Consider the following 71447-nt stretch of genomic DNA (forward strand, 5'->3'; position numbering starts at 1 on the left):
GGGTTCCCTCTTCCCATGTGTTGATTTAACACTGTAGGAAGGGGGGCTTTGTAGATCACTTAAGCAGAAATCAGTTTACCTATTTTAATCTAAATTATCATTTTTTTCAAACATATATAGGAAATATAACATATTAAATTTCATCAAAACAAATTTCATTATAGTGATGTATACCATATATCAGTATTACTCTCTCTGGCTTTATAGTAGCATCAATGTAATAATTAAATAAACCTTTAATGGTTTGTACTTTATAGGATTACGTATCCAGTTTCCTGCTGAATGGATATGAAACACTAGAAGACTTAAGAGATCTAAAGGAGAGTCATCTTTCTGAACTCAACATCACAAACCCAGAGGAAAGAGCAAGACTACTGGTTGCCATAGAAAACCTGCAAGATTGCGATAGTGAGTTTCACTTCTTTCTCTGACCTTAAGCAATGTCACTGCCCTCCAGATAACAGTAAAGGAGCAGTAACCCTGAATAATAATCGTACCTGAGGATTCTCCAGGTTTGTCGCCAAAAGCATTTGCATTCGGTTGTTGCTCTCCTTTCATGTAGTTAAAGGGGACGTCCTATGGAAAATGATATATTTTTCTCTGATCATTAAATACAGCGTTGTGCTTAGTAGTGTAGATTAGCATTAAAGAAAAATGGGGGTTTTTTCATTTTTTTCGAATAAACTTTCTTAATCTGCAGACCTGGAGATAACATTTGGGGGGGGGTTTAAAACAGGAACTAATACAATATTTCTACAAACCTAATTTTAATATACCATTATATGATAGGATACAGAGATAATAAAATTAGATAAGAATTTTGGGGATATCAACAAGCATTGTGTATTTCCGGTATTTTATTTATTTTGGTGGCCACAGCTATTATGCCATGACATCTGTATATCATAAAAGCTAAACATTAAAAATACAGTAAATTGTTTAGAAGTTTATAATACGTACTAAAATGGGGTTTATTATCTGTGTATACAGATAATCTTTACTTGGTCATTCACAGCAGTTTACAAGCACTTTGGATTTATAGGGCCAAATAAATCTCTTAAAACCTCAGTTAACGCTTCTGACTTTGAAAATACAAACAGGATTAGCACTTTATAGGTCATCGCTTCATGGGAGGTATGGGGAGTCCTACGGAAGATAATTTAAGGACAGGCAAGTGGAATTAGCCAGATTCACGGGATTATAGGTATAGATTTGGAATCGGGGACTTGAGTTTTAACAGTCCCCCACCATGGTGCATTGATGTATATTTTCTTCATCACTTGGTTGTAAAGCAAACGTGAAAGTAGAAGAAATCAAGTGTTTAACTCACATTTATGATGGTGGATCTGTTCATTTACAATTTTGCATATCACTTAAAAGAATGTTAGCATGGGTCCTAAAATGACTTGTTTTTTTAATAAACCATGGCAGTCCTTAAAGGGTATTGGATCTTCACTTTGACAGAGACAAACCAATATATTAGATAAAAAAGGGCCCTGTTTGCCATCTTATAATCAGTTCTGACCTCCACCAGGGTCACTGCATTGAAGTTGATGGACATCACTGGTTTCCATTGTGACCCAGGTAGAGATTAATGTGAGCTTGGCAGCTTCCTCCTTGGAAATGCAGAATTTGGCCAAGAAGAACCATTCGACCCATCTAGTCTGCCTAATTTAAAGACTTAAAGACCTTAATCAGTGCTTGGTCTCATCTTGCTTTATACCTAGCTTCACTATATTAGTCTTTACCACATCTGAAGGAAGGCTTTTCCATGTATCTACCACCTTCCCTGTAAATAAAAAGGTCACTATTCCTTGCTTATCCTCTTGGACCTCTCCTCCTTAGGATTTGAATCCCCAGCCCTGGATATGGAAGATGGTTTAGTATGGGTAGGGTATTACTGACCTAATGTGAAATCTAAGGAACGCTGACTGATGGCACAAACCACAGAATGATTATGTGAGTCTCTGGGAAAAGCTCTCTCTCGTCTGAGGTTGGCAGAATCCTAACAACTACTCAATATCTGTCCCTATCGTTTCAGCAAACTGGCCCAAATCCAACCAGATGATGATCTGAATTAATGACCAACCAAAGTTTTCGTGTAAAGTACGATGATGCAGCAATAAGAGCTGGAATGGAAACTTTTATCTTAAGGCAAAAACAAAAGAAGGTTTTGTTTTTAATGGTTTTTTTTTCGTTTTTTTAAACAGATGATGAAGAGCTTGAAAAGAAATCTTCACTGATGACATTGACTCCTAATATTTGTGCAAGTAAATGTGAATTGAATGACTGTCCGAGAGACTCGGGATGTTACATTTCTATAGACAATCCAGAAAGTAACAAAGATGATACAGAGTCTAAAATACTGTGCGAAGGCGTGCAGAAAATCACCATTACAGAATCCGCGTAACTGAAGCTGATACTGGCCCTCTGTGCCACTGGACGGACTCGATACAGAGAAACGGATGGATGGACAGATTGTACCTGATAGCTACATTCAATACGATATTAATGTGCTTTGGGCAGGTGTGAGCTGGCTATCCCCCCAAAGCTACTTTGATATTTTTAATATAATGGTGTTCTAGCACTAGAAGGTTTACTGCTGTAGGTTTTTTTATCTAGATATCTACTTAATGAGTAAGTTAAAGACAAACAACTAGATCTTTAAGGAATATATATATATATATATATATATATATATATACATCTACCAAGTAAATTTTACTTTACATTTGTATCTATACAACCCCATTTGGTGACAGCTATGGTACAAGATGTGTCAGGGTCATCAGAATGTATAGTGGTAAGAAGTGTGTCTTAATAAAAATGCAGGCTCTTGTGTTCTTGATGGGGTTAGGCATCAGTGCCTGAAAACAACCATCAACAATGGAGAAAACCAGATCACGAGAATCATGGCATTATTCTGACACCTTCAACTGGTCAGAGAAACCTAACGCTCCCGCTCCTCCTCTGGAGCCTTTAAACCATTTTCATAGACATCATTGCAAACGAAAGGCGAGACTTTCTTACTAACAAATATGGGTATTCTAGAAAATCGCCATTAAATATACCGTATGTGAATATATATATACATACACCCACACGGGTCTTTTGTAAAAACTCAGCTTCAAAAAAAGCCTAAATACATTTGTTTGATCCAAACTTAAGCAGTGCTATTTTTCAAGTAGGAGTTTTCAAAACTTTTTATTTTATTTTTTTAGAAAAGATCACCATGTATTATTATTATTTATTGTTTTATATAGCGCCATCAAATTCCATAGCGCTGTACAATAGGTAGACATAACAAGTAGTATATAACATAACAATTTGACTTACAGAGACAACAGGTGAGGAGAGCCCTGCTCAAAGGAGCTTACAGTCTAGAGTGAGAAAAAAAATTGTATTTATGGTATAACTATTATAATGCAGAAGCAATTTATCCTCAATAAGCATTTAGCCATATTGTTTAATCATGTCTTTTAACATGTCACTCCTGTCATACTATGTTTTGTGTATATATGGGACATGCTCCCATTTTAACTTTCGTGAATAGTGCATGATTCCTGTTGCCTTGGTTTTTGATGGATGTTCCCGTGACTTAAAGTATTAGAGGGTGTACGAGGACACAAGTATTTGCAAAGATAGCTTGTAACAAATATTGTGTTTGTGCTTTACATTTTGTAAATATTTGCATTTCTGTGTACATTGTATATACATATTTTTATAGTTTATATTTGTAATTTACAAGTGGTTCTGCAGAATGTTTCACTCTGAAACACTCTGCAGGGCATGTCGAGGCTGGGGTATGTATGTATGTATATATATATATATATATATATATATATATATATATATATATATACTACAGATAACTACTGTACATCTGATAACATTCACCAGGTTAATGCAAGAAAAAAGGGCATTGTAGAAATCAAAGGGTTAATCATATTGTATATAATCTAAATAAAAATACATGAATTAAATGTGATAAATCATGTAAACTATGTTTGGTCAATTAACTATATGCTAATATGACATAATCCCTTAGAAACACATCCATAGTCCTTTTTGTGCTTTGCACCCCTGAATGGGTTAACCTTATAAATTACGTTCCTTTTTTATGCATGTAATTGTCTTTACTTAACTGTTAACTGGATACATTTTGGTTCTATTATGCAAAATAAATACAAAATACAATTCCGTGTGTGTAACATTAAGGATCACCAGGGAGATGTCAGGGGATCTCAGAGAGATGAGGCTAATACACGTGAAATGGGATCTATTAGTCTATTCACTAATAAGGACTATAAAGAAATGTAACAGATTTTCTAGAACACTCCTCGTTAATTTAGCAATGAATTTTACGCGGCATTCTCAGAACTTCTGGCAGGAGAAGCTCGCTATGGTTTGCTCTTAGTACCGCATAGCGTCATCAGGGAGCTACAACAGGTTAAATTCCCTCTTTAGAGAGAAGACCTCAGTGAGTCCCTTACGAAAAAATTACTGCAGTTTTTCTGAAGTAATACTGCAGTTTTTTGGACATGAAAAAACTGCAATACTGCACTTTTACTGCAGTATTACTGCACATTTACTACAGTTATACTGCATTTGTACTTCACTGTACTGCAGTTTTACTGCAGTTATTTTTGTACGGAAGTACAATTGCAATAAAGCTGCAGTACATTGAAGTACAACTGCAGGTTTGCAATATAAAAAAAAAGTGCGGTAAATGTGCAGTAAAACTGCAGTACAGTGAAGTACAAATGCAGTATAACTGTAGTAAATGTGCAGTAATACTGCAGTAAAAGTGCAGTATTGCAGTTTTTTCATGTCCAAAAAACTGCAGTATTACTTCAGAAAAACTGCAGTAATTTTTCATAAGGGGTGGGCATGGAGTGGGCAGAGCCAAACACCACTCCAACCTGCCGGGTATTAAAGGCAGGCCTACAGGCCAAGTAAGCATTTGGGACTCCTGAAGACTTTGGGCCAAATAATACTTTGTACCCTTAAGTACTTTGTACATCATGTCCAATATCTTTGGTCTATATACACTCATAGGTTTGATACAGAACAGCCCAGGATAAAAAAGTAACAATTACAAAAGAAATGAGAGAAAATGTATAAGACTATAAAGTATTGCCATGACATGGTTACTAGCACAATCAGAATTCAAATCAGTTTGAACAGAAGAACTAGAATGTCACTGCTGGGAAATTCGACTCACTTGTGATCAATTGTGAGTGTTCACGTGGCTTAAATTAACCAATCAGTGATGACTTTAAAGCTTGAAAAGGACACTATTATTGCCTGTTCTATTTGACAATGGTGGAGACAAGAGAGCTGTCTGGGGTATCAGAAAGGTCATTATCCCCAAACATAAGAATTCTAAAGGGTACAAGGCCATCTCCAAGGACCTTGGAATCCCTACGTCAACAGTTCACAATGTTCTAAAGAGGAACTGTCAAGAAGCTCTTGGGGTGAGGAGGAAAGGTTCAGACAGGTTCCTCTGCAGCCCATAAAATCTGGAACTGCTAGCATTTGTCTTTCTTGGCTCTGATGCGATTGTAATCCATTGAATATGAAATGTCGGATGCTACCTAAACCCTCTTTATAGCCTCTATTAGCATATAACAACCACTGACATTACCGCAGTACCTGCATCAGGAACAATTTTAGTTAAATCTATTAGCCATTGAATTACAGCTTAATCAATACTGTTTTTCTTAATATACATTTGGAGGGCTCAGTGAGAGATTGTGGAGGAAGGCTTCTTTTGTCAGCCAATTCTAGATAATGTGTTCTTTTCTATAGCTCTTGAGATATATGTGCACTTTCACTCATATTTTTCAAACCTACAAATAACTACCTGAAGCCATCAGAAATGCCACCAGTATAAAATTTGTAATAATGCATTTGTTTATATTCTGTTAACAAATTATACTTTAATTACAGTACAGTTTAATAAATGCGAGGCATATCAAGTGCAGCGAGTCAACACCTTCCTAGTCAGCTCACCACCTCTAGAATGCATATATATATATCTATACACACACACATATATATATATATATATATATATATATATATATATATATATATATATATATAACCCAGCTGATGGTTAAAATAAAGCGATTAAAATATTACAGAAACTATAGACCTGTGTAACAGTCACCACTAGATGGCATTGGTGCTCAATCACAATTATAAATGTCTTCAAAAAACACACTTATTTTAAAAATGGATTTCATTAAATATAACCAAAAATAATTATTAATGTAAAGATTCATTCTTATGTTATTTTAACAGAGAAGAATATATTTTTGGAGAACATTTTCTTATCGTTGAACGATACTTCATGCATAACTGCAATAGAGCAGCAGTGCCACCAAGTGGTAGAAGAGGGTATGGCACTTTTGGAACAATGTACGATACAGTACATATTTAATGATATATGATGTATATGATGTATATGGTATGTGATGAATATGATGTATTCCCCGTGATCACAAGCATGATCACTAAGCTTATAAAGGAAGGAGAAATAAATATGGTGCAGAATGGGAAAACTGGGGTTAAAAAATTAGAAAGAAAACATCTGCAGAAGTTACTCTTTTTTGCTCAGTGTTTATTGCTGGCGTACGATTGGAGGTTTGGAAAAATTAATTTGCGCCAAAACTTAAAAAGCCTAAAAATATTTGCGTTATTTTCACTCCAACAAATAGAAATATCTCCCATATCGGAGGTTATGACATCATTTGCCCCTTTCTCCTGTATTTTCAGGATATGTTATGAATGAACAGCTACTCAATTCTCATAAGCATACAGCCTCTCGCATACTTTCGCGAAAAGTAACCGCAGTCGACACTTCCCAGCAGGCAAGAATCCTTGCGTTGGATAGAGGAAACTACACCTCACAACATGCTCTGCGCCTAGAACGTCTCCTGAACTCACAACAGACTACATCTCCCAGCCTTCTCTGCGCCGGGAATGCCTCCCTGGACTCACAACAGACTACATCTCCCAGCATGCTCTGCACCGAGAATGCCTTCCTGGACAACAGACTACACCTCCCAGCATGCTCTGCTCAAAGGTATCCGTGACATCGGCTCCGGCAGTTCTCGGTTAGGCACAGTCATCTCTTGCCCACCGGAAGTGTCGCATGCCGGCTTGTCAAAGGGGAAATTACAATCTTCCCTCAAACCGTAGTTGGTACAGAACACAGGAGCACGACACGGAACATGTCCGGGGAGATGACAATATTGGGTGAGTGCCGACCTTTTACTTTAGAAAGCCAGGGCTCCCTGGTACCCTCCAGAGAAGCGGTAAGAGGACCGTTGATATGTAATATGGTGTGCATCCTTATTTCTCCCCGTTATTTCTGTTACCTCCTGTGGGGTAAAGCCAGCCAGCCAGCCAGCCAGCCAGCTTATTACCTCCCCTCTGGACACCAGCTTGTTGGTGGTAAGAGAAGCTGTAGCGGAGGCAGACTAAACATATGGCTGCGATTCACTATGAAGAAATGCTTTATGAGCGCGGCAGCTCACGGTGTGTCCCTTCCTCAGCCTGTGTATTACCAAGTAAAAGGTAGAATACAATAAAAGCCCAGAGTTACACGCGTGCCTTCCATGTAGAGGTCGTGTAAGTATTGCGGTTCTGTTGCATCAGAGACCGGCATCTGGCACACCGGAGTCCGAGAAACGGGCCGGACTCCACCGGCTTCCACGCATATTCCGGCTGATTCACGTGTAGTGATTCACGCCGCCTTAATGACAGCTGTTACATGACACACTTTGTTACAGCCAAGCGAAACATGCATGTGTATGTGTGCACATACATACATACATACATACATACATACCCTTACGAAAAAATTACTGCAGTTTTTCTGAAGTAATACTGCAGTTTTTTGGACATGAAAAAACTGCAATACTGCACTTTTACTGCAGTATTACTGCACATTTACTGCAGTTTTACTGCATTTGTACTTCACTGTACTGCAGTTTTACTGCAGTTATTTTTGTATGGAAGTACAATTGCAATAAAGCTACAGTACATTGAAGTACAACTGTAGGTTTGCAATATAAAAAAAAAAGTGCGGTAAATGTGCAGTAATACTGCAGTACAGTGAAGTACAAATGCAGTAAAACTGCAGTAATACTGCAGTAAAAGTGCAGTATTGCAGTTTTTTCATGTCCAAAAAACTGCAGTATTACTTCAGAAAAACTGCAGTAATTTTTCGTAAGGGTACAGTACACACGCACGCACATACATACAATACACACACACATACATACGCTGTATATGGCCATTATTATATAGATTGTTCTCTGTGTGGCATGAAACATTCTTATACACAATGACGCACTTAATAATCCCGCGTACTGCGAGGGGGTTATATGTAATTTCTCTACCGGGGTCTTTATTGTTATAAAAGCGTTCCAACCGTCCCAAGCTTACCGAACCTCAATATCGACCGCCCTGAGAGTGTTTAGAACCAAGTCAAACTCCCAGCTCAGTGAATTCACCCTGTAACGTCGGGCCGGTGTTTTACTAACGTATGTATTTTATTTTTTATTTTCCATGTGTGGCTGTGAGTTACGTGAAAACATCCAATATTTTCTTTTGGTCCTGTATACTTTTTGGTTTATTTTAAAGCTATTTTTATTGTCGTGATTGGGCAAAAACGCATGTTTTTGGCTTGTGAGAGATGTCCTGTTATTGTCCAGTACGATGTAACGCAACTAAAATGGTTTATTTAATTTATTTAATAAAAGACCGATTTTCTCCTTGGCTATAGCCCAGTATATTGTTTGTATGAGAAACCATATGTTTTGGATCTGTTTGCTGATGGCACCGTAGCCTGCCGTTCAGGCTACCATAATAATGGCATGAATTGAAAACACGCTTAATGCCGAGCTCTGCAGCAGCACGTACTGCAGCAGAAGCAGTTGAATGTGTCTTCCATGACATCTGGATGCCCTTGGTCTGGAGCTGTTGGATGTATTGTATTTTGCCTTAATGACCAATGGCTGTGTTGGCCGTCTTTGCATTATGGACCCTAAATTATCATAGTATCGTAATTATTAGTTATTTTAATTATTTTGTTTTATTTTGTTTCCAATACAGGTTCTGCTATATTGACTCTTCTGCTAGCTGGGTACTTGGCACAGCAGTATTTGCCTATGCCTACACCAAAAGTAATTGGCATAGATCTCGGGACAACATATTGCTCCGTTGGTGTTTTCCACCCAGGTACTGGTGACATAAAAGTAATCACGGATGAGGGCGGTCACCAGAGCATCCCGAGTATTGTGTCCTTTACTGAAAAAGATATCTTCGTGGGATATGATGGTTTGGAGCTAGCTGATTCCAATCCTCAGAACACCATATATGATGCCAAAAGATTTATTGGGAAAGTCTTTACCCCAGAGGAATTAGAAAAAGAAAGTGGAAGGTATCCATTCAAGGCAAGTATAACTTAACAACAGTCTCCAACTAAAAATTGTCCAAAACAATTCACGTTTTCTCTAAGTGTACATCCATGCGTTCCATATACCCCATCAACAAGCTTTCATAAAGCGTAACCGTGATGCTTGTGTATGTTAGTGATTTTACTACTTGGTATCAAAGCTTTTTTTGTAATGGTTTAAGTTGCTGTTGTGGAAGTCATTTGAATTAGAAAAAGTAACATTTTAAATTTTTTTTCAGGCTCTATACAACAATGGAGATGTGATATTTTCTATCACAACAAACGAAACCTTCACAATAACACCGGAATATATTGGATCTCGGCTTCTCTTAAAGCTGAAGAAAATGGCAGAAGAGTACCTTGGCCTTCCTGTTACTAAGGCTGTCATTTCAGTACCGGCGGAGTTTGATGAAAGACAGCGCAACTATACCATCAAAGCTGCCAACCTGGCTGGTGAGTTATCTTAAGGAACGTCTGTACTTGAAATGGCGTGGGGCTGGACAAATCATTGAATTAAGGTGGCCATGGCTACCTAGAATTTCACTGCTAGGCCAACTTTTTTGTATTTAATATTAGGATTGATCTTTACTTATACATCCCTTGCTGCTGCCTTTTTATGCGTAACTGTGTCTAAGTTGACATATGTTTTCCAATAAAGGAGAATACCGTATTGGCTCGGATATAGGCCGCCCCCATATATAGGCCGCCCCCATATATAGGCTGCACCCTAAAAGTTTGGTGCTTTTTTAAAGAAAAAGTTTTTTTCTTTAAAAAAGCACCAAAAAACATGCTGCCACTCTGTCCCCCCCCCCCGAGATATGCTGCCACTCTGTCCTCCCCCCCCGAGATATGCTGCCACTCTGTCCTCCCCCCCCGAGATATGCTGCCACTCTGTCCCCCCCCCCCGAGATATGCTGCCACTCTGTCCTCTCTCCCCCCCCCCCGACTTACCAGAGTAGGCTCCCGGGTGTCTCAGCGGAAGTGCCGGCACGGGAAGTTGTATACGCGTATTGCGTAGATGTCTTCCGCCGGCCCTGCAAGACACCCGGGAGTCTGCTCTGGTAAGTCGGGGGGGTTAAAATGCATCGTGCGGATGTTCGCCGGCAACGGCGCATCGCCGCTGTCGGTGAATGTCCGTGCGATGCGCTTAGACAACCTCCCGTGCCGGTACTCCCCCTGTGGAAAGTGCCGGCAGGGGAGGCTGTCTGAGCGTATCGGGGAGTAGGATGCAGGTCCCCTGCACCGCTGCGGGGGATCTGTATCCTAACCCCGCTGCCTGCCCGGCGCTAGACCCCGAATATAGGCCGCACCCCCACTTTAAAGACTTAAAGTGGGGGAAAAAAGTGCGGCCTATATTCGGGCCAATACGGTATTTTGTTACTGAAGAGAAAAAAAAGACATGTCCAGCAGGTGGCGCTATTATATACCAATGATTTATTGGTTTATTTAATGGTGAATTTGGGGTGTTCAAGTCATGAAAGCGGAGTAAATTAATAATATACATTTAGTCAGAACAAATACGCTTTTAAAACCTAACTTTCAAAAGAGAGAAAAGAACCCCCACGGATACTCATGACAGCTGTCCTCTGTGACTGTCTGGTGGAGAAGCAGAGATGGTGGAAATGATTATTATAATTTGGATATAACAAAATTGTGTCGGTTACAGCGTACATTGACCTGTACTGGAGAAGCAATTTGTTTTAGCTTTTGTTGAATGTTAAGAATGAATGTATTTGACTGCTCTCTTCCTTTTTACATAAACTGATGTTTTTGCACTGTAAAGTGTTCTGAAATAGTCCTATCATTCTTATTGTTAGGTTTGGACATCCTGCGTGTCATCAATGAACCCACAGCCGCAGCAATGGCTTATGGACTTCACAAGGCCGATGTCTTTAATGTCCTGGTGGTGGATTTGGGAGGAGGAACGCTGGATGTCTCTTTGTTAAATAAACAGGGAGGGATGTTCTTAACACGTGCCATGGCAGGTAAGGAGGATTGACTTGTTTTAATTAAAGAGAAGATGACTGATGGGACTGATGGTGCTATCATTAACCTTAAAGAGTGTAGGTCACTTTCCTAAGTATTACATTTCACAGCACGCTACACTTGATATAGGTATGTAATGTTGTTTACTGATTAAGATAAGTAATATGTGTTTTAGAAACACACCTTGTGTGTATGCCATGGGGCTGCACTGCCTTATAGCCCAATGAGACTCTGAAGCCATCTCTGGGCACCATTAATGAACACACCCTTAAAAAAGCATAGGGTATACCATATGCATCGTCCATCAGTCTTATTCATTGCTTATTTTCAGCCAAGTATCTTTTGTTGATGCAATGTATTAAACTTTTTCTTATTTCATATGATTATTGAAGTTTTGTACTCTGCAGTGTAACCTTTTAATAATAATGTCAATTTCCATGTAGGTAACAATAAGCTTGGAGGGCAAGACTTCAATCAGCGACTTCTGCAATATTTGTATGATACTATTTATGCAAAATATGGGTCACTGCCTTCAAAAAAAGAAGAAATACACAGATTAAGACAATCTGTGGAAGCAGCAAAATTAAATCTCACTATCCATGATTCTTCATGGGTGCGTGTGCCATTAACGTTGGCCAAAACACAGCATGTGGATTCTTCGGAGTTAAACGAGCTGTTGGATAACCCCGTGGAAAGCGCCACAACCCAAAAACATTTAAATCAGAAAGAACCTGGTTTTCAAGAAGAACACAGAGCTGGGAAGAGTAATCTAGAAGAGCAGGTACAATTTGAAATTGAAATATCCCGTAAACTCTTCGAGACTTTAAACGAGGACCTTTTTGAGAAGATCTTAGTGCCTGTAGAACGCGTCTTAAAAGAAGGACACGTGGAAAAGGAAGACGTTGATGAAATTGTACTGGTCGGTGGCTCCACGCGGATACCACGCATACGCCAAGTTATCCGAGACTTTTTCTCTAAGGACCCAAACACTTCAGTGGACCCTGATCTAGCAGTAGTGACTGGGGTGGCAATTCAAGCTGGTATAATGGGGGGGGCATGGCCTCTCCAGGTCAGCGCAATAGAGATTCCTAATAGACGTTTACGGAAAATGAACTTTAACTAAATAAGTAATTCTAATTTATCAAGAGATCAGCAGTCACTTTGTCTTTATCTTGAAACTGGATTTAAAAAAATTTATTTTTAAAACACTTTAGAGACTTCTGTCACTGTTAAGTGGACGCGACCCTGTTTAGTGTTGGTGTGTATTTTTTTTTACGGTTCTCCTTGGTAAAAAGCTTTTTGCTTATAGATTCAGATACTTGAATATGGTTATACATTCCTATAATTTCTAAAGCATTAAGCGTTTGAATTTATCCATTTTAGCAAATGTCCAAGTGCGGTGGGTGATGTGTAAACGGTTTTAAGGGCCCTGAAATATTAGATAAATACATGACAATTAATTGTATTTTTTAAATAAAAATATATATTTTTAAAAGAAAATCATGACTAGCTGGATAAAGGGTAAGAAAACACATTTCTTCTGTGGCTCATTATTTTTATTGCCACTGAACTTGTCTCCATAGTTTTGGTCTGAGGGTTTTTTAATTTAATTTATTATCTTAACCAAGCATTGAAGTAACAACACATTATTGCAACATATAATAGGTTTGAAAAGTCTGAGTCCGCTAATACAACCTGCTTTTTTCAGCATTTCTGAAATACTGATTTATTTGACATAAAATAAGACACCATTTTCACTAATAAAAGTAAACATACGTTTGTCCGCACATACTGAAAATCCAGAATTCTCAATATTTTGTATGGCCACCGTTTGCCTTAATGACTAGTTTGACTTTGTATCTCATTGTTTCAAGTCTGTGCAGAAGTTTATAATCCACCTTGTTGCAGCACTCCTTTTAGAGAGTCCCAAAGAGTATTTCGCCATTTATAATAAATTGCAATTTGACATGAAAACAGATGAAAATAATTTTCTCAGTTAAATAATACCTTCCTAAATACATTATTGTATATTTTACTTTTTATTTTTATTTAAATAATCAAATCACGCTAGTTGGTTATGGTGGACTCAGACTTTTAGGCCCTATTTTATGTAGTAATGTTGGTGTCTTAGGGCATTTTTTATACTTTTTGTTGCAGTACACTCCCTGCTGTTGTGTACCATCAATCACATCTCTTTTTTTTAGGGGATTATTGTAAGGTTAGTCTATGGGGTGGGTGGGTGTGTGTGTGTACAGTGGCATAAATACTCAAATTCCATTCCATGTTATTTTTATGTCCATATACTGGGAAGATGACTGTCAGTATTAATGTTTTACAGAATTCGGGTTCTGTTTTATAGATTATGGAATTCACTCATATTGAGTATGGGGTACATTGTTGGTTTTCCATCTTAATGCAGATATTATACTCGTGGGAAATGTTAACCTATAAAAGTTATTTCTAAATGCAGCCTCTACAGTAAAAATGCTATAACATAATGTGTGTCAGACGTTTTTCTTTTTTCTCAAGAACATATTTACAAATCATTACAATTAAACTCCGCAAAAGGGAAACCAAAGTAAGGAATTTGAGGCTCCTAAAGTCACTCTTGATGGGAACAACAAAGATTCAGAAGAAAAAGGATAATGGGAAATATATTCATTTATTTACTTTGCAGTACAGACTTTTAAAGATACAGCCTGAAAACATTTGTCGTTTTTATGAATAAGACAATGAGTTGATGTCACTGGACACCAAACAACTTTTACACCCTTATAGAAACAGTAGGAATGCATATAAAATCGGTTAAAACTATACATTTTTTTAATGCACTTTTTAATATGTACACAACCAAGTCTTCAATTATAGGGGCATTTTTGTTTAAAATTCAATCACATATACAATGTAGAAAATAGATTATTTTTAAGCGATCAAAAATGCAATATTTATCATAGCTTCAAATAAATTATAGAAGTCATTAAGTATTATTATTTCCTGAAGCATGCTAGTCTTATTTTATATTTTATTATAAAGAAGAATAATATCCTAATTACTGTGATATGGGGTAGATTCAAAATGACTCGGCCATTTTAATAAGACAGCATCTTTAAAAATGTTTAGCGCATAAAACCAGTCATAAATAAAGACAGTAACTTCCAGTTACCCCGAGTAACCAGGCTGGATGATAGACGAATAAATCAAGGCACGCTCTGAAATGAGAATTTGCCTGTGCGAAAGAAAAGAAAAGTGTTCATCAGGAAATGATCTAGAATCTGGGTAGTCTAACCCAAATTAAAGCAGTCGCCATGGAAACCAATGTAAGACTTTATTTTTCAAATGGGTTCCCATCTATCTGTTTATTGTGTCTAAGATTGTTTTTCTTGTGATTTGTTAGGTGTACATTTCAGTTGGGAACAATTCTATCACACTGATTAATGGCATATGCTTCCATCGTTTCGTTTTCTTCTTCATCCTGGAGTGGATTTGCTCCTCCGACTGGCTGATTTAGCCTGGAGACTCCGCAGTCTTGTTGTTCCTCAAGCATCTGGATTCTTGGATGGGACTCAATACTTTTCTATAGGTTGTTCCGTGCATAATGTATAACTTCTGGTTGGCTCACCAGCTTCTCTGGAGTCATGATAAGTCATGGTATTGCACCTGTAGTGTTATTATTGGTTTAATAGAATTTTTATAGAATGAGATTTATTCGATGGATAGAAAGATTTTGCCTATAACCAATTTAGTTGGAGCAAGTCCAACAAACACTGCCTTTAAGTCATGATTGTTTTGAGGTTTGATAACTCCCTCCAAAAATACTGGAATTAGAAGTTTGACTTTTATATTTCTCAAACTGTTGCAAAGCGCTTAAGCTTTGATTGGTTCCAGGATATGTGCTTTGAAGGGCTCTTGAGCAAACCAAAATGGTGGCGTACTATTTTGTTGCATCCGTATTCAAATGTATCCCTGCTTCTGACATCATCTTTGAGAAGACACCGTGCGTCTTTATCAGCTTTTGTGGTTCCCCAAATTCTACAACTCTGCCAGAATCCAGAACGAGAACCCTGTGAACGAAACAAGAGGTGGGTCCACTACATACAATACATCAACGCTCATCATGATAGACAGCTCTTAAGCCTGACCATGTGACATCTCAACCTAGAAAGAAGTCCATTCCACCCCAATTCTACAGCGTCACAAGAACATGGCAACAATATACGTCATGATCTAGTTCCGGTCTGTAGCAATGCTTCTCTCAATCAATACAACACTTAACATAATTAGACCTTTAATTAGAAGCGCAAGTTGGGGTGGAAGTAGCGAGGAAGACAATGCATCCTTTTATCTAAAAACCCTTCTGAGGTATTTTGGAATAATTTATACAGGTTTTTAAACACATGGGAATGACAAGTTCTATATAGTATGGAAGCTCCAGGCGGAAACGTACCGTTCGGAATCCAGGACGGTGTGCAGTCGGTGCGCTATGGTTAACACGGTGCAGTCAAAAAATGCCTTGCGAATGGTGCTTTGGACCAAGTTGTCTGTCTCCATGTCGATAGATGCTGTAGCTTCATCTAAAATCAGTATTTTCGTTTTACGCAGCAATGCACGAGCAAGGCAGATAAGCTGTCTCTGTCCTACACTGGAAGAAAGAAAACACAGTTCAATACAGTGTAATGTTAAAGGGTTAAATACATTTGATAGTCTTTATGATTGTACATGGAGTTTTTTGAAATAATCACAGCCTTTTCTGCCCACCAGAATTCTGATACATAGCTGTAACTGCTTCCTATTGCTTAGGGCTGTTTATGCTACTGCGTAATGTCTCTGTATATATAGTCTCTTGCTATGAAGTTTATTCTCTAAAGGGGCAGTTGCAGTTTCATCTCACTGATTTAACTTTACATCAACCCAGAGACTTGCTTGGATGGCTCAAAGTCACCCCGCTGACCGGACCAGGCGTTATGCAAAACATTTTACCAGGAGTGGCCCTTTATAATGCGTAGTGAATTAAGGACTCTCCAGCAAGCTTCCTTTCCATCCCACTTGAGCAGAGTGTGAGCTCAGTTGGGCAAGATCGCCCCAACTTGAATCGTTATCCATATAAAGTTACCCGCACAGGATCCTCTGCCTATTTCTGTTAACACTGCTACCTTTTCATGCCACATGGATGATAGGATTTAAGGGGACCTAGAGTGGTTTACATCTTGTTTAAAATTTCAGCTCTGAACATACAAAAAGACAGGGCAGCCTTTTTTTCTACAGAATTTGAAGGGGTGCCACTTCTAACCAAATCAATGGATTTAATTTAATATGCATTCTAGTAAGATAATAAATAAGTGCCCCTGCTAATTCAATGTCCCTGACAGAGCCAATAAAAAGTCATGTATATTTAGTTAAAACTTAAAACAGCTGCCCTCCTCTTCTGTCCAATGGTTCTTGCTACTGGTTACTTGAAGCAGCCAAGCAGCGGCAGGAAACTGCTCTGCTTGAAATCACAGGGGTCTCAACAACCCCCCGACCACAATGTCTCCCACGTCAGAGCTAGAGCTGACTAGATGTGAGCATATCACTTACATGGAGATACGTTTGGCCAAATACATCTCCTGCACAGCAAATGGATGCGGGGTAGTGCATATGACGGCTGGAGCATACCTCCCAACTTCTACCCCTGGCGTTCTAGGTGTCAGCCAAACTGGCAGCACTAGTTGGAGGCATGTTGGAGTGCTCCTTTAACAGAGGCCTAAAGAGATGTTGTAATAGGCAACATTGCTCAAAGTTTTTGTCCCACCACTAAAGAAGCAGCGTTTCACTTAGAAATACTGCTTGTTTATTTCTTTGTCCTAACTTTGCTTTCCAAAGGGTATGTACACTATACTCACTACCAGCCTACTGCAGCGCTAGCTCATGCAAGCGTTCCAGAGACGCTCCAACACGCAGGCAAGGAAAGCACTCCATTCATTAATATACGAGCGCTTTCCTGACACTTCAAGCTGCCAAAAGTGGGCCAAAATAGGACTAGGGTGGGACACTACTATATTCATTTTGTGCTGACACAATACTACACACCACATTAGAATTCCATCTAATGTTTTAAGAACTACCTGATGTTTTCCCCTCCCTCGGATATCTCGTGATAGAGTTTCTTAGGAAGCGACTGCACGAAACTCTTTAAGTGACACATTTCTAAAGCTTCCCAAAGCTCCGCATCACGATGTTTCTCTAGAGGATCCAGGTTCATCCGCAGGGTTCCCGAAAACAGCACAGGATCCTGCGAAAAGAAAAAAAGCAAAACTACTTTAACATGCTGTGCTGAGGGCTCTATAAATAGTGATAGGCGGTGGCCTATGTGCCGAGGGCTCTATAAATAGCGATGAGGTGGCCTATGTGCCAAGGGCTCTATAAATAGTGATAAGAGGTGGCCTATGTGCCGAGGGCTCTATAAATAGCGATGAGGTGGCCTATGTGCCGAGGGCTCTATAAATAGCGAAAAGAGGTGGCCTATGTGCCAAGGGCTCTATAAATAGCGATAAGAGGTGGTCTATGTGCCGAGGTCTCCCCATAAGGTTCCTGTTTTGGTACACATGTGACGTTTGATTATATATATTAGATAAATCTCTATAAACACTCTGTCAAATATACATAAATGTGAAACACCAACCAATTAGTGCAAATTACCAACAACAAGGTGTATTTATTAGACTCACAGCTAGAACAGGCACTCTTTCAGTGAACATATATCATGATAATTTTGGGGGAATTGGACAGAGGGTAATCACCAGTAATAGGTGGGCACAGCATTACATCTGTGGGACTGAAGATAATTAATTGGGATTTGCGTTAAAAACAAAAATCTTTCTTAGTTTAAAGTTTAAAAACCCCGCTCAGACTTACCTGTGGTATAATATTGAGTTTACTTCTCAGATCATGAAGCCCGATGGTTGCAATGTCAATTCCATCGATGACAATCCTGCCTCCGGCTCTCTCAACTATTCTAAACAAGCAGTTTGTGAGAGTGGATTTACCGGCTCCCGTCCTCCCAACAATCCCAAGCTTAAAAACAGAAAAGCATATACATAAACCATCAGATTAATCAGAAACATTATTTCACATGTTAATAAAATGACAAATTTACATCACTGGATCATGCTGCACCCAAAATTAAAGGCCATGGGACAGGGATAAAGGTAGAAAATAATCCACGCCTGGAAACCCTTGATGCTTTCGCTGAAGGAGTCTGGAAAAACAACAGATTACTGAACTACAGGGCATTTTGAATAAAATCGCACCAATCACCATTTCATAAGCCAAGGTTTCAGCCATGACGTCCTTCGTCAGGGCAAAATATTGGCCTCATGTTCATTTAATAGAGTATGCATGGTGGGATTTTATTTGATATTTCCTGTACTGGTTCATAGCGATAAACCCCATAACCAGTGACCATCTTTATGTCTTATTTTATGTTTTTTGCTGATCTATGATATTTAGATGGAGCTACATGGGTAGCCCTGTCTACTCCATGTCCAGACCTAGTCCATCCTACACCTACCCCACATCACTAATAGTCCTATGGTAGAGTGAGAGAGAGTAGAAGCATATACACCAGACAAGCCAGAAGGCCTGTTACCTCAGAAATCTCATGGGGCTGCCACAACCACAAGGGATTCTGGGTAGGTGCATGCAAATAAGGTCAGCAGTGATCACCCTTTGCCTCTATATCCACTTTATACATGTATTTTTTAGTAAAATTACAAACATATTTGTAAGTTTCACCTCACCTTTTCTGTGGTGTGTAGTCTGAATGTTACGTCTTGTAAGGCAAGGTTGAGATCTTCCCGATATCTGGCCTGGTAGTTCTCAAACGCTATAACACCTTTATCTGGCCATTCTGCAGGGGGTCTCCTGGACATAATCCACGGGGCCTGGAATGGAATCCCCCCAACACCGCTATTAGGCTTGGTTTCCATTGGGTTTTTTTTGCTAAAAACGCCTATAAAAACGCCAATAGCGCCACCTGGCGTTTTTTTGTGAAAAACGGCTGCAGCCAGATGTTAGCTGTAATTCAATAGGAAATCGCAAAATGCCATTTCCACTTGGCGTTTTTCTGTCTGGCGTTTTTTCAGTCCTCTTTGGCGTTTTTCTGCTTTTTTGGGCTCTGGCAGTTTTTCAAAACAGCAGCATGTTGACACTCTGGCGTTTTTTGCAAGAAATCTTGGCTTTTTTTCTCCAATAGAAGTCTATGGGAGAGAAAAAACGCCATGAAAAAGCCATGTGGGTTTATTGCCTTGGCGTTTTTTATGGCGTTTTTTCCACAGTTACAATGCAGAGGATGGACCCAGTATCTGTGTGTCCTACGAGAAATAGGCTGAAAACAAACAGTTTCACACAAAACAAAGTCCTGGACTGGTTCATATTGAATTTTACACCATTTGGAACAAACATGCCATTACAAACAAACATACGCGACCGGATCCTGCGTGCCAAAAGCAACAGCAAACAATTTGCACCATCATTTGGGGCCAATCTTCCCAGAGGAGCAGACATTCGGAATAAAGCATGCCTTACAAACCACAGAAAAGAGACAAAAGGGTCTACCAAGTAAATGACATCAGGAGAGGGCAGATACTTGCCATTTATCCTAATCCCTTTTAGCTGGGTGAAACTTCTAACTTGTAAAGGCTGGAAAAACTGCAGAAAAAACGCCAAAACGCAGCTAAATGCAGTGGCAGTTTTCTTGGCAGTTTTCCTGGCGTTTTTCATCAAGAAAAAAACGCCGGACAAAAACCCAAGTGGAAACCTAGCCTTATAAGGGAGAGTACCAAAAAAACATAAATCTTATTCATGTCTGTTAAATTTGGCTCCAAAATGTGTCATGATTTTTTGTGTGTGTTTAAACCATATCCCAAAATATATATTTTATACACATGCCGGTGTGCAACCATTTTGGGATATTTAGGAGATTCTGCCCCAAAAAATAAATTCACCTCTTTTTCCATCTGTTCGTATTCACAAAGCCGTTCAATTGCAACTCCATTGGTTTCGATTTCACAGGCCTTACGGACCCAAAAATTTAAAGTCTGTGTGATCTGGGGAGAAAAATGTTGCCATATTTAAGTTGAGTTGGCTTGAGACGCCTTTTATATGGATCTAAAACATTTCTACTTACAGCAAAGTAATAGTTTACGAGTAGTTCGTTTTTTTTGAGGATACCTTTTGAAATTTGTCAAATTAAAATGTATTTAAGGAAACCCCAATGCACTTCCCGACACACCTAGAACTCAGATATTAAAAAGGCATTAAAACCTTTAAAAAAGCCCCAATAGGAAATATTAGCCTCTATTATCTTTTCTATGCTGATCCCAACACATTTCATAGCCTTACACAATGAGAAAATTCATACAAAATTAATATTTAAAGAACCCAAGACACACTTGAGGGCCAATAATATGCAAAATAACATAAAAAATGTATATATGTATATATATATATATATATATATATATATATATATATACACAATGCTAAATAAATTCACTCTCTGCACCTGCAAGGAAGTAATAGTTAAAAAAAGTATCATGAGTTTTGTGAAATCTATCCGCATTAAATATAAGGTTGACCCTGCTTTATGAACAGTGTAAAATGTTAAACAGATTACCACAAAACAGAACATTTCATTAATTTACCTTTTTAGTGGCAACACATATTTCAACCAACTCACTTATCCTAAACAAATATGTTTTTTCCCCAAAAGTAATTTGGATTATTTGAAGGAGATTTTGTGAACGGATAAAAGGTGTGATAATTTATGTTCTTTAAAAACGAACGCTAAGAAACCATTTAAGTACTGGTAGAAAACATGCAACTTTACTACTTTTCTGGCCAACCAACACACATTTTAAAGCTCTAGAATAAATCCTATTTCTAAAGTTCCCTGGATTACCCAGAATACTTACATTTAGTGCATAGGTTATCGATAACCCCACGGTGCCGGGATTCACCTTGTCGGCAGCCTGAACGGCAAAAAGGGCAGCGAAGAAAACCATCAGGTTTCCTAGAAACTCCAGTCTTACAGCAAGCCATCTGTTTAAATAAACAAGGAATTGCCTTATTACGGGACATGCGCGTCTGCAGTCCGAGTCGACGGGGGGCACTTTATTTATATTTTTTGCTAGATGGAGCTTTGCCTACATCAGAAGTTCCTCTGCTGGACCATTCAAAGTCAACACAAATGGTCTTATTTGGCAATTTGGGGCTTAAGGGGGTACATTTAAAAATTTAGAGGGATTACAATAAAAGGAATAAGGGAAAATGAAAGAGTATGGGTTTTAAGGTAAAGGAAATAAGTAAATATCTGGGGAAATTAAACAGAACTAGAGGAACTGTTAAAAAAAGGAAATATTGAAAATTTTTATCTCCTCTTCACGTTTGGTCCATACTCAAAGGATTAAAGCCTTTAACTTGCAATGGACTATTATGGACAATCATGAATCGAAAGGACAATAGGATTGAAATAAACAAAAATAGCCTTTTAATTAAAAAAGGACTTTCTCGGTATTCCATCTGCCGTTTTACCTGTTTGATATAACGTTATTGTAGTAACAAACTAAATTTTCATTGAGCACATCTTTGTTCTGGTTGATGAACCTCTCCTGATGTCCATACGCTCTGATGGTGGAAACCCCCAGGAGCGTTTCACTGAAGTGGGAAATGACGGGAGAACGAGAAGCTCCGTCTAGTCGTCGGATCTGACGGGAGCTGGCGATGTAGTACCGCTGCGGATAGCGTATAAAAGCAGGCATTCAGTTTCATCTTTTTGGAACTACATAGAACTGTAAAGGTTATGCGTGCTCTCTTTAAGTTTAATGTACATGTTTTACTTACTTGAATAAGAAGGTAGAATAATGCAAGCGGAACAATAACCAGCGTGAAAAATGGTGTTGCGTATATTATGACCAGAATTGTCCCAAGAACATCTAGCATACAATTCAGCCACGTGCGTAAATAATAATGGAATCGCTCATCAATCACATACACATCCTGCAAACGAAATAATAACATAATATAATATGGGGGTTTTAATAAAAAACATTCATGTTATTAACTAAACTATTAAAAAAAAGTTCCATCAATTTATTACATCATTGTTGCACAGTTATGATTTTGCTAAAATTATTGGTTTATGGAACGCTAACGTTGCCCCTACAAAATGACCAAATGATCTTTACTTTAGCGGTTTTCACAAAAAAATGTTAATGGTAAATCATATACCTCACACATAAACCAAGCTATTTTTTACAATTCTTTCATTTTTGACAGTTACTTTTTTATTAGGATCAACATGGGATTTAAATATGATAATAAATATTTAAATATAAAAAAATATCTGCTTTATGCAAATGTGTGAACTTTTAGCTATCATACAATACCAGGTGCCACCTGCTATATAGATGATCTATAGAGATGATATAGAGATGGCCCCATTGTGTCCCTTCGGTTACCTTAGTAAATCTGTTAATCACTTGACCCATTGGTGTGGTTTCAAAGAACTGAAGGGGCAGATGCAGAATATTATCCAACATCTGGTTATGGAGGGTCCTGGAGGCCAAGATTGTTCCTCTAGTGATTACGTAAGCACCATAACACACGAAAACACCTGAAGGACAAGAACCGATGTGAATAAAAAGTTCAACACTGGAATGGTCGGATTACTTCTATTTCTGTCTGTATGTGGATTCTATGCATACACATTAGAATTAGGACCTCTATGTCAATGAGGACATGCATTGGAATTCAAGCTGCTCTAGACAACAGTTTCCATGGATGGCATCTTCAGAGTCAAAATACACAACAGTTCATATGTCAAACGTTTGCCACCACGGTCTTTGAATAACGACGTGTTCTTCACCCTTAACCTTACTTATCACTCTGCACGGGGGCAAGTACACACAGTGAAGGGCTAGGGTTGGGGTTAGGAAGTGGGCAGAACTGGGCAATGACCCCAAACTCCACAACTGCTGGGGCTGCGTGGAGAAGCTTATTTTCCATTTATGCCATATCTCCGTTTGCACGTGAACAGTGCTATCGTCATTTAATCATACCGTTCACGGACTAAACTCAGTTTGTAACTCAGCTACGAAGCTTGTTAGAATGTGGTGGCTCATTACAGGAAATCATTATTAATATCACATGGAAGAACAGAAACATATTTTTCCTAATAAATATAAAACACATTTGAGTGTTAAAAATATGGCTTTAACACAGCTTTATCCTTACATTTTTTCTGTTGCTTTCAAAGAAATTGAATATAAAAAAAAAAAGACGTAGCGGCTTAAGTGCTCACCTTGCACAAATCCTAAAAGGCCATAGACTCCCAGTCTAGTGTTTCTTATATCTGCCCATTGAGTCGAGTCTGTAATTAATTTGGCTTCTGTTGACCAATGACTGAGCCAAACATTTTGACCAATAGCCAAGGCATTTTGACCAACGTATGCTATTATGGTAAAGGTCACCCAGGACCATCCAAAGGCTTGAAGGTACTTCATCACAACTGACATCTTCATCTAGGAAACAAGCACATTCTTGAAAACAAAAGTGTCTGAATTAATCTGTCATTCATGCAATCGATCCATTGGGGGTTGGTAACACGTAGTCCTCAGGGGTTGTCGGACTACAATGCCCATGACATGCCTCCATTTCTACTTCATACACTACGCTGAAGAAGGTATGTCAAGATGATACTTTTGGGTTGCTACAATGATTTGTGTAATTACTGAAGAGGACCCTGTTGCTACTAAGACGATCTCTACAGGTTCACTGCGACCTGGCAAGTGCATCCAAACTCATCAGAAACTTACATGTATTCCATCTACTGCTACATTTCTCCAAATTTAGTCCAAAAACAGTCAGTTGGCTCTCAAAGGTGCTGAAGTTAACTCTTTTGTAACTAAAATGCGCCATTGGAAACATCATTCCTAATACTGTTGAATAGTTAATTCATATTTTTTGCAGGGATGGCTTTATTGTTGAAAATGCACTTATTTGGCTGAGCAACATGCCGAACCGATAAAACTCAGGAGGATGTTTATCTTATGTTGTATAGAATCAGTGTGGACATATCACAAATGTTTGGCTTCTCAAAACAGAGAATAGTTTCTATGTGATTTCACCCACGAGACAAATGACATATAAGTGTGTATAAAACAAAATAGCATGCATATAGGATGAGCTATTATAAGAACAATGGGATTATTACTTACATTTCCAGTTGCTACTTTTTCTTTATTTATTCTGGAATGTTTTGTTTCCCCAAATGCTTTGCTGTATAAAACAAAATGGAATAGTTGTGCTTTGAGGGATCATTGTTCTATTCATCTATGTATACATGCAGCGACTTATTCTGGGCCTAGTGTAGCAGGTCCAGGGGGCAACAGTCCCTTCCCGCAAAACCGTGTGCCACTGGCGCCACTGCCCAATGCGCATGCCGTAGTGGGATCTGGGTAGGAGGTCCTCCTGATGTCCGTTTGTGGTCCTGCTGACGTTGGAGTTGGGTGTGCTGCAAAGCTTCTCCCGTGACCTGAAGTTTCCCTGTAGTGACCCGGACAAGCAGTGCTTCACCCAGAGTCTCCAGGCAAAATCCAGAGAGTTCCCATATATGCGGGTATACCCGTCACAGACACTGATCCCCCCATCCTTACACTATGAAGGCCCTCTGCTCCATTGGAAGATGGAGAACATGGAGAGGGCTGCTAAGGGAGATGCCCTGGGTCAGGCCTAGGGCAGCGCCAGAGCTAAGTAAGTCTCTGTATACATAAAAGGCATCACCCTCTCTTACCGAAAGTAATAGCGTGTATAGAGAGACAAATATGCAGTATATTTTACTGCAAGAAAAAAAACTCAAAACATACCTATCCATTTGAACCAAAACATCTTCATGTTGTTTCTTGGGGGCCTTTAAATTTCCAACTTCCTTCAAGCGATTTGCTGGACATGGAAAATAATTTTATCAATTTACTATAAACAAATGGTAACAGTTTCAGCATAGCATTAAACAATTATTTGCTCAAAAACCCATAACAGCTCGCATGTTTTAATATCACGTAAGGTGGCCTTTAGCCAATAAAGATCCTTCCACAAGTTGTGTAAACAAGGACTATTTATTTAACATACAGACGCTGTAAAACCTGCTTCTCCGACCTTCAAACGTCATTGAGTAGTTTCATTATATAGCCAAATTTTTTACATTTTTGTAAAAAAAATACTTTTATTTTAAAGGCACGATTCGCCCAAAAAAACATCAAAAACTTGGAAACCCGATGGAAAAAAATATGTTTCTCCTTGCGCATAACATTCAAAGCTGTATATAATAATGAAGGTCAGCACTGGCAAAAACTGACCCAGAGGCTGCCATTATTGTGAGTCATGCGATATTTAGGATGACTCTTCCTGCCTAAACACCACACTGAGCTGATACTTTACTGCAATAACAATGAAGTCTGTTTCTCTATAGACTTTCATTAGTCAGCGTGCCCCATTGGGTCAATAAGACTGAGAAATTCTGTTGTTTACCGGTGGCAAAAGTCAAGAGTCAGGAAGTTTGTATAGTAGATTGCAATAAGATAACAGAGATAGAACATAAGTGGCCAATATACAGCTGCCTCAAAGCTAGAACTGTTTTAAAAAAGAAAACCGCACAAGATTTTTGAAAATGTATTTTTAATCTGAGTAATAGAAAAATGACTGGAATTCCCCTTTAATGACCTCGCATAATCTTCTCTATCGATCTTATGACTTCCACAAGCTTGTTACATAACACTTTACTTCCGTATTTGGCCAAAGTGTGTAATGTTTGTCTGCTATGTCAACGCACATAAATGAAAAAAATATATATACATAACGATGGGGCAACCCTTAAAACAGAGATAAAAAATAATGATCGATATATATAAGATGAATAAAGATCAAATAATGATAGAGATATAAGATAAATAAAGATAAAATAAAGATAGAGATATAAGATAAATAAAGATAAAATAATGATAGAGATAATGTTTCTCATTCTTACATCTTGTTTCATTCAGATTTTCTTTTTCGGTATCATCAAGGGCCTGGATCATGTCAGCAAAGTTTTGTTTTTTAGAGATAAGATCCCCGTACGTTCCGACTTGAACTATTTTGCCGCCTTCCATCACAACAATGAGGTCAGCCTGAGGGAGAACTGTAAGGCTGTGGGTCACCAGGATTCGGGTCTACGGAAAAAGAGCAAGAATGAAGAGCAAACTCATCTTTAGGAAGCAAGCGCAAGTTACACAACAAGTCTGCCAGTTTCTCCAGATGTCAAAATCAGTCGTTGTCTTTTTCCTGTGTTACCACTTCTGCTGAGAGCGTAAACCCAAGAGGGCCAGAATATCCCAAATATTCCAGCTACATGCGTAGCTAGCTGACACGCCGTCTGTAGGCCACGCTCACAAATATCGGGAACGTTGAGAGGAATGGGACCACAGAAGATGGTACCCCGTGGTACTGTGTTATTAAATAAGCACTCTCCCATTCCATATTTTCCCAAATTCATAAACATATTTTTCATGATTTTTTTGTGCTTCCCATTAAGTGTTAATACAGAAATTACATTTGTAATTAGAACATCTTTTTTCTTCATGTTTTAGATTGATGTCTAAACATCATAAGCTCAAATCATTTTTCTTACATTTAACTTGACTTTACATACCGAGCATACATTTAAATATGTTATTATTGTTTTATATAGCGCCATTTTACAATCTAGCGTTATAGCAATAAAATCACATAATAGAAATGTAATTAACTGCATTCACGTTCTTGCGCTGCCGTATCTGCTGTATTCAAGCTTGCTGATTTTACAGAATTAATGAGCGATTTGGAGAGCTTACCTTTTTTCTTAGGAGTCCATTTATTCCGATTACTTTATCAAATAAATGTTTCCCAACATGTACATCCACAGCAGACAAAGGATCGTCCAGTAAGTATATATCAGCATTGCTGTAAACCGCTCTGGCCAAACTCACCCTCTGTTTCTGACCACCGCTTAGGTTTACACCCTATGGAGAAAGACAAGATACACCCGTTCAGAATTAAGGACCGGAATACATAGTTTTCGCAATATTTTTGTTAAAAATCACCTTTGCTTTCTGGATAATTCTGAATTTAGGTATCTGATAAACCTGACATGTAAACCATTAAAGTAATAAATGATCTCATCTCACACAAGGGTTAATTCATAAATTATTTTAGGAGAAGCTCCCCGCGAGTTGGTCCTTCATATTATTTTCATATTTCCACAAACCAACCATAAGTTTAACAAATGAAACCCTCTAATAACAGTTTTTCTAAGAAAAGAGGAGAAAATAGGGACAGAAGATTTGGGTCTCCAGGAAGCATACTTGATGAATATGAAAATGTAAGCATTTCCACAACTTAATTGACTTTATCGGAGAATACAAAGACATTTTGAAGAAGCACACTAAATGAATGACACTTCACTGTGTGTGTAAACGGAACATTAGAGGACATTGTGTCTCACCCGTTCTCCAATTTCAGTCTGATCTCCATTGGGCAAAAGCTCAAGGTCTGGCAACAAGGCACACGCCTCGAGGACCTGTTCATAATGCAGCTTACTGAAAGGCAGCCCGAAGAGAATGTTATCTTGAAACACTGCATTCTGTATCCATGCTTGCTGGGAGACATAGGCCACGGAGCCCTGCGGGTAAATGCGAGATTCAGGGTAAAATACCGAACACGATGAGCAAAGTCAAACAAAAAGTGGAGTTCTTGATCCAAGCCTCATGTATTATCACTGTTAACACCTCAAAAAATATAGAAACAGAAATTGCAATATTTATCCAAGTATTCAGTGCCTGACATTCTTACCTTCCTTTGAATAGTTCCTTCCAGTTTGTTCATTTCCCCCAGTATGGCTGAAAGAAGAGATGATTTTCCAGATCCAACTTGGCCTACAACAGCAACTAACGCTCCTTCGGGGATCTTCAGATTCAAACTAAAAAAAGTTAGTTATTAATCACCACCTTTTCTCTGATATTTATATATATATATATATATATATATTTAAAAAGGAGACAATCATAACTCCCTGCCACCAGTTATCTGGTCCTCCCTGCATGGGTTAATTAGGTTAGGGTTAATATAGCTCTTTTCAAGGTTTTGCCAAATTACAGAACAAATGCCTCAGAGTGATTTGATGAAAAGTATTTATTTGTACATTTGGCCCTGAGCCCTTGTGTTTTTTTTCTTCTTTGTTTTTTGGTTCAATTTCTGCCTTTCAAGCCATCCCCTTGAAACTACATAACCTCTCGCTTTTATTAACATGGAAGAAACTGTTATTTTGACACGATACAGATTGAAATAATGTTTTGCAAAGTGAAACAATCTTTAAATTTATGATTCCCAAACATGGGGGTGAAATAAGAACTAAAGCAGTTAAATTAAGCAAAAGAAAGATGAAGTCACAAGGAATGTCTCTCTTACTCTTTCAAGACAGAAGGTCCTGTTTTGTCCCATTGAAGAGACGCACCGACAAAACCAACAGCATGATCTGTAAAAAAAAATCCAAATCCTATATAAATATTTGTATGAATGATACACCAAAAATAACATTCTATGTAACCTTCCACTTACTTCCGCTGTAGGTTGTTTCAATGTTTTCTGGGTTAAGTTCTTCACCACAAAATAAGTTTTCCAGTCGGCCAAGAGACACTTTAGTCTAAAAAAAGCAACGAGTGCAGTTATATGGTGGTTTGTTACTAATCGTAAGGAGGTAAAATTGTTTAAAGATTGGAAGCTTTCATCAAATGGGCACCATTTACAAGTTTTGGTTCAACCTTTACTATGTGAGAGCCATGATAACTCATGGGTTTCACCCGGTGGCTCCAGGAGAAGCTGTCCTTTCCTGGATCTTCGGGTCACTTACTACTTTCTCCAGGCAGCTCTCCACCCAGATACTCATTGTACATTGTGGGAAACATCACTTCTTTACATGCTAGGAGATATTGAGATTTGTCCAATTACCTGAACTACTGAAGAGATCACCGTCGGCAAATCAAACAGCGGAAGGCGCAGGATGTTAAACAAAGATATGGTAGTGAAGACCTTTGATGCTGTTAGAACATTGGCTTCATCCAATAAAAAGTAAACACCAAACGTAGCTATGGAAACCTAAAAAAAGGTTTAAAAAAAATGATATTAAACAAAATATGGGTATAATACATCTCGTGATCCATGTGAATCTGGTGGCTTTTAAAGGGAAACTATGCTGAAAAACCAAATGCAAAGAAATGTTGAAAAATGTTGGTTTCTCTATAATTTTCTAATTTGTTTCCAAGTCTCTTTACAAATAAAATATCCTATTTAAATACATACTTAAACAAAAGTATTTTTATTAAAAAGGCGACTGAAATTTGATTTCACTAATATGAAATATCCAAAAGGACACGAAGATTACCAGGAACGGAATGCATGTTAGCGTCAGCATGGAGAAAGTCGTCAAATAACCCGAGGATTTCAATACGTCCATTTCACTTTCTCGAATATCAACAACTTTCTTTTGGTATGAGGGCTCCCATGCATAAAGCTTTAAAATCTGCAAAAGAAAGGTTTATGAGACTTTATGAAAAGAAAATATCGGTGAAGTTGGGTCAGGTTTCTATAGAACCCAGCTTGTAGAACAAAGACTCCCAATATTCCATTTTCTCCAGTATATAACAGTAATGTTAAACAATATGTGCGAACATAACATAAGTCAAGACACCCAAGGTGGGGAATTTCATGCAGATCATGTATACGACAAATGATTTATTAAAAGACTGGATGGAGAACGACACGCTAGACCCAAAAAGGGGCGATAATTACCTTAATTCCATGCAGAATTTCATTTAGTAGTTTGATGCGTTGGTCTTTGCTCTTCAGGTGACTTTTCTGTAAATGTTATGGTAAATGTTTATATTACATAGAAAATGTACTCTTTCCATTCTTTAAAATAAATATACCAAAGATAAAAACAACAATTTGCCAATAAGTCCCTCATCTCTAGGTTTACTGAAAGCTGTAGAACCACATAATCTGTATGTGTCTATGTGACTTTCAATACTGCGTAACAATCATAATGGAACCATGAAAAATATAGGTACATATTAAAAAGAATACCTTCATAAATATAAAATGCCACCACAGGAACTAAAAGCAAGAGGAAGGGGCAAATGTGTATGGGACGGGTCTGCAGAAGCCTCCTAATGCATTTGCAAAAGGGACAGCGCGTATATTTAAAGGGATCTCTCAGGATTAAAGAGCATATGATGGCCGGAGTGTCTCTTAAAAAGGGTAACGGGAGTGCTGCTTCGTGCACTTATAGCTAAGGGATGCCCCTGATGGATTCATGGCCCTCTAGTTGATGTCAGTAGCTACACGGAAAGATATGGAAGCATGGGTTTTTATGTTGGCGTTTGGTAACATGTTCCTTTTAACCCAAGAAATAAATCTTTAAGTAAATTGTCTTAGGTCACACGCCGGTAAAAGAAATACAATGATTCGTTATCCATGAGCCACATGACTGTTAATAGTGTCATTTCTATGGCAACATATAGTACATAGCATATATTACTCATAGCACAGGATACTGCGTGTTTACAATTACCTTTAGTTGTTTTACTTTGGAGGCAACAAACGCATTTATAGGAATAACCAGGACCAGCACGGCAACACCTGCTAGTACCGACGGCCCGAGCTCCTGCCACAAGAAGACAATGGCCAGCAGAATCTGGAACGGGGCTGACCAAAGGAGATTAATGTTCACAATGAGGTCCATGAGCTGCTGGGCATCTGATGACATCAGGTTCACTAATTCGCCCGTAGTAAATTTCCGTCGAGAAGAGTTCGCCAACTGCAAAGACTAAAAAATAAAAGTATATATTGACTTACATTGTGTGTAATTTTAATCAAATCATCATTAATGCTTTAAAATGAATCTATATTGAAAGGTATTTGGCCAGAGTCTACCCAATGTTATAGACAAAGCTAACCAACACGTCTTACAGGTTCAACATAGACCCAATCAAAAAGGTAGCAACTGACGAAGACTCTGTCTTCTCTATATTCATTTCTCTTGGTATAAGCAACCAAATAGTCCTGCTGTCCAATATGCCATATGTTTGTGTAAAGTGGACATAGATCAACAAGTTTTGATCTATACGTGTTAATCACAGTCTGTGAATCCTTGGATACTGCATTTCGTAAACATTCTCTGGTCACAAGACCATAAATCATTATTTCCTGTTATTGAACTACAAAACGTTTTACATATACAACCATCAGAGCTAAAATTCTGCACCTAATAATAAAATCTTCTTCCATACAATAACGTAATCTAATCGTACTTTTAGTATTAGTTACACTTTACACAGCCCCCGAGAGTGAGCCATACTGGGGTTTGGATTTGTCATTCTTTAACATACTCTTTAAACTCTGCTTAATCATCTACCATACTCTACTATCTTGGGTGTTTTAACCAGATTTTGGGTTAGAGAACATTTCATGCATAAAATTCATGATATTTAATTAACAAAAAACAGTATTTGTTCATTTATTTCAGAAAAAAAACAAAATGTAATCAGTAAACGTATATCCAATGGAAGATACTGTATCCTGTATATTCTTATAGTTTTTGTTGATTGATACATTTTCAGATCTTTTAGTTTGGTATTAAGACACTAATACCTAATCTGTTAAGGATGTAATTACTACAGACAGTAACTTGAGGCCAATGAGTTCAAACCATTGTTTATGGAAGTAATTCAGAGTGAAAAAAAAATCACCTTTGTCTTTATCTTATCTATGCAGCTTAGTGATTTACAGGGTAGAGAAATGCTGAAAATGCTTTTCATTGAATAGATGAAATTGATACACTCCAATTACAGGACATAACATTTGTTGGGATCTGATAAAACCGTGATCGTTTTCTATTCTTTGATTGTACAAACTAGTATAATTTGCTATCCACCATTTGTAATTGGTCTATAAATTTCACTATCACCAGGGGGTCATAGCCCCTGACAGTCGGATAACCCCTTATGAGTTAACCCAAACACCATACAGTGTATATTTTAAATAGGATAGGTAATAATAATAATTTGCTTGTGCGCATGAATGAGCATAGTTCATTCTTGTTAAAATAATACAACCACTTAGAAATAGACTCTAAAGCAAGATCCCTACAAAAGTCTAGAACAGTTGCCAGTGAAATCTTGGCAGCCTTGTTGGTAGCCATTGCTTCTAAAGTAAATTAATTAATTAATTATATTTACTACATAGCTTAACCAGCACCTTCCATTTTTTAAGATATTTGCAGCAATATACAAGACTGGTATCACCGTTTGGATAGGAAAACCTTGTTAGTACAACTTATATATGAAATTATTCAGAAATATATATATTCCACCTAAACATGTTTTTTTATCACTCCATAATTGCATATGTTTATTTCTAAAATTATTGTTTTTTTTTTCAATGTAACATTAAAGAAATATCCCACCGGGCTGCCTCAAACGGGACATGCCACCAAAAAACAATATTTTCTCCTAGAGTATAACAAATAGTGCTGTATACAGTAATGTAGGTCGGCATTGATAAACAAAATGGTTTTATCCCATTTTGTTCGAAAAAAAACTTTGTTCATCTGCAGATCCCGAGGCTGCCATTGCCGTCCCTCCTCCAACACCACCACACTAAGCTGATCCTTTATGGCAATGTTAATGAAGTCTGTTTCTCCATAGACTTTCAATATTTAGGGAGTCCGGCTGGATGATTAAGAGCGAACCACAGGCAGTATGAGAAGCCAGGGTATTTGTCTAGTAGATTGGGCTAAATTAACACAGCTAGAACACATACACATGGCTAATATACAACTGCCTGAATACATTATATTATGCAAAAAAAGAAAACAGCACAATATTTTGAAAAAATATAATTTTAAATTTGTAATAAAAAAATGGTGGGTCGTTACCCATTAGGAATATTCCTTCCTAAGTTTTTACAAGTAGCTTCGCTGATGTACAATGCACAGCAGGCTTTACCTTCTTATATATGAGTCCAATAATTGAAGTTTTGAATTTCACCGCAGTAAGCATGTTAAAACGCTGGTACAGCTGCAGCACCAAAGTCTGTAAAACTGTGACCAGAAGAAGGGCGAAAGCCAAACTGTAGCCATCCCAGGACTCCACCGACCAGCTTTCACAGAAAGCAATCATCTGCCTGCCAACAAAACAGGGATAGATTCAATTTACACATATAAAGATATAAAATATGAAAAAAATGAGAAATTGCATTTTTAAAAATGAGTTAAGCACTTTAAGTATCATTTTTACTAGGAATGTGTGTGGTTCATCTTCTTAAGCAAGATTAATTCCAGTACCTTGCAGACCAGGTTTTAAAGCAGTGTTGCCAAACTACCGTATTGGCTCGAATATAGGCCGCACTTTTTTCCCCCACTTTAAGACTTTAAAGTGGGGGTGCGGCCTATATTCGGGGTCTAGCGCCCGACGCCCAGGACATGCAGTCCCGGGCGCCGGGTAGGCAGCGGGGTTAGGATACAGATCCCCCGCAGCGGTGCAGGGGACCCGTATCCTACTCCCCGATACGCTCAGACAGCCTCCCCTGCCAGCACTTCCCACGGGGGGGGTGCCGGCACGGGAGGTTGTCTAAGCGCATCGTGCGGACCGTCTGCACGATGCGTTTTACCTCTGCCCCCCCCGGACTTACCGGAGCAGACTCCCAGGTGTCTTGCGGGGCCGGCGGGGGACATCTACGCAATACAACTTGTATTGCGTAGATGTCCCCCACCGGCGCCGCAAGACACCCGGGAGTCTGCTCCGGTAAGTTGGGGAGGGGGGGGCAGAGGAGGACAGTGGCAGCGTATCTCGGGGAGGGACGACAGTGGCAGCGTATCTCGGGGAGGGAGGACAGTGGTAGCATATCTCAGGAGAGGGAGGACAGTGGCAGCGTATCTCGGAGAGGGAGGACAGTGGTAGCATATCTCAGGAGAGGGAGGACAGTGGCAGCGTATCTCGGAGAGGGAGGACAGTGGCAGCATATCTCGGGGGGGGGGGGGAGGAGGACAGTGGTAGCATATCTCGGGGAGGGAGGACAGTGGTGGCGTATCTCGGGGGGGCGGAGGAGGACAGTGGCAGCATATCTCGGGGAGGGAGGACAGTAGCAGCATATCTCGGGGGGGGCAGAGTGGCAGCATGTTTTTTTGGTGCTTTTTTAAAGAAAAAAACTTTTTCTTTAAAAAAGCACCAAACTTTTAGGGTGCGGCCTATATACGGGGGCGGCCTATATCCGAGCCAATACGGTATATCTTCCACCCAACCCCCCCACGCCGTTTACTCTTTATAATTACTTTTAAACTGCGTGTATGAACAAAGTGATCTCTATTCAGCTAAATCCCCAAAGTAGCTCTTGATTCCAAGGGATGGACTATGGTTGGCCAAATCTTGGTTGAGATGCAGCTAAAAAACACAAGTTATGCCTTCTGAACAAAGATAGGTGACCTGACTCAAAGCAAGTGCTGCTTGTTGGCATTCTGCCCATTCACCTTCCTTGGGACAGAGAAAGTTCTGGGCTTTCTGAATCTTGTGGTCTGCAGAATCCCTCCAAATGCTCTTGTCTCTGCCCTCACAACTAAATGCCCTGCAGGAGATGCATTCGGGCGAATGCATCTCGTTGCACCTGACGTAGTCACCTCGAGTCAGATCAGGCACTAGCTCTGCTGAACGCTGTGTTTAGGGATCTGTTTAGACCCCAGTGTGCATGTGTAAAGTTCATATTGATTTTAATGGGAGCACCTTTGAGCCATTGATTGACAGCTTAAGCAGCCAATCATTGGGAAGAAATTATGGATCATGAAGGAAGAAAGAAGATTTTGTAGAATGGCTGCAGATTCTGTATCAGGTAAGTGACAGACATATACTTGATATATACTTGATCATTTTTAGATCAATGATATTAGGAGTCGAAACATCTTTAGGAATCAGACTAGTGCCACTAGCGATGCCAGAGCTCTTTAAATATCCGCTATTAGATTAAATGCCAACTGAAGAGTTCACTCACTTTAAGAGTTGAGGACTTGCAAATGCCAAAATATCAGCCACAACTTTCATCAGAGCGATCTTTATAAGCGAGTATTTGAATGTATTCCATAATGCCCAGAATAAAGATGGCCTCTTGTACCCTGATCCCTGTAGAAGCATAAAGAAAACATGTTAATGATATAAATGAGCAAGAGCCCCTTTATCCTTAATCCTAGTGTTGGCCTCGCACCAACCACTCACTTTCAAATGAATCCTCGGTAAGTATGGCAGAAATAATTAGATAGATAGATTGAGTGTTAGTTACACAGTGAGAAACAGATGAAATATCTACTGTTTTCCCAATAAAATACCAGTCATTTGGCTGTTAGCCCACCTGTGCCAAAGAGGTGGTGAAACATACAGAGATACGAATATACAGTGAATGGCATACATGCAGATAATGCTCTGATCATTTAATGCTAATTCAATTTGTGGGTCAAAATTCCAGAGGTCCGTGGAACACAAAAGGTTTGTTGAGATGCGTGTGAAAGAACTTGGCTGGCCTCTGTAGAACAAGACCTCAACCCAATCGAGAATCCTTGGGGTGAAGTGGAACATCAGTGTCCGACCTCACTAACGCAATTGGGGCCGCAATTTCCCAACACCTAACAGAAAGGTTGCTATCACAGCGAAAATGGGAAGTAAATTAATATTAATGCCCATGATTTTTTAAATGTCGTGTTTGATGGGATAATGTCCACATACATTTAGCCATGTAGAATTCTATCAATGCCGAATGCCACTCATTGCCACTACTGGTTATTAACACACACATATATATATAATTAACCATTACACGTATGATTTCATTGTCGCATGAATCCAGCCCATTACCTTTTTTTCATGTTCCTTTCTCCAATTCTTTTCAAAGGCTGGACAGATGCTATAGGATGAGTCTGCTTCATTGAGCTCAAAAAGATCTTCTCTCTCCAATGGTTTCTTGTAGCCAAGAGTAATTATTCTGCGTGTGGAGGACACATTGAAATCGAGGAGAACTATTTAAACTAGGGTTACATATATATTCTTAACAAAGGGCTAATTGTGAGAACGGTCATTCCTGGTCCCATTTAGGGACAACCTGGGGTTATAGTTGAAGGACGTCAGTGTCCTTTATATTCTGGTATATGAACCATAGCAAGCAATGCACATTGGGAAGCTTACAAAACAATGGGGTATGGCCAAAAATCTGATGACACTGCTAAAATTACTTTTACAAACAAGGTTTAAAGTTCTAGAGCCAGTAAAGCTTCCTTTATGTTCAGTTTCTATGAATGACATCATTCCTAAAGTTCAGTTCTATACAAAACAGTTACAGGCATTGCATTCTAGTTTTATTGTTTTCTCCATTTTTTCCATATCTGGGTAATTATGATGAGTAAACTCTCAAAGCAGATAAATATATTTATAAAAGTATTTATTCATTCAAATACGTTTATATATATGCTTAGGAGGAGTATGAAAGTATACGCTCCACCAATGCAGCGCGGTATTTTCTAAACTAATATTGTTACAAAAACTAAAACTCACTCTGTTAATTCACATTTTTGCAGCCATGGAAAGCTAGAAATGCCAAAAAATATCCCTCAAGGTGATCAAGAACAAGACAAGGTCTCTGGGTTCTAGAAACCGGCATATTTATATGTTTACTCTAGAAACAGAGATGAAATACGAGTGAAACCACAGCTGTAACCCAGGGTAGAAATAATGAAAAATTAGAGGACATTACTTCAGGGACGCCAGAAAAGGGCAATTATGGTGAATTTGGTAGGTCTGTCAGTGATCTCCCCCACTTTGTCTACCACCATATATATATTTATAAAGGAATATATAAAACAGAGACATTTTTATTTTTTTTATATATATATATATATATATATTATTTTTTTTTAATCAGTGACCTAGTTACATTTTGTCCATTATTTACAAATCAATGGCATTTAGAAGAATAAGCCATACCTGCTATACCAGGAGTAGGTCACCTTGCTAAAGAATGATGCATTTTCTTCTGGATTTTCTTTCTGTTTAAAAAAAAAGATGAAGAAAGAACAGAGTAATTCATTTTTACTGAGTCCAATACCTTCATGATTTAAAGGTGCTGTTCCACTTACGTCACCACATTTAACACCTTTAAAAAAATCATATACTGTATTTCATTTACAAAACCATGCAAAAAGGGTACAAATGATCATTTCCAAGTCAATATGCCATCAGTCTAAAGCAAATATCGCGTTCTTGCAGGGATACTACATGCGCTGTTCTACCTACTCTGCTGAATATAACACTTTTCTAGCTAAATGCAGCATTCCTGGAATTAATCCTTTAATCAGGTACAATTTTATAATAATACGGCAATGGCCTCCCATTTCATGCATATCAAAGCCATGTGACAAATTTCCTCCAATTGGGTCTATTTACTGAAGGGAGAGCTGTCAGAAAATGTGTTTTTAACTGTTCATTATACATTATGAAGGTCCAAACCCAATGAGGTTCTGCTGCAGAAAGCTCTGGACAGCTCTGTATAATGTATAGTTGAGTCAACAAGGTTTCTTTAAAGTCTCCTCTTCCATTAACCTATGCATTATGCAGGGCCAGCCCAGTCATTCAGTGTTGACCCTTCATAATGAATAGTGAAGTGAGCGATATATATATATATATATAGTGTATACAGAACATAAAGAGTTAACACACACTTATACAAATATTGTTTGCTCATCTACGAAGGAAAATCATTAACAGAAGCATCATGTAACTGTGTTATAATATAACAATTACTCAGACTAATGTACAGCCAGCAGGTCACGTGGTTGGAAAATATGTGATTATTTCAAGGTACTATGCAGAAAAATATTTATAAAAAGTATTTATATTGGTATCAAAACAATGGCAGTTACTTTATACATTTTCCGTTTCATTAAAATAGATCTATTTCACTTTTTTTTTCAATGTCCAAACGAGCTTCTGTTTTAAAGGAACTTTTTTGGATCATCAGTCTTTTGTTCTCGGATCGAAGCGACCAAAGAGGATTGAAACTGGATTTAAGTGGTTAAAACTGGAAGCGGTTAAAGTTAAGGTGGAATTCAGGACTGGGTGTTTCGGTAATGGAAATGGTTAAATGACCATGTTTGTTATGTAGGTGCGTTTGAACAGGGTTGGCCCTTTTGTTCTGTTCAGATTATTATATATATATAATATATAAATAAAATTCTATATTTTTTACTTCCTATTTATTTTTTTATGGATTATGATGATATCAATGAATAATAATATATTGATATTTGCCATTCCTGCTTTAAATAGATATGGGTTGTGCTAGTGGCCAATTTGTGAAAAAATAATATTAAATATTAAGATAAAAAATTAGTTATTAAAATATATGATTCATTTTTTTTAGTGAATTTAGTCAAATTGTAGTCACAAAATTAAAAATAAATACATTTTTTTTAAAAAAAAATCTAAAATGTCACCCCCTCTCTGTCTCTCAAAAAAAAAGAATATAGGATCACTGATGTGGATTAAAGAAGAGAGAAATTAGACAAAATTACACAATTTTAGCAACTCCATCCATGCCTACTGAATGCTGGAATCACCAACTAGAAGTCCCATGACTCAGAGTCAGCATGCAGAGGTAAAGGGCCAGGTCTGGAAGGAGCAGCAGCAGCATTTTGATTTCTTTTTTTTATGATTTATGCTTTTTATTACAATATATCCTATTGATTGTCACAGGACTCCAATATCATCACAATAAACACACAATGACCAGGACATGTACTTCTATAATAAGACATTTCTTTAGTTTAGGGATGACAACTGGGACATGACAATGGCGCAGCCTACAGAATCACACAACCCCAAAGCATATAAATCCCTTATATAATTAACACCTTAACCTGATGATGTCACAGATATTATAAATATAAATGTATTTGCTTGCGGGCAGGACCCTCTATACATATTTTTTCTCTTATGCTGCGGAAAAAAATGCTGCGGAAGTTGCATATATTTTATATATGATGATAGTCATTTCGAATACTACCATTAGTTGCAGTTCAAAGTTGAAATACTGAAAACAATGCTTAATTCTTGAATGCTGGTCTGTATTTATACACAGGGTGCAGTCAGTGATTAGAACGCTTCTGGTTGCATAACTGCATTAAGGCGAGTCACCAACCCCAATCTTAGGCATATTAGAGGAGAAAACCAGAAGGAGCTGCCTGCAACATTAATGTGACCTTGACACATGGTATACCACCTGTGGACAAGCAGGTCACGGACAAGAAGAAAGTACACAGAGCCCTGAGACTTGCTGATCACTTTCAGAATAGTAATTTACCTTTCCACTGGCTGAGATCCTTTCATAGCCAGAACTTCTTCCTGTGAATGGGGTCAGCATTGTACCCCCAGCACTGATCTTAAACCGGTTTACTGGTATCAATTACACTGGCAACGAGCATCGAGTTAAGTCATAAATCTGCCAGTAAGGTCTTGGCTATCGTCTGTGGGTCCAAGCACACTGTCATCAGGAAAGCCGGCTAAACGCGATCCAGGACTAGAAGCCCATGTGAGATCCCTTAGACAGATCCGATCTGTGATCAGTCAGCGGCTCCAGATACACAGCGCCTGCACACTGTGCGCTGCTTCCGGGTTTAGCCATTCATAATCTGTAAATGCAATTTTTAACACTGACCAATCATAGGCTAGCAAGATGACACCCAGCCAATCACAGAGCAGCATAACTGTTATTACACGTTGTGGCTTGGAAACACAAGGTCGCCTTCTCATTGGCTGAAAGTGTGTGTGTTTGTGTAGATATTGTTACATGATTACTGATTACCACTATGTGTTCAATTTACTGTAAATAAAGAAAAAAAGAGAAATTAAAAACAAAATGTGCAGAAATAGTTAAATTTCTTTAAAGAAACATTCATCAAAATATTTTAATTAAATTTAATTTTCTCATTCCAGCAAAAATGTATGGTGTCATTTTATCTAAATTGTAAACTTTTCTAATTACCGTATAAATCATGGGCTTATCAATTAATAACAAAGCTGCCCAGCTAAAATATTTTATTATGGGGCATACTATTTGTTTTAACCCCTTCCGGACCAGAGCTGACTATTTTTGCACCCCAAAGATCACTGCTTTATTCATTTTTTTTATTTGTACTTTTTTATTATGTATTTGTACCATCATAATTTGCCGCTTTCTAATTTACTGTCCCCACGCATATATATATAGGGTTTTTCCAGGGCGTGTGGCGCTGTCATTTGATACTATATGTACCCTCATCATTTAATCAGAAGAAAAGATATGGAAGGAAATGTATTCATCTACTTGTCCTGATTTGTAAACCACTTACTATGTTCACGCCTGCTGTCTACTGGAAATGAAATGACAAACAGTACCAGAAGTTCCACATCACATTAATTATTCTGCCTAAACTCTGTTATTTGCATACCCGGGAACTTGTGGGCTCCGCCTACCCATCCAAGACTGCCCACTGATTTTGGTGGGCGGTCACACTGATGTCATTGGGCGGTCACATTCATTGTGGGGTACTCCCCCATTTAAAGGGGAAATGGGCGGGGAATGGGGCATGTCAAGACCCCCGCGGCACTGAGGATTTGGGTGTTGACCGGAGATCCGCAGAAGCGGTGCTTCACCCGGAGTGCTCCGAGTCAAACACGGAGAGTCCCCAGGTAAAGTTATTTGCCGCTCCTATTGAGTTTGATAATGAAGAATGCATATTACAGCTGCAGCTTCCCTCCTCTCCCATGGTCTGATGATTCTTGCCATTGATTGGCTGCTTGAAGCAGCCAATCAATGGCAGGAAAGCACTCCCACTGCTATCAATGGGAACACATTCTAGCTGGAGGTGAATAAATCAGGTGCAGGGAGATGTATTGGCTGAACACATTTTCTGTACAGCAAATAGCCGAGGGGCTACGGAAAGGTCAGACCTGTTGAATCCCCCCCCATGCATTTGCAAAAGGTGGAACATGAAAATTTCCAGGGGCCACACAGCTACCATATATACATTAAAGTGAGTATGACGGCTGGAGGATCCCTTTATGTAAGGCTTCTGTCTCTCAGCAGGAAAAGGATGAAAATGAGAAAGAAGTGAGATTGTTAGACTTCAATAGCACATAATGTCTTTTATGTGATAAAATGCATTCATGTTATTTAAATATATTTGAAAAATATATTTATATGAGTGCAGTGCCCTTAAGATCATCTGCAGTGTTATTTTTTGGATTTCCATTCTATGGGCTGAAAAAAGTATCAAAAGATACATTTCACAATATACATTCATCAGATGATAAAGCGAAAAAAAGGCACTTTTTCCAGATATTCATTTTGCACTAAAAAACCCGTATGTAAAGAAACCCACTTTATGTTAATACTATGGAAGCAGCGACCTTAACGTGATGTTCCCTGGACTTGGATCGTTATTCCTCCCAATTATGGTATTTTATCATAATTGGGAGGAATAACGATCCAAGTCAGATTACTATATGGTAAAAGGGTCCTTAAACTACAATCTGAAAGGCACAACGAGCTGTACCCCATGACCTTATAAATGGTACATCCTCAACACAACAAGTTCCAATTTAGAACAGATCATGCTCAAAAAAAATCTTTTCAAGAAAATCTTCAATTTATCTGAACCAGCAGGTTACATGAAGGTTTCTCGGGGGGCATCGTTACTCTATGCCACAGGTCCCAGGACTCCACATGGATAATTACTCCCTAGTTAGGCTTTGTTCATGATGCAAATCGGTTACTCCCTCTAGTATTTTTAGGTATGATTAGTAGGCATACACCAACGAGGGAGTCCATGTAACCACGGGCAATGAGCCACAAGCGTCTTGTGTATCTGTATGGATGTCTCAGCTTTAGATGTGCCCATATTGCGTATTTTATACACTGGAGCAGAGGCCTGCGATGGAGCGCCATCTGGTCGATAGCAAAAGAGAAAGGTTTGGGGCAAATGATGAATGGAGTTAGGGAATGCATTTTGAGCTATTTGAGCTTTGTTTACAAGAGGATAAAAGATTAGAAAAGGTTTGCATAACTCGGTACATTTTCTGTTCGAATATCCAACAAATTCCCATAACACAGAATGCCTGCTTGGGTGTGAAATGGATGGGATTCAGTAGGGCACATGCGTAGGATAACATGTGTATGTACACAGTCAGTACATTGTGGGAACGGATTGGATTGTGGGTGCCATTTCACACACATGGGCTAGTTGGTAGCAAATTAGATGTGTAAATCTATAGTTCAAAATGATATAAACAATATATACAATACGTGTATTTCAATGCAAACCAACATTATTGCATAATTCTGCAAAACAACAAAAACCATGTCATGGTAATATTTGCAAACTCAAGGAATCAAATAATATAATAACCCTTATTATATTCAACAAAACAGACAAATATAGTATACATTTTATTAGCTCTGTGGCATCGTAACAGATGATTTTAGTGCAATAATGGAAGGGAATAATCTACAGTATGTGTTTAGTGGCGTCTTTTTTTTTTACTCTTGTGCTTTTTAGGTTTTTTGCTCCGTTCTTGTTCTTCAATGCGAGTATCCGAGTCGTCGCTATCAGAATATTTTGTTTCCGTGTTTCTCTTCCTTTTTCTTGAGGCTGGTGTTTGACCCCATTGTTTCTCCTTAGGGCTCGTCTGGTCCCTGCTCATAGAACTGGGTCCCGCAGAACAGCTGGAAATATTTTCACTGTACGATGGAAAGGAACCATTTTTATTCCATGGAAGGTCGGGTTTATAACATGCAGGTTCCGGGGCCACCCAACCATAAGCAGGATTCTGAGGGCCTAAGCGTGGGTTCATCTGAGAAAAAGGCAAAGAAAAAGGTACACTTGAGTGAGGAAGAGGCTTATTTGCATATTAAATTGCCTAAAAAGAAAGGAAAGCATGGACAGATAATAAAAAGGCTCCATCATTTATATCTACAGAGACATCATTCCACACTGTCCATCTACAAGCATCCTGCTAATCACGGGGGATCCAGTACCGTGACTGCAAACCATCTGATGCCCACCAAAACATCATTACCCCTGTACGTCTCCATTTTAATGCAAACATGGTGGTGAAGTTTTATCAGCACTGCAGAATTCTCTGGGTAATGAGGACTATAAACTGAATTAGTTTCAGACACCAATAATACATTCTGATTCCAAAGCATCTATCCGGAAAACACGCTCCAAGCCTTCCCAGAAATACATTTACAGCTGTGTCAGGTCATGTAACAGAAACATCAGACGCCTTATCTTTAGTAAGAGAATCATGATCATTTAAAGAAGAATAAAAACGAAATAAAAAAAGCTCACCATGCCATGAAAGTGAAAATAGGCCTGTGGCAAATAGCCATTATCCATATTGGCCATAGTAGGTGACGAAGCATAGCCATCTCCCATTGGTACAGTCCTACCGGGATTAAAAAGAAAAAAAAGAATGAATGTGTCCGCTAACATGAGAGGTAAAACGAGGGAAATACAGGTGATGCGCCCTTAAACAGTTTCCCTCTTAAATGCGAGACATAAAAATATGCAAGCAGTGGATTTTGCAGTTCTAAGGTGGTCCGAAAAAATAAAATACATTTGGTCTCAAAGACAAATACCGTATTGGCTCGGATATAGGCCGCCCCCGTATATAGGCCGCACCCTAAAAGTTTGGTGCTTTTTTAAAGAAAAAGTTTTTTTCTTTAAAAAAGCACCAAATAAACATGCTGCCACTCTGTCCCCCCCCCGGGATATGCTGCCACTCTGTCCTCTCCCCCCCCCCGAGATATGCTGCCACTCTGTCCCCCCCCCCCCGAGATATGCTGCCACTCTGTCCCCCCCCCGAGATATGCTGCCACTCTGTGCTCCCCCCCCGAGATATGCTGCCACTCTGCCCCCCCCAACCTATGCTGCCACTCTGTCCTCCCCCCCAACCTATGCTGCCACTCTGCCCCCCCCCCCCCGACTTACCAGAGCAGACTCCCGGGTGTCTTGCGGGGCCGGAGGGGGACATCTATGCACATCGTGTATACAACTCCCGGTGCCAGCATTCAGCGGAAGTGCCGGCACCGGACGTTGTATACGCGTATTGCGTAGATGTCTTCCGCCGGCCCTGCAAGACACCCGGGAGTCTGCTCTGGTAAGTCGGGGGGGGGTGTAAAATACATCATGCGGACGTTCAACGTCCGGTGAACGTCCACGCGATGCGCTTAGACAACCTCCCGTGCCGGCACTCCCCCCCGTGGCAAGTGCTGGCAGGGGAGGCTGTCTGAGCGGATCAGACAGTAGGATACAGGTCCCCTGCACCGCTGCGGGGGATCTGTATCCTGACCCCGCTGCCTGCCCGGCGCCCGGGACTGCATGTCCCGGGCGTCGGGCGCTAGACCCCGAATATAGGCCGCACCCCCACTTTAAAGACTTAAAGTGGGGGAAAAAAGTGCGGCCTATATTCGGGCCAATACGGTATATCCCCCACTCCAATTAGGCAGAATTTGCCACCCCACATCGCTCGTAGCGTTATTCCGGAGGGAGCGTTATTCCAGAGGGAGCGTTATTCCGGAGGGAGCGTTATTCCGGACGTGTGGAATGCAGTACTATCACACTAAGCAGGGGTGGTGGACGTCGGAGAATAAACCCTCCACAAAGTTTAGACTAGGGTGACTGTGAGGGGCCTTGAGGATATAAAACAGAAATATTTCATTTCCTCCGCACACAATTATGCACCCATAGATAGATTACCGCATGGGGTGCTGCAACTCTCTTCTCCCCTTCCAGCCATTAATTATATCCTCACATACGTTCTCTCCTATATCCATGGCCTGTGCCGGATAGCATTCATAGGTGTAATGTTTGTAAAGCTCATTAACCCTAGCGGGAAATCTGACTCATTCTCCTGCTTTGTTATAAATGTACCAGATAACATGTCTAAAAATCCATTAACACGCATAAAAGTCACTCAACACCTTGTGCACACAACACTCAGCCCCAGTTACCTGGGAATGTTACCCACTACTAAAGAATATCATCGCAGTCCTGTCCAAATAATATCAGTGAATGTCCGTCTTTTAAAACACTGAAATGAATATGGAATCAGTTATTCAATCCCAGCACGGCAGTGACTTGCACCCCTGTAAATACTACAACCGCAGCCATTTATTCATAGAAGAAGCGGTTTATTTACCCTGAGCCAGTTGGAAGGGCTGTGAAGCCATTATCCGAGCCTTGCAATTGATTGGTCGATTCTGTAGAGTAAGAACTTCCTAAGGAAGAAAAAAACATCAAGGAGATACATACAGTGGCCCTGGTATTACTCCCATCATCCTCAGCCTGGCTGGCTCACAATTATTTAACTACAGAACCAACCACTGCTGGCATAAATCATAGTAAACATGAACAATTACGTAATCTTCCTGCTCTTCGATTGGTGGGAGAAATACCGTAGTAGCCAAAATGCATATATCCTACCAGCGGCTACCACTCCCATCACTGCAGAGATTATTTAAACGCCCTTCCTGATTTAACTAGAGGCAGCCAGCGACGAAGAATCATTTTCTCCACTAAAATGCACTGGCGTCCATGCGATAAGGACCGGAATGTGCATTTTACATACATGTAATAATGTGTTAACGCAGTCCTCTATTTCCCCAGTCATGGCTGACCCAAAGTAGCTTGTTAGTACACTGACACAGTGGGGGTGCCGACACCATGTTCTCTGTATGTTAACGGGCCAGGGCGTGCTGTGGGGGATGCCATAGCCATAGCGCTAGAAACCCACGGGACCACCAAGTCAATTCTTTACTGCCAAATATGAACTCAAACCACAGAAAGGAAAAAGCAGGCCACTATTGCACCTACAAGTGGCTAAACACAGTGACACGGCAATAAGCCATCACATTAAAAATACACCATTATTGAGAAGTTTTATTTACAGCACCGAGGAATCTGATGGTACTATATAAAACATTAATAATATATATATATTTATATATAATAAATATATAATAGCACCAACAATTTACTAAACAGCTCACATCAGCTCTCAAGCCCAATTTATCCAAAAACTGTAAAACACCCATTACTGTAAAGTAAACCACTGTTTTTCTTTTTCGATTGTTTAAACAAAACATTAAACACAAAGTATTTTTGTTTTGTTTAAAGTTGTTTTATGGTCATTCTCCAAAACGACTGAGCATGAAAGCAGCGCTGATATAAAAACAGACATGGGCCAAAGTCTTTAGGAATTTGCCATCACCCGGCTTGTAAACTAAAAACATGCTAGCCGTCTCTCGGACAAGGCTGGGCAAACATGCATCACAGCTGCTGCGTAAAAAGCCTCGCCGCTGGAATTGCTACGTGGAACGTGTTTCTGTGGGTCAGCACCACGGCCAGCGCCTTCCCTGACCGCCATCGACATGACCCGGCTGGATCCTCAGCGACGAAGACCACGCAACCCCAAACGGAGAAGACACAAAGGTATCATTTCACGCTCCGTACCATCTCCAGGTACGAGTATGTATAGTGTACTGCAGGGTAAATAATGACCAGTCGGTGGGGTATCTGTGTATTAACCCTTCAGAGTTTCCTATTAATATTGTTGAATGGCCTACAACTTACCAAACCGATACTGAAGGTTAATCGGCCTCCCGTATAGTCGGATGCCATTTAACAAGGCGATGGCATAAGGCACGGATTCTGTGTGTTTGAAGCAGACAAACCCAAAAGACTTCAAATTGCCTTCTTTGTCTCTTGCGATGTTCACCTTGGTCAGCGGTCCTGCCTTCAAAAAACAAACAAACAAAAACAGCAAAGGTTAATCGGGAAATGCATAATTTTATGGAAAACACAAACACTCGTATATAGTAGAGATAGAATGCGGAGTCCGCGGAAAAAGGTCCAACTCAGAAGAGGTTTAACACGAGGTTAGAGCGTTTCAGCCGAGGAAGGTAAAAGTCTTGAGATTACAGACTGGAAGTCTCATCATCCCCAACCGGTTTAACAGTGATTGAGGATTAAGTGAGTCACTATCCACAGGAACCATAATGACAGGCGTGTTACGGGAACACAATTGTAATAGAAGCACAAACACACACTCCAAAATTCCCTCAATGTATAAAAATGTTTCCCTCCACATTTACATCTGCCCTCTGGCCCCTGTCCCAAGCTCTGGCCCCTTACTTTCCTCAGCCATGCCCTCTGGTCCCTCACCTGCCCGGGCCCTGCACACTAAGCCCTGCGCTCTGGCCCCTTACCAATGCACTCTGGCCCCTCACTGGTCCTGTGGCCCCTCACTGGTCCCAGGCTCTGGCCCCTTACTTTCCTCAGCCATGCCCTCTGGCCCCACACCTGCCCCGGGCCCTGCGCTCCGGCCCCTCACCTGCCCAGGGCCCTGCGCTCCGACCCCTCACCTGCCCAGGGCCCTGCGCTCCGACCCCTCACCTGCCCCGGGGCCTGCGCTCCGGCCCCTCGCCGGTCCTGTGGCCCCTCACCTGACACAGAAATGCAGAATGCCGGCTTACCTGGAGAAAGAGCTCGTACAGAATATCCTCCTTCACGCTGCAGTCTAAATTCCCCACGAACAGCGTCCTGTCCGCTTCGTCCTGTATCTTCATCATGTCAGACCGCCGCTTCCCCCCGCATGCCTGCCGCAGACAGCCCTTCCTCGCCGGGCATCACTAGCCCTGCGTGCCGCCAATAAAATGAATCTCCTCAGTCACGCCTCTGATTTTATGGCAGTTTAAAGGGCTGCATCCTCATTAAATGCACCCGAGCGGTAACTTCTCCGCCACTTACCGCTTTACGATAATTCGCTGTTATGACGCGTCTCCTATTGGCTGGCTCAGCATGGTGGGAGTGCTAGTAGACTCCCATTAACCGTTTAATGGTGTGTTAAGCATGTCTATTACACCCCCACACCCTTAGCAATCGGCACCGGGCAGGAGCAGAGGAGCGATTACAGCCGAACGGCTCCGATTAGGACCGGCCCACACGCTGAAGCAGGGGCGCAGCGGGGTCGCGTGACGCAAGGTCACGTGATCCAGTCCAGGTAAGGTACGTGGTTGTGTGAAGTGAATATGTTTGAGCGGGTGTATCACGGGTGGGTGTATATCACCCGTGGGGCCCGCGGGGACACTGTGCTTTACTTGCCCTCCTGGATAGAAGGTGTCTCCTGGGAGTAGTTGGCAAGCTGAGGCTCTCTAAATTCTCCACTCATGGAGACTGAATGATACTTGACACAGTGACGTCTTAGCACATGGGCACATTGGGCAGTTGCCCAGGGACCCCACATTCCAGGGGTCCTGCTGTGAATTACAGCACGGAGCCCCTAGAACAGTAGTATCTAGAGGGAGGGGGCGAGCGGTGAGTTAGCTTCCCCTGTGATGGTCCTTAGGGCCACGCCAAGGCGGGCTCAAGATCGTCATCACTCTAACCAGCCCTGCCCAACGGGCAGAAATGCATTTTAACCACCTATATTCCACTCAGCCCCATGATATGCCTTTTAACCCCCTATATGCCAGAGTGTATAAGGCATATCATGGGGCAGAGGGGTATATAGGGGGTTAAAAGGCATATGATGGGGCACAGTGGCATATAGGAGGGTATAAGACATTTCTGGAGGCAGAGTGGCATATAGAGGGTTAAAAGGCACATCATGGGGCAGAGTGGCAAATAGGGGGGTATAAGGCATTTCTGGGGCAGAGTGGCAAGCCTGGGGGGGGGGCAGGTTGGCAAATAAAAGGAAATAAAAAATAAAAGATTTCTCAATCATAGCTTTTATTAAATATGAAAATTAGTTTACATGAATTAATATTTACTAGTAAAACTTTTTTCCTATAGGGTAGTCTTATATTCAGGCTTTTTGTTTTTTTCCTAAATTAATATTTTGATTTTGGGGGGTCGTCTTATAATCAGGGTCGTCTTATAATCGAGCAAATACGGTAATTTTGGAAGGCGCTGGTGTGGAATCAGCTGCATGGGACAGGCCAATACGCCCCTAACTAGATTCCCTGAGCTGTCTAGTTTTAGGAAATATATAGCTTCCCTGAGCCTTCCCTTGCGGGACGCGACCGGGACTGCTCATTGACATCAGCGGGAAACTCCCCCAGTTCCCAGGTATGTCTATATGAGGTGTTTCCAAAAACAGGACAAATACCCAAATACATTTTTGGGATTTTTTTTCCATTTGTACCAAATATGATCATATATATATATATATATATATATATATATATATATATATATATATATATATTGTTTTTAAAGGTGGAACTGTGAAAATATTTTTAGATATTTTTCATACTAAATGATGGTTTATATATATATAATTATTATTTCAAAAGAAAGCCCTACTTGTGCTGAAAAAAACAATATATAATGTGTGGGGGGTGCACTAAATGAGTTAGTGAGTTGAATAAAGACATAGCAAAGACACAAAAACTACTCTGGTCTTTTAGTGCAAACATGGTAAACCCCGCCCCCGGTCCTGAAGGGGTTAAATACCATTTTGTTTTGATCATATCATCTAATTTCCTATAATAAAAAATAAAATATGGTGAAAATATTTCTCCATACTTTTATTTGAAAAATCTTTTACTTACCTACAAAAACTAATTTACTATTGACTATTTGTCCTGAGTTTAGAAATGTTTTTTTTATGTTGTTTTTGCTTTTCTTTTGTTTTTGTTATAGGCATACCTAGGAACTCTCTGGGTTTGACCTAGAGATCTCCGGGTGAAGCACCGGTTCTCTGGTTCTCCGGGTCAAGTCCTGAATCCTCCGGGTCGCGGGAGCGGGGTCTTGACACGCCCCACTCCCCGCCCATTTTCCCTTAAAATGGGAGTATTTCCCGCCGCCGTCAACGGGAACGCCCCCGACGTCAGCGGGAACGCCCCCGGTATCAGTGGGACCTCCCAACTACGTCAGTGTGCAGTCCTGGCCGCGTCCCACAAGAGAAGGCTCCGGGTAGCCGGAGCCCAGAAGTTCCCAGGTATGGCTATATGGGAAATAAGTACAAGTAGCGTTTTGCTATTTCTGCCCCATGTGCTATTTCAAGCAGCCAATCGTTGGCAAGAAATGGTGAAACACAGAGGAGGGAGAGGACTGGGGCTTTTGGGTCAGTTAAGTGCTTTATTATACTTTCTTATTTCATGGGGGGATCAGGGACCTTACGCTTCAGTGTTTTGTCTATATTAAGGCAATACACAGACTGATGTCTTACCCCCCTGATGTTCTTCTAGGAGATCAGAATATTAAATGCACAATTACTATTTCTATCTAAAATCTAAGAAACGAGGAAGGGAGTATTCTTGCCCAGAGAGACCCTCTGACTAACGGGTGCTTCTGTAACATTGCCATAACGGTATAGCTCAGTTCGGTCTTTGAGTTTAGAGTTTAATTAAAACATAACGAGGAGATCTGCAGAGAATGCCTGAAACACTGGATTTTTTCCGTGAGACTTCCCTGTAAGATCCATGTTTCTGGTTTTCGGTGTTAGTAAATATTATCATCACACATGGAAACGCGCGACTCATTTACGTGGAAGATGATACAGTTTTGCCGATCCAGTTGCCTTTAAAAAATCATGTCGTGTGCTCGTATTACAAAAGTCTTAAGTAATAATATCGTATGTGAACGCCCGTGTGTCCAGGTGATCGCAGGTATCTGGTATAGTGCGAAGGTGTGAACGCCTAGATCACTTGTAGCCTCGTTACCAGCTGACACCGCGACCGTTTAATACGGGGAACGGCTTTTATTGTTTTCTTTCAGAAGAATAAGACGGGATAAGAGCGGCGTTTAGGATCCTCTACCTCCTACACTTCTGTCTGCATGCACGGTGGAATCGGACAGTCTAATCTGAAATGTTATCCAAGCAATAAAATACAACCAGACATGGATCCAAGTTTTGACCAACAAAAGCCGGGGAGATCTGAAGAAGCTTCAGGAAATGTGGAAGCGCAGTCCGGTAAACACGTGCTTGGACTTCTGACTGCTTTTCACTGGAGCATTACTTGCTCCTCATTCATGGTTTCTGTTGTGTCTGCGCTCTCTGCTCTACTTACCTCTTATGTATAATCGCTATACTGCATCGCGTAGAGGAGAGAAGAGCGAGGGGAGATGTGATAGAGATGTAATGCACGCAAATGGATGTAATGAAGTACAGGAGGGCTACAGCAAGACTAATCCAGAGTAATCCGGAATCAGTACCACGGTGCCCCACTGGCTGTCTACCTGCCAAGAAGCAGAGACGGCATCAGAGGAGGGTCTGGCCGCATTAAGACTGGGGAGAAAGTACATCCAGGTGTCCCAGTAATAAAGTGATGTATAGAAAGTTCAACTAAAGGATCCAGTCATCACAGAAATTCCATCCTGGCAGCTATATGTAGGATCGCTATAAAAGCTACATGTAGTGGCTTTAATTCTCTAGATCAGACCAGCACGGGGGGGGGGCAGTTGCCCCTCTGCCCCATTTCAGGGACAATATATATTTCCTGTAAATAACACCTGGCTCTGGTAATATCTCCAAACAGAGTCAGCGTGCAGAGGGTTTAAGCACATTTCACTCATTATTCCTACATATTTCATAACTTTGTGTTGTGTAGTGAATATCATTAACTTACATTTTTTTTTTGTAGAGGAAAATGGCATCGGCTGCTTTGGCTATATTTTGATTTTCTTTTCTTTTTTGCTGGTCCTCGTCACTTTTCCAGTTTCCATTTGGTCCTGCATCAAGGTAACTTTGTTTTCGGGGGTATTGTTCTTCAGTTTTAATTGGCTAATGAAAAGGTTACCGTCACGGAGTATGCCATCTCCAGTTAGCAGTTAGAGTCTAGTATATTTCAGGATGGGTTTGGTGGGAGAGAAAAGGTGATCAGTTGCATCACAAAGGAAAATATAAAATATGGGGAACACTGTGATAGGTGGATAGAGAAGCTAAATGAAGAGGCCAAGCACAAGGGGAAAGATTAAGGAGAAAAGGTGGAAGAAGGACAGGGGGTATGAAGAAGGTTTTAGGAGGAACTTTAAAAGAAGGGCAGAAGGAGACAACAGGATAGAATAAGACCTGGCAGAGATGGCCGCTGCCATTGTATACATATAAGGTTAATTTCTATTATATAGTTATTTTTATTCTGTAAGCCCTGCTACACTGAGCTGTAAAATAGCCGATCCTCTTTAACCACTTACTGGTTTCTTCTTTTCTTTTTTAGATTGTTCAGGAGTATGAAAGAGCGGTAATATTTCGACTGGGTAGAGTTAGGTCTGGAGCAAAAGGTCCAGGTACATTTTAATAATGATGATGTCTCACAAATGTCTCTCCCTAGCCATTTAAAAGGTTAGAACGTATCCCGATAGACCATTTCCCCCACCTACAAACCTAAACTATGGTGCTCCGGTCCCCAGAATGTCCTCATAGCTGGGTTACTGTTTATTTACTAATAGATCAATGTAGTAATGATCTGGGTTTTAAGAATATTCTTACTCCTTTAGTGCCAGGGACTTCACCTTACTGTGCAAAACATAGATACTTTATTAGCATTAGTTTCATCATTTAGGGGTTTTATTGTTTGTCGATATCAGGAATATTCTGGATACTTCCGTGCACCGATGATTTTTGCAGAGTTGACTTGAGGACAGTTTCTTTTGCCGTTCCACCACAAGAAGTGAGTATTTATCTAAAGATGATTGTTCTTTTTTTAAATGTATGTTCTATGAATTTGAGCACCAATGCTGTGTAATGCTCAACAAGGTACAATTATGGTAAAAATGTGCATGTGCATCACCATCTTAGGTTTACAAAGCCCATGTTTGGTGAATCCCTCTCTTAATCTTGCAGTTTCTGTTATTAACTGTTCCCTGTGTATTGCATATTAGTTTAGATGAATTGGAAAAATCCAGTTCATGCAACTATTTAGGTAATTTAAAGGGACACTCCAGCCATTGTATGCATTTAAATGCATGCAACAGATATATAATCCCTTTTAAATGTTATGGTGTTCCATATGCAAATACATGGGGGGCTTCTGCAGAACCTTCCCATATGCTGTTAAAAGTTGATATTCAATAAAATAACATTTGGTGTGGTTTAAAATTATGCCATAGACTATATTATTTAAAACCATTTATTAACCTTTAGTGAAATTTTACCTACAGACAAGTATTTTATATAAATGTATAGATCACCTAGGTTGAATCATCTCAAACTTGTCACCACTTTAAAGCTTTGGAGCTGTGTAGCTCGCCTGCCATCTTGTGGTTAATGGAAGAATTGCATCTTTTTAGGAAATGACATAGTGTGTATTTCTCATTTGTCCACAAGGGGGAGATAACAGAGATTGCATTATCAAAAAGACAGATCAGGATTGTTATTTAAGGGCTTCATAATGTTCTTTAAATTAAATACACCATTAGCATTTATATAAAGGAATGCTAAGTATTAGACATCTAAAATGTAAAGACAAGCAAACTCCAAATGCATATATACCTGTGTTTAGCTAAGGTGAATGGGAGTATTCTACTTTTGGGCCAGTTGTGTTTTCAGTCGAATTTAAACAAAATGTAGCTGCCCTGAAAGACTAATTGTAAAGAATGTCATCCTATAATGTTGTTACCTGTGTATTTTGTAGATGTGGCTGCAAGGCACACATTTTATCGGTTTATTACATATGTCAGTACATATACAGAGACAAAAATGCAAAGATTCTTGTGAATAGAGTTCTGGGAAGTAAATAGGCATTTTATAATAATTGCAAAATAATGCTATGAAAATATGACTTGGTACTTTTATTAAATTTATTTATTAAACAATTATTAAATATTTTACCACAAAGGGATTTTTGGAGAAACTGGTGGTTTTGGGGGAAACAAGCATCTAGCCTATTTTTAGGCAATTACACTGCAGATAAGGGTATTACGACTTAGAAATAGATTTTCCTCCCCCTTTTAGCAGTAAGGTATATTTAAGCTCTTTACAACACAGATAAAAACTCACTTCCCTACCCCAAAATCGCATCCCACATTTATTTTGTGGGGCACACATGGTTCTCTTTTTCTTCTCTTTTGGTACAAATGTTTTATTAAAGTGGAACACCAGCTTTAAGATTATAAGTAAGTCTGGTCCTCTGTTCACAGGTTCTAACCAAAGACTCCGTAACAATCATGGTTGACGCCGTTGTGTTTCATCGCGTCATTAGTCCGATTATTACAGTCGTTAAGGTGGATAACGCCAACCAGGCAACTCAAATGCTGGCTCAGACTACGCTGAGAAACATGTTAGGGACAAAAAGCCTAACAGAAATTCTTATAGATCGTGAAGAGATGGCAGATCAAATGGGTGTAAGTATTTCTTTGCGAAGGTGCACTGCCGAGATCTCTGTCTACCCAGACGCAATAATATTTTACGGATTAACTAACAATGGCATTTAGACACATACATTATTTTACATTTTGCTGCCAGGCTATAAATGATGTCACGGAAGAAAGTTTGAAATGCATAGGCTTGAGCTTTCCACCTACAGACTGCTGTTTTAGATAGATTTGTTAAAAACTAAACAAACAGACATTCTACTATGATACAGAGCAAAAGTATCACAAGCACAACCCAATCATTGAGTAATACACACAATATAGTATTATTATTATTATTTATAGTTTTATATAGCGCCATCAAATATGTACTATGTCACTGGGTCACCACGCTCAGTACCCCAATCAAATAACAGCTGAATTCCCAGACAAAGCATATAATAACTGGTTTGGGGTGCCTGGGCTGTGGGTTGGAGTGAATACAGAGGTTGAAAAGGTGAGTGTGAATAGCTCTCCTCGAATTGTCGAAAAGGTTCTCTCTCAATAGAGTACTTGAGCCCAAACTTCAAAGCACCCAACAAAGCCTGTGTAAGAAAATGTGAACCGGGCATCTTGTCTGCCACCACCGGCAGCGTCTAAATCTGCACGGCCCATCTGCATGCATAAATGACGTTAAGTCACTCCAGTTGGTGCTCCCTTCTAACAGAACCACCAGGTTTATTGTAAGGGGTAGAACTGTCCTAATTTATCCCATTTGAGTTGCCTCCACGGGGGCAATAGGAAAGAGCAAGGTTTAGAGTTTCCCGCAGAGCCTTTCACATTGTCTCTAAGAGCCCTTTGCACAATACAAGGAAGGGTGTCAGCATGATGGAGAGATCAGGCTCTCACTTGTAAAGCTCCTCATACATCACGGTGAGTTTTGCTCGGTCCATTTTGAAGCCCCAAGTGAAATATGGACTTGAAAATGGTCTGGCAAGTAATGGCCACAGGAGTTCAACCCTCAGCCATGTACTTCAAAACAGGAAAGCACTAATTTCCCAACACCTGTACTTTCGCTCAGCGGTGAGGAATCATAGGCTTCCTAGTCATAACCTCTAGTTAGTTTTGCCAGTGTTTTCTCCAAACCAGACCCTGAGGATCTTTATGAAGTCTTTCTTGATGTGCAGCAGCAGGTAGGAAGTCAAATCCCACCATGACTTAAAACCAGCCATTGGCAGGCTGTTACCATAGAAACACACAAAACATGTTTTTTTTTGTTATAAAACAGATGGAAAAATGGTAAATCTCTGTTTATTTTTATACCATGGTAGATATGCAAATATTTTTTGTATAAGGGGAAGTCGGATACATCCTGATAACTGGAACAGGCAAAGTTACTGAAAACCTGTTTTGGAGGCTATTGGATTAAAATAGCGAGTCATCTAAAAAATACATCATAACGACAAGATATAGAACATCTAAATGCTCTGTGGATTCATGTATCGTAATAGTATTCTGCCACTTTCACCACAATGGCCATATTAAACAAAACAGAATCACCATTTACAATGAATTGTCGTTAAGAAAATACTTGTTTTGTAACATTCAGAAAATCTTATATGATGCAACGAAAGAATGGGGAATTAAGGTGGAGAGAGTGGAAATTAGAGATGTGAAGTTACCATCATCACTCCAGAGAGCAATGGCTGCAGAAGCAGAAGCCGCCCGTGAAGCCAGGGCAAAGGTATATAATGACATCAATTGTTACTAATGTTTGATGTGTCCAAATGCTGTCATGCCTCCTAATGCCTAACAGGATGCGGTTAGTATCCCTATCGGCACACAATAATGCATAATGCAAAACCCTTGGGTAGCAAGCTGCATTGGGGGTCCCCTTTTGATGTTTTTTTCCAATTCAGTATCAAAGTGCCAATGTGGCAGACAGGGGCGGAACTAGAATCCACAGGGCCCTGGTGGGAAAATTGCCCTGGGGCCTCCCTAATTTCAACCAGCTACATATCCCACAGTGCCGCCTTTGCCCCAAACAGCTTGTGAGCGCCACCTTTGCCCCAAACAGCACTCTTGTGAGTGCCTTTGCCCCAGATTGCCAGTGCCCCCAAACATCTTATGTGCCCCAAACAACTTGTCTGTCTTCTTTGCCCCCCCTCCAAAATACACTGTGGCACACATGTAAATACACATACACAAATTACACACACTTACTCATACTCACTAACACACACTCCATCTCACCCCACTTACAAATACATGCACACACACATAATTACACATCCATGCTCACACACAATTAGTGCCAACATCAAACATCTTATTGTGCACCAAGAATCATGGAGTCTGCTAACATATTGGGGTTCCCTAGAACGGCTATGTCTCCCAAAACCTACCTTACAAATCTCACACCAACTTAACTTTCAGTCCCTAAATAAAACGGAAATTGTAATGTGGTATGATTACTAAAATGTTGATTTAGTAGCACTTCATATCAGTGCTGGTGTTATGACATCCTGATGTTTGTTTCAAGGATGTACGCTTGGAGATGCAGGGCTTAACCCGCCGTAGAAGTGACATAAGCGACTGCCTAGAGTTTTGATGTGGTTGATTTTCTCCCGTGACAGTAATAATGTATTCACTGTTGAAATATGATGTCATATCCCTGCACATCAGCACTTGGCATAGGCTAAGGAAGTAGCTGTGAGATGTAGCTTACCTGGGATACCAGAAATCCTAGCACCATCCCTAGTACAGATTATTTCTTATATGGTCGGATGTGTATAAGTCCTGTTTTGTTATTTAATTTTTTTCTTGCAGGTTGTTGCTGCAGAAGGAGAAATGAATGCCTCTCGTGCATTGAGGGAGGCAGCAGTAATCATGTCCGACTCCCCGGCAGCTCTGCAGCTACGCTATTTACAGACCCTGTCTCACATCTCCGCGGAGAAAAATTCTACCGTCATTTTTCCAATACCTGTTGAGTTTTTGTCTCTGTTATCCCGTAATTAACCCATTAGAATGACCATTAACATTGTTTTCATTTCAGGCGTGACCAGCACAAAATAAACCATTTACATATTTACCGAGGAGTGAATTCATAGATCTGACATTTCCATTTCAGTAACTTACATTTTCAGGGCGACCAAGCAAGTTTGTTGGGATGAAAACCATCAGGAAATCCACTGAACTTGTATAGCCAGGTGCTCAGGTCTGGACTGGCCATCGGGTCTGTAGGTCAAATGCTTGGTTGCCGATAGGGCCACATACTGCCCAGCGCAAGATCGCGTCCTTTAGTGTGTGGCTGCTGTCTGGATAGCCACATTTATTGTTACAGTAAACACATAATTCAGAGTAATGAGACATTCAATGATGGGGGCTGCCAGATGTTTGTGCTTAAAAAGACTGAAGGAGAATCGAAACAAAAACATATAAACACAGAATTTGACGGCGGGCAAGAACAGTTCGGCCCATCTATTCTGCCCATTTTTCCTTAACCAGTCCTTGGTGTTTTCTTAGATTGAGGATAGATTTATGCCTATTCCTTGCATGTTTAAATTCCCTTACTTTATGAGCCTCTGCCGTTTCTGCTGGGAGGCTGTTCTATTTATCGATCACACTTTTGGTAAAGCATAACTTCCTTACATTACATCTGACCCTCTAGAATTAGATAAGGACCTCTTTTTCTAACATTTCTCCTCCTTTTGTTCCTCCTTTGAAATGCTTCTCTCTTGTACTTTGGGAAATCTTTTTAAGCATTTAAAAGTTTCTATCACACCTTCCCTCTCTCCTCCAAGCTTTGTATATGGAGATCCTTTATCCTGCAAACGATTCACCGCTTTAGTTGCCCTCCTCTGAACTCTCTTCAAAATGTCAATATCCTTCTAGAGATATGGTCTACAGAACTGTACACAATACTGTATTATTAGGGTGCGTGTGCATAAATGTATGTGATTATAGAGAAGTAGTAGCTGTTCCACCGACATACATTGTACAAAGTGAATTTACTGTTGTATTAGAATAGCTGCTGATATTTCTCTTTAGAGGTTAAACTCTCTTGTTTACCAACCTAGGAAAGAACGTCATGGCTTCTTCCACCTACCAGCCCAGTACCTTGGAAGTAAACGGTTTACTGTAAGATAACCTCATGTTTTCTGAGTCTCCCTTCTCCGGACACATGCTCTGCTCGTCTTTTGGAGGAGCTCAGAGTGTTTGAGTGTATTCTAGAGTTCTACGGCCCTAAGGCTAGGTTTCCACTTGGGTTTTTGTCCGGTGTTTTTTTCTTGATGAAAAACACCAGGAAAACTGCCAAGAAAACTGCCACTGCATTTACCTGCGTTTTGGCGTTTTTTCTGCAGTTTTTTCTGGCGTTTTAGCCTTTCTGTGGAAATTGCTTTTTTTGACCTTAGGCAGTTTTTCCAGCCTTTACAAGTTAGAAGTTTCACCCAGCTAAAAGGGATTAGGATAAATGGCAAGTATCTGCCCTCTCCTGATGTCATTTACTTGGTAGACCCTTTTGTCTCTTTTCTGTGGTTCGTAAGGCATGCTTTATTCCGAATGTCTGCTCCTCTGGGAAGATTGGCCCCAAATGATGGTGCAAATTGTTTGCTGTTGCTTTTGGCACGCAGGATCCGGTCGCGTATGTTTGTTTGTAATGGCATGTTTGTTCCAAATGGTGTAAAATTCAATATGAACCAGTCCAGGACTTTGTTTTGTGTGAAACTGTTTGTTTTCAGCCTATTTCTCGTAGGACACACAGATACTGGGTCCATCCTCTGCATTGTAACTGTGGAAAAAAACGCTATAAAAAACGCCAAGGCAATAAACCCACATGGCTTTTTCATGGCGTTTTTTCTCTCCCATAGACTTCTATTGGAGAAAAACGCCAAGATTTCTTGCAAAAAACGCCAGAGTGTCAACATGCTGCGATTTTGAAAAACTGCCACAGAGCCCAAAAAAGCAGAAAAACGCCAAAGAGGACTGAAAAAACGCCAAACAGAAAAACGCCAAACAGAAAAACGCCAAGTGGAAATGGCATTTTGCGATTTCCTATTGAAGAACAGCTAACATCTGGCTGCAGCCGTTTTTCACTAAAAAAACGCCAGGTGGCGCTATTGGCGTTTTTATGGGCGTTTTTAGCAAAAAAAAACCAAGTGGAAATCTAGCCTAAAAGTAATCAAGGTTTATAGAAACAGAAGGAAATTGGTTTATAAATGGAATTGTTTAAATATAATACATTCTTCTTCTAAAAGCCTTCTACATTGGTTGTTGCCAACTGGTCACCTTAACCACACTCAGAAAAACAAAAAGTGTCCTTCTTTGGCTATATGAATTGTTAGAAGGTATGTAATCCCAATGAATAAGAATGATCTTTCCATATAACGCTTCCAGGATCAGACTTGTGAGGACTCAACGTGATGACGTAAGTGTGGCCGACGTTTGGATATGCGCGGCCGCGTGCTACCATGTTATGCTCTTGTGACATGCGGCATAACCAGCTGCTGGACGCCAGAGTAGGCGAATGTTTGCCCGGTGTGCCAGATGGCCAGTCCGGACCTGAACGCTTCTAATAAAGAAGAATGTCTAGAATGCCAACATCACTGCCGATTTGCAGTTTGGACGTATGAGCCTCTTGAGCAGCAGCCAGCACTGTACTGGTTAATGAACACGCTGCATTGCATTAAACATGTCTTCCTTACTTACTACATCTTTTCTTCTAACTTTATTTTTATGCTACAATTGTATTTTTTTTAAACTACATCCACTATACATCCTTTCCTTGCCTTACGTCCTGTTTTGTTTTTGATTTTGTATTTATTGATCCCTCTTCTACGCAGGACCAGATGTGATTCTAGGGCAGAAACAACCAATCTGGCTGTGAATTTTAACAAAATCAATAAAAGTTGAAATGCCTCTAGATTTTCTACTAAAGGTACAAATGCCAAAAGATATTCTGAATTAAATAACTTGTGATTTCGACTGTCATATACCACAGAGAATATCACTGGGATGCTGAGATATCATTAAAATGTAATAGCTCTTTATGCCCCAGGCTGTGTAATCTTTCGCCCCATAGATTGGGGTAGAAGACCCTGGGAAGCTCCTTAGCGTTTACAATCTAAAGGTATTATGATATCTCCTGCATGTAGTGTTTGTGAACCCCCCTAAACCATTTCATTAATGTAAAACCAGCGACATATGTCCCCCGTACCTAACAGACCTCAGAATGAATCAAGTGTGCTAGGGAATTTGATAGCGCTATATAAAACAATAAATAATAATAATAATAATGTAATGCTTTAATGTCAAAACCGCAAACAATGGATTGTGTAACCTCCAAAAACATAGCTGCTTAGATAGAACCTGATGGACCTGTCTTTTAGCTATTCATCTCCATATAACAATGTATTTATCCTGGCAGCATATACGTGGTTAATTTAGCAAGAGAAGCAGCTGGCTTTTCAGAATGAAACTGCCTAACCCTAAGAGGGAGGAGCTCAGGTAGAGCCCAGAAGGTGTCACAGGTGCCGGAGTTCCTCGTTTACTTCCTGATTCCGACGTCCCCAGCCCTTGGAGAGTAACCAGCTTACGGGCGTTATAGATCGCACCAATTCCATGCCTGGTGTCCCCTGAATCTGCCCCTATGCCACAGAAGCTGTGTTTGGAGTGCTGTGTGCTGGCAGTCTGTCTCATTTACGGAGTGAGATCAGGTAAGAAAAGAATGATTCTCCTTTCATTTTTCATACTAGCTTTGATTACCTTGGATTTAAGGAAGGGTAGACCGCAACATTCTTTGTGAAGGACATTTGACTAAGTACCCCATACGTACCCTAAAGACTTCCACAAGCCTTGTCACTGACACCGGCGTCCGGTTACGGAGTACGGACACTTTACTTGCCCCTGAATTCAAGTCATCTTCAATAAATGTTTCCATGAGAAGCGGGGGAGATAAGTTCCTCTCCGAATTTCTCATGGGTTCACCTGGTGCCGTGTTGCGGAATGTCTTCACGTATGACATTACATCACGTTACTCGCATAGCACAGGTGTAGGTAATGATTAAAATGTTTTGGTAACCGAGGGAGATTTTTCTTTGCTGGTTATCAGGAGGATATGAATTGCTTTTTATAAAGAAAGGTCAACTGCTGCATTAAATGCACTTTATAATAACTGAGTATTGTTTAATACATTTTTTTTTTTTTTACCAAACATATAAATGTTTATTTCTCATAAAGGATATTCCTAATCCTGTGAGTTGCCTCACCTTTTCTCTTTGTGAGTGTGGTTGTGTAACTTTAGGGTGTGTGTCAAACGGCATATGGTGACCCTACCAGGACATTGTGTTTATTATTATTATTATTTTTTTTTATTAATAATAATAATAATAATATTGCTATTTATTTGTAAATACATTTGTATATACTTATATCTTACTGAATATTTTATTTCAATAGATTACGCCTGCCAGGTTAAACTGATGATGGAAATACAATTTATTTTGACGTGTATGACTTCCAAGCTTTGACAACGCTAGTTAAAGTACTTAATAAAAAATACCCTCCAACGTAGTGTTCCTTTGCAGGGAGCCCAGACAATACCTGAGATACAGCCTTTGCTTAAGCCTTAGTTAAGCAGAAAATAAAATTGTGCAAATACATAGTAATTGTGTAAAAACACAATAATATCTAAAATTAGTTTTTTTTGGGGGGGGAGCAAAAGAGTATGCTCAGAACAGGATCTTAAATCTGGAAGTATCGGTCTGTGAAGATCAAGTAATGAAATAAAGTGCTAGGAGAAAACGTAGTGTTTCCAAGATAGCATCGGCCAAAGGTCAAAATAAAAAAGTGAAAAACTCCGCGAAGATGTCTTAGGCTAGGTTTCCACTTGGGTTTTTGTCCAGCGTTTTTTTCTTGATGAAAAACGCCAGGAAAACTGCCAAGAAAACTGCCACTGCATTTACCTGCGTTTTGGCGTTTTTCTGCAGTTTTTTCTGGCGTTTTAGCCTTTCTGTGGAAATTGCTTTTTTTGATCTTAGGCAGTTTTTCCAGCCTTTACAAGTTAGAAGTTTCACCCAGCTAAAAGGGATTAGGATAAATGGCAAGTATCTGCCCCTAACTGATGTCATTTACTTGGTAGACCCTTTTGTCTCTTTTCTGTGGTTTGTAAGGCATGCTTTATTTCGAATGTCTGCTCCTCTGGGAAGATTGGCCCCAAATGATGGTGCAAATTGTTTGCTGTTGCTTTTGGCACGCAGGATCCGGTCGCGTATGTTTGTTTGTAATGGCATGTTTGTTCCAAATGGTGTAAAATTCAATATGAACCAGTCCAGGACTTTGTTTTGTGTGAAACTGTTTGTTTGCAGCCTATTTCTCGTAGGACACACAGATACTGGGTCCATCCTCTGCATTGTAACTGTGGAAAAAACACCATAAAAAACGCCAAGGCAATAAACCCACATGGCTTTTTCATGGCGTTTTTTCTCTCCCATAGACTTCTATTGGAGAAAAAAAGCCAAGATTTCTTGCAAAAAATGCCAGTGTCAACATGCTGCAATTTTGAAAAACTGCCACAGAGCCCAAAAAAGCAGAAAAACGCCAAAGAGGACTGAAAAAACGCCAAACAGAAAAACGCCAAGTGGAAATGGCATTTTGCGATTTCCTATTGAATTACAGCTAACATCTGGCTGCAGCCGTTTTTCACAAAAAAAACGCCAGGTGGCGCTATTGGCGTTTTTATAGGCGTTTTTAGCAAAAAAAAAACAAATGGAAACCTAGCCTTATGAATAATAAAGCTCATGGAAGCTTAACGCGTTTCGCCCCTCTGCAGAGTGAATAGGAGTATTGTTGCCTGAGTTGCCATTCTGTCTCACTAGTCCTTGGGCTACAGGCCAGGGACATATTCTAGGGCGTCCGTTCCTCTGCTGCAAAATCCTCCCCTCGCAGGCTAACACGCCTGTGTAACAGCCGGTCACTGGGGTAAAACGCGTTGGGAGCATTGTCTGTGAACAAGCAGTGTTCTTGCCTGTTCTAATTTACTCCTAAATCTGAGAATAATGGCGGCAGGCACTTACACGCAGCTAATTAGTACACAATGCTAATCGAAATGATAATTCCAGCACGATCTATAACCTTGAGCATAGAAATGTGCTGCTCAGCAGCATGTGTTAGTTGAGACACATGAAAAAAAAACTAACCAAAAATGTATTTTATTTTTTAACATTTTTGTAACTTATTAAACATAATATTCCGCATTACCATGAATTGACATCCCTTACATGGAGGTGTATAGTCAAATTATTGATGAATTGTATGGTTCATTCCTATTCCAAACATCCATAAATTATTCTTGTCTCCAATCAATAACAACTTCTACGCATGAAGCAGGGGTGTATAGACGAGGCATTAAAAGACGTACTGTGTCTTTAAAGGCATGTAACACCTTTATAATGGATGCTCTGCTGAGCCGGCTAAGCCTCCATAGTGTAAATGGGCCATTTTGGGAGATTAAAGATCACATTTGTAACTGGCCCGTTGTGCAGAGGGACACCAGGTCTTCTTGGTGGATTATGCACCCCCAACCCAGTTTTGTTGCGGGGGGATTGCTGGATCTGCCGGCCTAGACCAGGATACGTCACTGATATCCGCCATATATTTTGTACACTCATAAATACTTTTTTACTGACAATATTGGGATGTTTCAAAGAATCAGTCATGTCATTTTCGTGTGTTTGGTACATGCCACTCTGTCTGTTCTAATATGCCAGTTTTTAACCGTAGCACTGTATGTATGTATGTGTCAGTGTGTGTGTGTGTGTGTATGTACGTATGTATGTGTGTGTATGCATGCGCGCATTCAGTAAATGCCATTTGTTTATACAGTAGAGTTCTCGTCTGAGTCACTTACGTTGGAATGTGAATGTAGGAGAAACATTCCTGGGTATCAACAGTGCAAAGCTTTTAAAGGGACAGGGGACAATTATTTCCAAACTGTTTAATAATTCCTAGCTAGGGCCTGTCTTGGCACCAAGCGTTCCTGGCGGGGTATGAAGATAAGGAGCGCTGGGCACTTACTGTACGCTTTAATCTCTTTAGTGCAAAAGAACTGTTTTTGTATATTTTCATTACAAAATATATCTCGCTATTGAATTATGGTAAGGTGGCTTTGTATATATATAATTTAGTTTTTGCTGATTTTTGAGACCTGGCCTGTCTGAGATGGGGAGTCGCCGCTGTATTCATTACAGATCCCGACTGCATGGGGGAAAAGCATTAGGACCGCATGTACTAACCTGCCACGTAAAAATGTCAGGAGGCAGTCGCTTTTCATTGAATCGTTTCTCCTGGGCTTGGTAGGAGACGGGATATAAAAGTAAAGATATCTCGCCCTGGAAAACAAATTGGAGATCATGGCCACTCTCAACGTGACATACCCTTTGTGGTTACTGGCATTCCTCCGCCTAGAATTCTTCAAGTAGATCGGACGCTTTGCTGGCTTTTGCCTCGGGGCAGCATTATGTTCTGGTATTTCTGTACTTAAGTATTTATTTTGCCTACAGGTTTGAAGATAAGATTTTAATGAGTGCTTACGTATATTTAACGCAGAATGCTCGGGGCACATTGCAGCTATTAACTGTACTATTGATGTGCCTTTTGTTAAAATGAAAGGTAGGGAATGTTTTCACGTAAAGCGGTGATATCCACCTGCATCGGTGTGGAGGGCCGCATTTCATCAGACCAGCAATCTGGAGGGCCAGACCCATAAGAACAAGTACAGATACACACTCGCACTACGACACTCACACACTCGCACTAACACATCATCACACCTCCACATCCTTACCTCGTCCAGAGCCTGGACGGCTACTCACACGCTGTGCCAATATTTTACTGCGTGGTTCCGTAACATCTCGTTATGTGACCCCCTCTGCGCTCCCAACTGATGCATTTATTTACACCTCCATTCAGTAACATTCTCATGGGTGGATTAGGGTTAAAGCACATTGGGCTGTAATAAAATCTTACTTTTTTTTTTACCTGGACGCCCCTTGATTTCACCCGGTGTCAGTCGGTGCTCGGCTGTATATTTATCGAGTCTTCTGCTGAGACCTGGATCCAAGTCCCGTTGATGTTGCAGCGCCCGGATGCAGTAACTTTTCATTTACTTTGGGACTTGAGCTGCTGTATTGGATTCTTATTAAAGTTGTATTGCGGCAGAATAAAAACTTTTATTAGCATAGTCATTTTTATTATTAAAAATGGGTAACAAGTCAAGCTTTAATCTGCAATTATTAAATATTTACATTTGGGAAAGGACAAGTTATCACTGGCCTGTGTTAGCTAGGTATGTGAAATGATTGCGTAGCTCACATACCTGGGACTTTCTGATGAAACATTGTTTTCCCCGTGTGTCTGTGAAACCGTGGATGATGTCTTTTCTCTTCCTGGAATCAAGAAATCAAGACAATTCTACTTTGGATTCGACATAAAATGGCCATAGAAATCACCAGTTTACATAAGTAACATTTTTGGTTTGTTCATAAATCAGCACCAGGGATGCATTATGAACGCTTCCGATAGTAATATGAAGTACGATGAGTAGTATTGTAGTAGAAGTAGTGTTTTCGACCCCTGAGACGTACCTCTCTAGTTCTGATCTACTTATATAGTTCTCATGTCTTTAAATACTGTAGTAATAATGGTTCTACAGTACGGGTGGCCACCAGCCTGCTCTCCACTTGAAGGTGATGACGCTTGGTCATCTACAAGGTTCTCAGCTATACCGAAAATCATAGATAGAATAGTTAGTATTACGCTGTAGTGTGAGCACATGGGCTGCTATGGACACCTTTTTATAGTTTAACCTCAGGAGAGGGACAGTAGTGTACATTTGCCACTGCATCTCCCATCCCAGTATAGTAATGGAACTGGAAAACATATTAAGCTACTTCCCAGTGCCTCTCTCTATATGATTCACTTGCTAATTAACATGCGGTTTAATAGTGCATAATACGTCATCTTAACGCAACGTTTGAGGGCGAAAGTTCAGTTTGGTTGATGCTGACTCAGGTAGGAGGCTCTCAATGACTAGATGACAAAAACTCTGCAAACATCATGGCGTTTACTTGTAAATCCCGTTTTTTTTGTTGGAGTTGAAGAGTGACTTAACTTTGCATATTTCAAAGAAGTTGAGTCACGCTGTGATGTTAGTCTTTACCAGGAGCAGCTGTTGGGGCAAAATCCGACTTATGATGACATTAAATTAAACACAAACCAAGCCTCTCATTGCAAATACTAATGTTTTGTTTTGTACATTAAAGTGATTCAATTAATAAACCCTAAATAGGTGTATATACCGTTCATCCTCTTATCAGGTCTAAATTAAAGTTTGTTTATATGTTGGCACAAACTATGGTGATTTTCTAATGCATGCCAATATCATGAGTTTGTGGAAAGTCACTGGTGTCCTTCAATTCTTGCAAACCTGTTCCTAGAAACGGAGTCATCCAGCTGGTATTCCCTGACGGAAATCAGTAATGGTGACTGTGCAGCTTGGCCTCCACTTACTTTCCCAAGCATTAGGTATATTTAATGAATGATATTGATGGAAGGTCACACCTACAGAAGCCAGGGTAATAGCTCGGTTGGAAAATGCCCCTGGCTTCACAGCCTATTAAGACCTCGGTAGTTATGCCAGGGTTTGCCACATCCCTACATTTTTTGGAGAGGGGGTTACATAGTTACATAGTTATATAGGCTGAAAAAAGACATGCGTTTATCAAGTTCAGCCTTTCCTATATCCTTTAATTTGTTGCCAAAAAAACCCCGGTTTCGCTCTTTCCAATTTTGCACTAACCAGGGAAAAAAATTCCTTCTTGACCCCAAAATGACAGTCATATTTCTCCTTGGATCAATAAGCTGTTTCCCCATAATTAAAGATTATATCCCTGAATATTATGTTTTTTCAAGTATTCATTCATTAAGAGCTACAATTAATTAATACAGCTATAGTTTTTTTTATTGTAAGTAGTAGACATGCCTGGCAAGCAAATTTAATTTGGATTCGTTTTTTGTTTAGCTTTTGCTGAGTTTGTTTAGCATTTAGTAGAAAGGATCTCCTGCTGTCCTTATACCCATCTTGTCAACCTGTGTGTCTACACCAGCTCCAGTAGTACTGTCCTCAAATATTTGGGCAGCCACCAGTGTGTTGTCAGTGAAAGAATGGCGCTCCATATTTCGGAGGAGAAGTGGATGGTTTGTCCAGTAGTCCTGGTGGGAGATTGTTAGTTTCTCATTCATAGGAAAAATGTCATGACCATAATAGTAGCTAACACACCAGCATGTACCTGCGCAACATAAAAAGTTTATCCACAACTACCCCGGTCTACGATTCCTATGGTGTTCAGCCAGTAATGGCTATCTATATCATGGGAGCTGTAGTCAACAACAAAAAAGTTAGTGTGCAGTGTAGGTCTCCTCAACCTCAGTCTATAACTGCAATTCCCATGAGGTTCAGACTGACTTGAGAGTCATGGGAAATGTAGTCTTAACAGCTGGTGTATTAGCTAACTGTAGTGGTGAGACATGTTTGAAATAAACTACCTGGTGTCTGCAGCATGCAAACTGTGTCACTGCGCAGGGACTCTGTGCCTGTGAAGGAACAACTGCCAGAGTGAAAGGGAGGAGACCAGAGGGAGAGGAAGAGAGCAGACAAACCACTCTGACAGCAGGTGTATACATCATTTAATAAAAGCTTTATAACTTTATTTAACCTACTTTTTCTACCTCCCCTGCTGTTGTTCCTGTGTGCCTATTTGAATTTCCAAGGGCAGCAAGCAACCCCTCATGCCTATGACAAACGCATGTTCATATGAATGCACAAGTCTAGTAAGCAATATGATGACATGATTTTTCTTTGTCACATTATCAATAATACATTTTGAATACATTGACTTAGCTTATTTCCTATAATTATAATAAAGTACATCATTGTCATCATGTCTGAAGACATGCAAAGCTGTGTTAAAATTATATAAAAATCTCCAAATGAACAGTCCTTCAAAACTCAAAATGTTTTTTTTTTTTTGTTTTGTTTTTAGAAACAGAAGAAAAATGTTATACATTTACAGATCTCAATATACATAATGCCATCATTGGAACAGACCTGAAAGTACAACTATTACTTTATACAAAGCAGAATCCAGACTGTGCCGGGAATCTAAACATTGAAAATTCAACCGCTTTTCAATACCTAGATGTCTCAAGGAAAACCATTTTTATCACACATGGATACCGACCGACAGGAGCTCCACCCGTCTGGATAGATGAAATCGTCAAAAAATTACTTTCCATTCAAGACTTTAATATTATATTTGTAGATTGGAACAGAGGGGCCACAACCGTGTTATATCACCATGCGGCTGAGAAAACCAGAAAAGTTGCAGATATATTGAAACATCTAATTGACAAAATGCTGGTAAGGAAAAATACAGATTTCTTTGACCAGATCTGTCTTAAATACGTCACTGTATTGACAGTATGGATTAAATTACACTGTTTCCACAGGATCAGGGTGCTTCTCTTGATTCCATTTACATGTTGGGAGTAAGCCTGGGAGCCCATATTTCTGGATTTGTTGGGAAAATGTACAATGGTTCGATTGGGCGCATAACAGGTAACTTATTCTTGGTTTAAAAAAATTATAAAAAATACAAAATGATTCTGATTTCCTATTTAAGAATTTTCTGTGATCCACGCAACTTCAGCAAGACAAGTTCATTGTTACAGAACTTTGGGGGTAACCAAGCTAGAATGAAACAATGTCTTAGCTCTTCAGTGTCCCATTTCACTTGAAATTTAAACCCTACCCAGAATCCCTTGCAGTTGTGATTTCTGAGGGGAAAACAAGTCTTCCGGCCTGTCTGGTTGGAGTAGACTAGGGCTTAATAATGCCTTTGCTACCCCTTAATTGTATATGGAGGGGGTTTTCATCACCTTTATACCACTATAACTTTTGGGGTGTGTTTGACGCACACTTACACATCCATGCTCATGCACACTTACACATCCATGCTCACGCACACTTACACACACAATTTAAAGCATTCTTACTGTACAGCATTTTACACACCTGCCTAAAACTTTTGCACAGTACTGAATATTTTTTTTTCTTATAAATCTTTTAGCTCTTATTTTATATAAACCATTGAGTGCCAATCAGTTCTTTGTAGACAAAAGGCACAGTACCCGGGGGTTTATGTACTTTTCACAATTCTCCATTCACACTCTAGGTCAGACATTCCAGTTTTTTCATTACCTAATTTTGGCTTTTCTGAGCCGATATATTCTGAATAGTTTATTTTTTTTGTATTTTTATAAAATATAAAACCTTTGTGTTTATTTAATATGTTAGTCTGGGTCTTCTCTATTGTAGTCTACAGTTTAAATTAAAGGTGAGCACATAATGTATTGGATTCTGGCTACTGGTGAAAACAAGCAAATGAATTATGGATTAAAAAGCAATTTCCTACTGGTAATTTCATGAGATGTTTTCATTTCCAGTGATTTATGCTGTAGCATTTATTAACAGAGCTTGTAGCATATTTTGTTTCCCAGACAAAGTCGTACATTGTAAAACACATTATTTGACATCAAAAGTAATTTAAACAATAATGGGCAGACTAGAATATGCATGAAATATATTTTTCATTTTGCAAATCGCAACATATTGTACAATATTTCTCATGCTTTGCAATTATGCTGTTTTTGAAGACTGGATTGCAACCATTAATAAAAAGAAACAAGAATGTTTTTTGTTTATAATTATTTATTTTTTTCGTAGGTCTTGACCCAGCCGGACCTTTATTCAATGGAAAGCCTCCAGAGGAGAGGTTACACTACAGCGATGCTAAATTTGTTGATGTCGTTCATACAGATATTGATGGTAATATAGATTATATCAACATTCTTAATAAGTAGTGTCATTCTTTGTTCGTGGAAGTTAAGAATCGGGGAACGTTTCGGGACCTCAGAGGACTTTTTCTTCATCTGCAGGTTGCCGGAGGGGGGGGGGAAATCACAAAAAGCAAAAATGACAGATAGTACTAATCTAATTTTAATCTATAGACACCATTGAATAGATTATCAAATAATAGAATAGTCCAGTGGGCTGAATTCTATTGAGATACGTTTCTGGTCTACAATCATTTTTCATATGTTATCCCTACTAATTTCACTAAAGTAGATGGGTGATTAGGGATGACATTTGCAAATGAGTGATTACATACAGGGTTTCATGGACAGGAGAGGTGGTAGCGAGCTCAAACAAAGAGTACGCCCCAATAAGCCTCCCAAAAAAGGAGGCTACAGGTCTCATGCAGCGCTGCAGGGGGATACTCCTCTCTGGCAGCCAGTGCACGTCTGCGTGATCCACTCAGACAACCTCCGCAGTTGCCGGCCAGTACTTCCGCTGGGGCTTCTATAGAGCACTGGAAGGTCATGTAACGTCGGCTCTCCTTC

General features: G+C 39.8%; 6 protein-coding genes across 7 annotated transcripts in view; 4 read left to right on the forward strand and 2 right to left on the reverse strand.

The window, feature by feature from the left end:
- The window catches only part of SAMSN1 (SAM domain, SH3 domain and nuclear localization signals 1), a 24092-nt gene extending 21324 nt beyond the window's left edge, over nucleotides 1–2768 (forward strand). For both annotated transcript variants that reach the window (XM_053456806.1, XM_053456807.1), the window contains 2 exons: nucleotides 258–408; nucleotides 2211–2768. In XM_053456806.1, the coding sequence (XP_053312781.1) occupies nucleotides 258–408; nucleotides 2211–2410 (351 nt within the window). In that variant the 3' untranslated portion in view covers nucleotides 2411–2768. The remainder of the gene's footprint in view (nucleotides 1–257; nucleotides 409–2210) is intronic.
- Nucleotides 2769–7111: 4343 nt separating this feature from the next.
- HSPA13 (heat shock protein family A (Hsp70) member 13) lies at nucleotides 7112–12581 on the forward strand. The gene is made up of 5 exons (XM_053456793.1): nucleotides 7112–7266; nucleotides 9130–9470; nucleotides 9712–9925; nucleotides 11290–11457; nucleotides 11902–12581. Exons 1-5 carry the CDS (start codon nucleotides 7242–7244, stop codon nucleotides 12579–12581), a joined length of 1428 nt encoding a protein of 475 aa, XP_053312768.1. The 5' UTR covers nucleotides 7112–7241.
- A 2719-nt stretch (nucleotides 12582–15300) lies between these two features.
- On the reverse strand, nucleotides 15301–40263 carry LOC128474655 (ATP-binding cassette sub-family C member 2-like). Its single transcript, XM_053457039.1, has 28 exons — nucleotides 39953–40263; nucleotides 37579–37640; nucleotides 36457–36583; nucleotides 35603–35730; nucleotides 33568–33745; nucleotides 31134–31388; nucleotides 30353–30418; nucleotides 29946–30083; nucleotides 29513–29659; nucleotides 29123–29207; nucleotides 28973–29039; nucleotides 28358–28484; nucleotides 28011–28187; nucleotides 27361–27528; nucleotides 26517–26700; nucleotides 25360–25435; nucleotides 24712–24772; nucleotides 23796–24015; nucleotides 22954–23108; nucleotides 22337–22492; nucleotides 22028–22227; nucleotides 21409–21535; nucleotides 20440–20541; nucleotides 19234–19377; nucleotides 18350–18508; nucleotides 17560–17726; nucleotides 15903–16097; nucleotides 15301–15519 (listed from the first exon to the last, which is right to left on the reverse strand). Exons 1-28 carry the CDS (start codon nucleotides 40010–40012, stop codon nucleotides 15390–15392), a joined length of 3861 nt encoding a protein of 1286 aa, XP_053313014.1. The 5' UTR covers nucleotides 40013–40263; the 3' UTR covers nucleotides 15301–15389.
- Nucleotides 40264–43078: 2815 nt separating this feature from the next.
- On the reverse strand, nucleotides 43079–48563 carry RBM11 (RNA binding motif protein 11). The gene is made up of 6 exons (XM_053456816.1): nucleotides 48444–48563; nucleotides 48170–48331; nucleotides 47268–47430; nucleotides 45835–45913; nucleotides 43983–44079; nucleotides 43079–43482 (listed from the first exon to the last, which is right to left on the reverse strand). Exons 2-6 carry the CDS (start codon nucleotides 48263–48265, stop codon nucleotides 43150–43152), a joined length of 768 nt encoding a protein of 255 aa, XP_053312791.1. The 5' UTR covers nucleotides 48266–48331; nucleotides 48444–48563; the 3' UTR covers nucleotides 43079–43149.
- A 2842-nt stretch (nucleotides 48564–51405) lies between these two features.
- On the forward strand, nucleotides 51406–58079 carry LOC128474514 (stomatin-like). Its single transcript, XM_053456865.1, has 7 exons — nucleotides 51406–51612; nucleotides 52283–52380; nucleotides 52856–52925; nucleotides 53226–53308; nucleotides 54777–54980; nucleotides 56539–56673; nucleotides 57759–58079. Exons 1-7 carry the CDS (start codon nucleotides 51477–51479, stop codon nucleotides 57945–57947), a joined length of 915 nt encoding a protein of 304 aa, XP_053312840.1. The 5' UTR covers nucleotides 51406–51476; the 3' UTR covers nucleotides 57948–58079.
- A 3392-nt stretch (nucleotides 58080–61471) lies between these two features.
- LIPI (lipase I) overlaps nucleotides 61472–71447 on the forward strand; it is a 15174-nt gene continuing 5198 nt past the window's right edge. The window contains exons 1-4 of the mRNA XM_053456809.1: nucleotides 61472–61645; nucleotides 69029–69405; nucleotides 69495–69603; nucleotides 70771–70872. Coding sequence (XP_053312784.1) covers nucleotides 61579–61645; nucleotides 69029–69405; nucleotides 69495–69603; nucleotides 70771–70872 — 655 coding nt within the window. The 5' untranslated portion in view covers nucleotides 61472–61578. The remainder of the gene's footprint in view (nucleotides 61646–69028; nucleotides 69406–69494; nucleotides 69604–70770; nucleotides 70873–71447) is intronic.

The sequence above is a fragment of the Spea bombifrons genome, chromosome 2 (assembly GCF_027358695.1).
Source record: "Spea bombifrons isolate aSpeBom1 chromosome 2, aSpeBom1.2.pri, whole genome shotgun sequence".
In the NCBI taxonomy this organism is placed as follows: domain Eukaryota; kingdom Metazoa; phylum Chordata; class Amphibia; order Anura; family Pelobatidae; genus Spea; species Spea bombifrons.

Excerpts from the sequence above, each read along its gene's own strand:
- HSPA13 (XM_053456793.1), top strand. The coding sequence starts at position 7,242 with ATGTCCGGGGAGATGACAATATTGG. Across the intron at positions 7,267-9,129 it reads CGGGGAGATGACAATATTGG|GTTCTGCTATATTGACTCTT; the intron begins GTGAGTGCCGAC and ends TTTCCAATACAG. Across the intron at positions 11,458-11,901 it reads CTTAACACGTGCCATGGCAG|GTAACAATAAGCTTGGAGGG; the intron begins GTAAGGAGGATT and ends ATTTCCATGTAG.
- LOC128474655 (XM_053457039.1), bottom strand. The coding sequence starts at position 40,012 with ATGCTGACCCCATTCACAGGAAGAAGTTCTGGCTATGAAAGGATCTCA. Across the intron at positions 30,419-31,133 it reads CCAAAGTAAAACAACTAAAG|AAAAGTCACCTGAAGAGCAA; the intron begins GTAATTGTAAAC and ends TAACATTTACAG. Across the intron at positions 16,098-17,559 it reads GAGGGAGGGGAAAACATCAG|TGTAGGACAGAGACAGCTTA; the intron begins GTAGTTCTTAAA and ends TCTTTCTTCCAG.
- RBM11 (XM_053456816.1), bottom strand. The coding sequence starts at position 48,265 with ATGATGAAGATACAGGACGAAGCGGACAGGACGCTGTTCGTGGGGAAT. Across the intron at positions 47,431-48,169 it reads TGTACGAGCTCTTTCTCCAG|GCAGGACCGCTGACCAAGGT; the intron begins GTAAGCCGGCAT and ends TGTTTTTTGAAG. Across the intron at positions 44,080-45,834 it reads GCCCTTCCAACTGGCTCAGG|GACTGTACCAATGGGAGATG; the intron begins GTAAATAAACCG and ends TAATCCCGGTAG.
- LOC128474514 (XM_053456865.1), top strand. The coding sequence starts at position 51,477 with ATGCACGGTGGAATCGGACAGTCTAATCTGAAATGTTATCCAAGCAAT. Across the intron at positions 52,926-53,225 it reads GTCTGGAGCAAAAGGTCCAG|GAATATTCTGGATACTTCCG; the intron begins GTACATTTTAAT and ends TGTCGATATCAG. Across the intron at positions 56,674-57,758 it reads CCCGTGAAGCCAGGGCAAAG|GTTGTTGCTGCAGAAGGAGA; the intron begins GTATATAATGAC and ends TTTTTCTTGCAG.